At 39.1% G+C, this 72,089-nt stretch overlaps 1 protein-coding gene across 17 annotated transcripts; it reads right to left on the reverse strand.

Moving 5' to 3' along the window:
- Positions 1-8,200: 8,200 nt before the first annotated feature.
- EDA2R (ectodysplasin A2 receptor) lies at positions 8,201-53,103 on the reverse strand. 17 transcript variants are annotated; one of them, XR_010138941.1, is made up of 9 exons: positions 52,982-53,092; positions 51,871-51,983; positions 29,806-29,902; positions 18,579-18,757; positions 17,952-18,037; positions 16,197-16,361; positions 13,327-13,418; positions 11,325-11,649; positions 8,201-10,279 (listed from the first exon to the last, which is right to left on the reverse strand). XR_010138941.1 is itself a non-coding variant. In XM_063721095.1 (8 exons), exons 3-8 carry the CDS (start codon positions 29,890-29,892, stop codon positions 11,500-11,502), a joined length of 759 nt encoding a protein of 252 aa, XP_063577165.1. In that variant the 5' UTR covers positions 29,893-29,902; positions 51,871-51,983; positions 52,982-53,092; the 3' UTR covers positions 8,201-11,499. The 17 variants fall into 17 exon arrangements, 15 of the variants coding, with proteins under 15 accessions (XP_063577165.1, XP_063577166.1, XP_063577167.1 ...); XR_008518092.2 differs by lacking the exons at positions 51,871-51,983; positions 52,982-53,092 and adding an exon at positions 52,775-52,878 and having other exon boundaries at positions 13,327-13,424; XM_063721095.1 differs by having other exon boundaries at positions 8,201-11,649.
- Between the last annotated feature and the right edge of the window lie 18,986 nt (positions 53,104-72,089).

A 72,089-nucleotide genomic window follows, 5' to 3' on the forward strand; every position in this document is an offset into this window, starting at 1 on the left:
GGTTTTTTGTCCTTGCGATAGTTTACTGAGAATGATGACTCCCAATTTCATCCATGTCCCTACAAAGGACATGAGCTCATCATTTTTTATGGCTGCATAGTATTTCATGGTGTATATGTGCCACATTTTCTTAATCCAGTCTATCATTGTTGGACATTTGGGTTGGTTCCAAGTCTTTGCTATTGTGAATAGTGCAGCAATAAACATACATGTGCATGTGTCTTTATAGCAGCGTGATTAATAGTCCTTCGGGTATATACCCAGTAACGGGATGGCTGGGTCAAATGGTATTTCTAGTTCTAGATCCCTGAGGAATCACCACACTGACTTCCACAATGGTTGAACTAGTTTACAGTCCCACCAACAGTGTAAAAGTGTTCCTATTTCTCCACATCCTCTCCAGCACCTGTTGTTTCCTGACTTTTTAATGATTGCCATTCTAAGTGGTGTGAGATGGTATCTCATTGTGGTTTTGATTTGCATTTCTCTGATGGCCAGTGATGGTGAGCATTTTTTCATGTGTTTTTTGGCTGCATAAATGTCTTCTTTTGAGAAGTGTCTGTTCATGTCCTTTGCCAACTTTTTGATGGGGTTGTTTGTTTTTTTCTCGTAAATTTGTTTGAGTTCATTGTAGATTCTGGATATTAGCCCTTTGTCAAATGAGTAGGTTGCGAAAATTTTCTCCCATTTTGTAGGTTGCCTGTTCACTCTGATGGTAGTTTCTTTTGCTGTGCAGAAGCTCTTTAGTTTAATTAGATCCCATTTATCAATTTTGGCTTTTGTTGCCATTGTTTTTTGTGTAGACTGAGATGATGGGGTTTTTAAAATATACAATCATGTCATCTGCAAGCAGAGATAATTTGACTTCCTTTCTTCCTATTCGAATGCCCTTTATTTCTTTCTGTTGCCTGATTGCCCTGGCCAGAACTTCCAAAACTATGTTGAATAGGAATGGTGAGAGAGGGCATCCTTCTCTTGTGCCAGTTTTCAAAGGGAATGCTTCCAGCTTTTGCCCATTCTATATGATATTGGCTGTGGTGTTTTATAAATATTTTTATTATTTTGAAATACGTTCCATCAATACCTAGTTTATTGAGAGTCTTTAGCATGAAAGAGTGTTGAATTGTATCAAAGGCCTTTTTTGCCTCTATTGAGATAATCATGTGGTTTTTGTCATTGGTTCTATAACGTGATGGATTATGTTTATTGATTTGCGTATGTTGAACCAGACTTGCATCCCAGGGATGAAGCCAACTTGATCATGGTGCATAAGCTTCTTGATATGCTGCTGGATTTTGTTGACCAGTATTTTATTGAGGATTTTTGCATTGATGTTCATCAGGGATATTGGCCTGAAATTTTCTTTTTCTTGTCTCTGCCAGGATTTGGTATCAGAGTGATGCTGTCCTCATAAAATGAGTTAGGAAGGATTCCTCTTTTTATTTCTATTGTTTGGAATAATTTCAGAAGGACTGTTACCAGCTCCTCTTTGTACCTCTGGTAGAATTTGGCTGTGAATCCGTCTGGTCCTGAGCTTTATTTTGGTTAGTAGGCTATTAATTACTGCCTCAATTTCAGAGCTTGTTATTGGTCTATTTAGGGATTCGACTTCTTGGTTTAGACTTCGGAGAGTGTATGTGTTTATGTGTTTATCCATTTATTCTAGATTTTCTAGTTTATTTGCACAGAGGTGTTCACAGTATTCTCTGATGGTAGTTTGTATTTCTGTGGGATAAGTGGTGATATCACCTTTATCATTTTTTATTGTGTCTATTTGATTTTTCTCTCTTTTCTTCTTTATTAATCTGGCTGAGGTCTATCTATTTTGTTAATCTTTTTTTTTAAAAAAAAAAAACAGCTCCTGGATTCATTGATTTTTTGAAGGGTTTTTTCATGTTTCTGTCTCCTTCATTTCTGCTCTGATTTTAGTGTTTTACTTCCGACTATGTGGTCAATTTTAAAATAAGTGCAGTCTGGTGCTGAGAAGAATGTATATTCTGTTGATTTGGGATGGGGAGTTCTGGAGAACTCTATTAGGTCCAGTTGGTCCAGAGCTGAGTTCAAGTCCTGAATATACTTGTTAATTTTCTGTCTCATTGATTTGTCTAATATTGACATGTGTTGTTAAGGTCTTCCACTATTATTGTGTGGGTGTCTAAGTCTCTTTCAAGGTCTCTAAGGGCTTGCTTTATAAATCTGGTTGCTCCTGTATTGGGTACATATATGTTTAGGATAGTTAGCTCTTCTTGTTGCATTAATCCCTTTACCATTGTGCAATGCCCTTTTTTGTGTGTTTTCTGACCTGTAGAAGTGTTCCCTATTCACTGCATGCACGCCAACATCTAATTTCTGATTTTTTGATTGTGGACTTGCATGAATAAGTTGGTATCACATTGTGGTTTTGATTTGCATTTTCCTGATCATTAGTCATGTTTAGCTTTTTTATGCTTTTTGGACAATTGTATATCTTCTTTTAAGAATTGTCTGTTCATGTCCTTAACACACTTTTTGATGGGATTGTTTGTTTGTTTCTGGATGATTTGTTTGAATTCCTTGTGGATTCTGGATATCAGTCCTTTGTTAGATGTATAGATTGTGAAGATTTTCTGCCACTCTGCTCACTGTTTCTTTTGCTATGCACAACTTTTTAGTTTAATTAAATTCCAGCCATTTATCTTTGTTTTTTTTGTTATTGTTTTTCTTTTTTTGGGGGGGGGGTTTGGTCATAAAGCTCTTGCCTAAGCCAATGTTTAGAGGGGTTTTTCCAGTGTTATCTTCTAAACTTTTTACAGTTTCAAGTATTAAATTTAAGTCCTTAATTCATCTTGAGTTGATTTTTATATAACGTGAGAGATGATGATCCAGTTTCATTCTCCTACATGTGGCTTGCCAATTATCCCAGCACATTTGTTGAAAAGGGTGACCTTTCCCCAGATTATGTTTTTGTTTGTTTTATCAAAGTTCAGTTGGCTGTAAGTATTTGGGTTTATTTCTGAGTTCTCTATTCTGTTCCATTGGTCTATGTGCCTGTTTTTATACCAGTACCATGCTGTTTTGTTGACTATAGCCTTCTCGTATAGTTTAAAATCAGGGCATGTAATGCCTCTAGATTTGTTCTTTTTGCTTAGTCTTGCTTTGGCTATGCTATCTCTCTTTTGGTTCCATATGAATTTTAGAATTTTTTTTGAATTCTGTGAATAATGATGGTTGTATTTTGATGTGAATTGCATTGAATTTGTAGCTTGCTTTTGGCAGTATGGTTATTTTCACAGTATACCCATCCATGATAATGGGATGTTTCTATTTGTTTGTGTCATCTATGATTTATTTCAGCAGTGTTGTGTAGTTTTCCTTGCAGAGGTATTTTGTCTCCATGGTTGTGTATATCCTAAGTATTTAATTTTTTTTGCAGCTATTGTAAAAAGGGTTGAATTCTTGATTTGATTCTCAGCCTGGTCACTGTTGGTGTATAGAAGAGCTACTGATTTGTGTACCTTTGTTTTGTATTGGGAAACTTTGCTGTATTCTTTTATCAGTTCTAGGAGCATTCTGGAGGAATCTTTAGAGTTTTAAAAGTAAAGAATCATATTTTCAGCAAACATTGACAGTGTTAGTTTCTTTTTACTGGTATGGATGCCCTTTATTTCTTTTGGTTGTCTGATTTTTCTGGCCAGGATTTCCAATACTATGTTGAAGAGGAGTGGTGAGAGTGGGCATCCTTTTTTTGTTCCATTTCTCAGAGGGAAGGCTTTCAACTTTTCCCCATTCAGTATTATGTTGGCTGTGGGTTTGTCATAGATGGCTATTATTAACTTGAGGTATGTTCCTTGTAAGCCAATTTTGATGAGACTTAATCACAAAGGGAAGCTGGACTTTGTCAAATCCTTTTTCTGCATCTGTTGAGATGTTCATGTGATTTTTGTTTTTAATTCTGTTTATGTGGTGTATCACATTTATTGACTTGTGTACGTTAAACCATCCCTGCATCCTTGGTATGAAACCCACTTGATCATGGTTGATTATCTTTTTTATTTTTTGTTGGATTTAGTTAGCTAGTATTTTGTTAAGGATTTTAGCATCTATGTTTATCAGGGATATTGGTCTGTAGTTTTGTTTTTCGATTATGTCCTTTCTTGGTTTTGGTATTAGGGAGATGCTAGTTTCATGGAATGATTTCATGAGGGTTCCCTCTTTCCCTATATTGTGGAATACTGTCAGTAGGATTGGTACCAGTTATTCTCTAAATGTCTGGTAGAATTCTACTGTGAATCTGTCTGGTCCTGGACTTTTTTTGTTGATCATTTTTAAATTGCCATTTCAATCTTGCATCTAGTTAATGGCCTGTTCAGGGTATCTAATTCTTCCTGATTTAAGCTAGGAGAGTTGTATCTTTCCAGGAATTTATCTATCTCTTCCAGGTTTTCTATTTATATATGCATGAAGGTGTTCATAGTAGCCTTGAACGATATTTTGTATTTCTGGGATGTCAGTTGTATTATCTCCCATTTTATTTCTCATTGAGCTATTTGGATTTTCTTCCTTCATTTCTTAGATATTCTTGCTAATGGTCTATCAATTTTATCTTTTCAAAAAAACCAACTTTTTTTTCATTTTTCTTATGTATTGTGTTTTTTGTTTGTTTATTTGTTTTAATTTTATTTAGTTCTGATCTTATCTTGGTTACTTTTTTCTTCTGCTGGGTTTGGATTTGGTTTGTTCTTGTTTCTGTAGCTCCTTGAGGTCTAGCCTTAGATTTTCTGTTTGTGCTCTCTCAGACTTTTTGATGTAAGCCTGTAAGACTACAAACTTTCCTCTTAGCACCACCTTTGTCATATCCCAGAGGTTTTGATAGGTTGTGTCACTATTGTAGTTAATTTAGAATAATTTTCTAATTTCCATCTAATTTTATTCTTGACCCAATGCTCACTCAGGAACAGGTTATTTAATTTCCATGTATTTGCATGGTTTTGAAGGTTCCTCTTGGAGTTTATTTCCGGATTTATTTTACTGTGGTCTTAGAGAATGCTTGACATAATTTCAATTTTCTTAAATTTATTGAGGCTCACTCTGTGGCCTATTATATGGTCTATCTTGGAGAAAGTTCCATGCGTTGTTTAATAGAATATGTATTCTGTGGTTGTTGGATGAAATGTTCTGTGTATATTTGTTAATTCCATTTGTTCCAAGATGTAGTTTAAATCCATTGTTTTTTTGTTGACTTACTCTCTTGATGACCTGTCTAGTGCTGTCAGTGGAGTAGTAAAGTCCCCCACTATTATTGTGTTGTTGTCTATCTCATTTCTCATGTCTATTAGTAATTGTTTTATAAATTTGGGATCTCCAGTGTTATTTGCATATATGTTTAGAATTGTGATATTTTCCTGTTTGATGAGGGCTTTTATCATTTTATAATGTTCCTCTTTGTCTTTTTTAACTGCTTTTGCTTTAAAGTTTGTTTTGTATGATATAAGAATAGCTACTCCTGCTTGCTTTTGGCAGTAGATAGTTGGTTAGTGAATTCTTATCGATTCTGCAATTCTGTACCTTTTAAGTGGAGCATACCATTCTATTCATCAAGCTATTTGTTGCCTCTATACCTTGGTTTTTTGTTTGTTTTGGTTTTTTAAATTGTATTTTTGTTTTATAGGTCCTGTTAAATTCATACTTTAAAAAAGTTATGTTTTGATGTGTTTCCAGGATTTGCTTCAGTATTTACAGCTGTTTTTAGCAGTTCTTGTAGTGCTGGCTTGGTAGTGGCAAACTCTCAGCATTTGTTTGTCTGAAAAAGTCTGTATCTGTCCTTCATTGATGAATCTTATTTTCACAGGATACAAAATTATTGGCTGATAATTGTTTTGCTTTAGGAGGCTGAAGATAGGGCCCTAATCCTTTTTAGCTAGTAGGGTTTCTGCTGAGAAATATACTGTTAATCTGATAGCTTTTCCTTTATAAGTTACCTGGTGTTTTTGTCTCACAGCTCTTAAGATTCTTACCTTCTTCTTAACTTTAGATAACCTGATGACAGTGTGTCTAGTTGATGATCTTCTGGTGATGAATTTCCCAGGTGTTCTTTGTGCTTCTTGTATTTGGATGTCTAGGTCTCTAGCAAGGCTGGGGAAGTTTTCCTCAATTATTCCTCCAAATAAGCTTTTCAAACTTTTAGATTTCTCTTCTTCCTCACAAATGCCAATTATTCTTAGATTTAGTCATTTCACATAATCCCAGACTTCTTAGAGGCTTTGTTCATATTTTCTTATATATTTTTTGTCTTTGTTGGATTGGGTTAATTCGAAGACCTTGTCTTGGAGCTCTGAATTTCTTTTTTCTACTTGTTTGATTCTATTGCTGAGACTTTCTTGAGCTTTTTGCATTTTTATAAGTGCAATAACTGATTTTATATAACTGATTTTATAATAATTGATGATATTTTGACACTAGTATGTGATTTTGGAAACCCCTAGGGAGACTGTCTGATGTAGTTTTCCAAGCTGAACACTATAAGGGACTCAATGGGATAAACATCCTCTTTTTTGAGGCCTGTCTTAAGGAGGCATCTGTGGTGTAGTGGACAGTGCTGGGCCTCAGAGTCAGACAGTCTTGGGCTGAAATTCAGCATATCACTTGGTGCTGTATATTCACAGAAAAATTATTAACCTTTGTGAACTTTAGTTTCTTCTTTTGTTAAATAAAGATTGTAAAGGATGCCTACCACCTAGGAATATCATGAGTATTAAGACAAAGTATGGAAGTAAAAAAGCACACAAGCAATAATCACTAAGTATTAGTTTTTCATCCACCTTCTTTTTCACTGCACTACTCCTTAGAAAGGAGGTCTTAAGGAAGGTAATTTGCTCCCACTAGAAACCACAAGGAAGAAGGGCTTTGTAGAAGATAGCCATGTGACTGCACAGTTGCCCTCAGTGGGGATCCATTTTATCCAGACAGGCAGCACGTGAACCCCTAACACTCATGTGTACACAATTTCTGAGGACTTAAAAGCCTAACTGCTGAGTACATAGAAACTTGCCAATCACGCTGTGAGCATAAAATGCAGTAGCATCATACCAGCCCAGAAATATGCAAGTGCTTTTAGTCCCTAATGAAAAGGTTATTAACAAGTCTGACAGTTTGATGACTTGTTTGCTGCTTTGAGCCATCTATTCACAGAGATATGGTTCCCCATGTCCTTCTGGGGTATAGAGTAGGGGCTCACTGCCCTTTGACTGACACAGGCACACACTGAAATCAATTCCAAAACAGACAAGTATTTCCTAAATGCTAACTCTTCCTATGCCTTTATTATCATCCATAAATCAGAGGATTCAGTTTCCCCCACTGTACCACCATTCATAATTTTATCAAACGAGATTGCAAGGCTCAGTTAGGATTTAAAAAATGCCTTTTGTCAAATAGAGGCATGATAAATACACAAGCCCTGGCCTCTTACCTCCTGGTAATTCCAGTCACTTCTCCCCCATTCTGAGGTAGTTCCCTCAATAAACCCTTCTACAGCCTGTTATAGTTATTTCCCAATATATCTTTTCCTATACACACCCCTAAGCCTTAGTGGTTTCCTCCATCCTTTCTCCTTTGGTTTGAGTGATACCTTCTAAGTCGGCCTCCTCTAAGTTCTGCCTAGATGCTTTCTCTCCCTCTTTTCTCTAGGCTACATAGGGTCTAAAGAGACTAAAAAGAAGAGAACTGAAAAGGACTCAAGTTCTGCCTCTTTCTTTTGCTCTGAATCGAGCAATTAAGTTGTGAGTGTATGTGTGTGTGTGTGTGTGTGTGTGTGTGTGTGTGTGAGAGAGAGAGAGAGAGATTGGTTATGGAATCAGCCCTGATAATGAACGTTTTTCAGAAAGTAAATTAGTAAACCAATAGCAGTCTACTCAGAGATCAGAGATCAGTAATCAGAATATTTTTTAAAACAGCTTTATTGAGGAATATTCTACATATTATAAAATTCATTCATAATTTCATGTATACAAGTCAATGATTTTTATTAACTTTATTGAGTGGAGCAGACATCACCATAACTAAATCTTAGAACATCTTTATCCTTTAAATAAGATCCATCATGCCTGTTAACATTTAATTGTTTTTCTCATGCCCATTCCAAGGCAACCATTAATCTACATTCTGTCTTGATTAGCATGCTTTTTATGGACATTTTATATAGATGGAATCATACAATATGTGGTCTCTTGTATCTGGTTTATTTTACTTGACATGATTTAAGGTTCATTTACAATGTATCATGTATCAGAAGTTCAATACTTTTTATTACTGAATAGTATTCTATTATATGTATATACCACAACTTTTTATCTATTCATCAGTTGATGGACATTTGGGTTGTTTCCACTTTTTGGATATTATAAATAATTTTTATATATTTTTATACAAGTATTGTGTGTACATATGTTTTTAATTAATTATATTGAGTATATATCTAGGAGTGATATTACTGGATCATACTCTAGCTTTAGCTTTTAGAGAAACTGCCAGACTGTTTTCAAAAGAGGCTATACCATTTTATAATTCTACCAGCAATATATGAGGCTTCTCATTTCTCCACACCCTTGCCAACATGTATTGTTGTCAAGATTATAGAATGTTAAAGACGGAAGGAAACTTGATTTTCCTATCTCTTAAATTAAATTATAGTCAAGTATAGCATTCAAAATTAAATAGTTTCTCTTTAGGTGGTCTCTTTAACCTGGTAAGATTATCAACACAAATACAGACCCTGAAACAGCAAGGCAGTACTCTTAACAGGTCTAGCTAGAATATGTTTGTATTTTAAGACATTACGATCAAAATGAAAACACACACACACACTCAAATTCCTAAAGATTTTGCAGACCTCAGAAGACGTGCACAGTTCCCTTAGGACCGTGGAACCCTGTTTGATAAGTATTAGTTTAGAACACAACAGTTTCTAGTAGATCCTTATCTCAGAGGAGAATATAAATGGCATAAACAATTTTAGAAAAAGAAAGAGAGCTTGAACTATAACCCAGATCTCCCGTGTGACAAGTCAGTGAATCTCATCACTAGTGATGCCATGTGCAATGATCAGAAACACATTTTTTGCTGTGCTCACTGAGAAAAGACACATGAGCAAAATGATTCACCAGGTTCTCTGAAAGTAGAGGAATAAACAAAGTTTTTGGATATATTTCTGTTTATTGGCCAATATGAAATGTTTGCAGAGCATCATAAACAAACATAGCCCTGCCAGTATCTACACATGCATATGGCTTAAGAGTTAACAAAATCTCTATAAATAACCCATTTATGAGAAAAAAAATAATTAAAATGTACCAATATTCAATGTAAAACACCGAAGACCTAGCTAGTAGGCTGGGGTTGGTAGAGAGGAGTGGGACAGGAGGGATTGTGATCTCAGTGTGACAAGGCCGTATGTTGTAGAGGGGTATGCTGTAGTGCCGAATCCTTTCCTAGCCTGGATCTGAGAATCTTGGAGGAAAAAAATTATTTTCCCAGACTCCCTCCTGTCAAAATCCAAGTCAAGGTATATGGAGAGAAAAACAGTAATCCAAAAAAAAAAAAAAAATTCATTCTCAGGAAATACCTCCCCTTCCTTACAAACAAAAACTACATTTCTTTTTTTTTTTTTTTTTTGGCTAGTTCATTTAGAGACAACTTAACTACCGTTTAGGCTCAATGTATGTTGAAAATGTTTTTATCAAGTGTACTTTGTTCTTCCACTGACCAATAACCCCTTTGTAGAAAGACACATAAAAGCACAGTGCTCAAAGAAACATGCCTCAGCATTGAAAAGTAAAACCGTAAAAAGAACTCTCCTGAAGCAAATACTCAACTATGATATTTGCCATGGCCAAACAGAAATTATAAAGATGAACATCCTTCACTTCACCTTTGCCCGAGATACCTTAAAATGCAAAGCCAATTGCCACCTCCAATTGCTGAACCTCAAAAAGTTGGAATTAAGGTGATTCTGGGTATGGCTTGGGCTGTCCACATAGCATTCATGCCATGAGCAAGCACACTGAAGAAGCCTTACTCTGTCACTTTATCATATTTTTGTTATTATTATTATTATTACTGTGTTACCATCATTATCTTTCCTCTAGAGCAGCAGTGTTAAATGTGGGCTTGAACCACTGCCAGCCACATGGCAACCTTTGAACACCTGCAGCCTGCTGAAGCCAAATCATCCTCTGTCTGGATATTATTTCTTCTACCAGAAGGTATAAACATGATCAGTGAAAGCCAGTGAGATAAGAATAACCTGTTGCAGAAAAACAAAAACAAAAACAAAAACAAAAAAACAGGAAACCTAAAGGTCAAGGCCTAAAACCTTGGTTACCACATATTTGCTAATACCTTTGTGGGGACAGGCTGCTTGCTTGGTACAGGCTTGTATTTCAATTGCTTCTAATCCTCAGTCTAGTACAATGGGACCTTTTTGCTTTTTCCCAAGTGCTTTTAGTAATCTGATCAATTGGTTGCCCCAGGGGCCCTTAATCAGTGTTTTGTAGATGGACGAACCCAAAAGATGTATTTAATAAAATTCTAAAAGCAAAAATCTTGCTGTAGACAGCACTCCTTTGCCAGAGCTAGAACCTGGTGATGAAGTGCATATTCTGCCTAATGTACTTAATAAACCACTTAATACTTGTGGGACAGGAACTAGCTGTACAAGTTTCAGACAGATTCTCAGATAATAAAGAATACAACCTCCAAGGAACTTGTTTTTCTCTGAGCATGAGATGTATATGTGGGAGCTAAAGGCAAAAAGACAATTGAGAAAGAATCAAAGGGGAACGGTGGTGAGAGAGCTGGGATTGAATTGATATTTCAATAGAAAGAGGCATACTCAGATGTCCCTTAATGGATTGAGGGCTGTCTTTGAGGGACTGCTGGGGGGTAGTCTGGGGATCCCAGGCCCCAAAAGGAAGATTACTTTGGCTCAGAAATGTTCTGTAAGGTTCCAAAATGGCAAACTTCAGCCCTTCTCCCTGCTGAGGGTGGTGAGAACCTCTAATACAGGGTGAGGCCCCTGGGATCTAGAGGGAAAGTGTTTGCCCTGCCTCATGCTGCAACGCAGCAGTCTGAGACATGAACTTGGGAATTATGGCACCAGGCCTCCCCCAAGATAGATATTAATATGTGTGTGTGTGTGTGTGTGTTTGTGTGTGTGTGTCTATGTATATGTGTGTGTATGTGTGTGTGTTGAGGAGGGAGGCAGTGTGGAGGAGCTAAAAGGGGAGAAGGGTTTGATTTTGTCCCTAAAGTGCTAGGTAGATGTGCCAACACAATTTTGAGAAGCTTACCTGACCAAAAATGCAGACATGAAAACCCTACCCCATTCACTGTCCTCTCTCCTCTTCTCTATAATCAAGTTGAGCTAGGAACATGTCTGGTAGTCCCACGAATGTGGAATCTGGCTTCCCAGACTACAACAGGGAAGCAAGAAATGCTCCAGATCAGTCCTGGTGAAATGGAGAATCAATCCTCTGGTGGGATGGGATAGGATATGCCCCATCTGTAGAGTATTAGCTCTTGTGGACACCACATTTCAGGCCCCTGCTGCTGTTGTGGTATATGAACAGAGTCCAGAGAGAACAACTGGGCAAGGCTGCCAGGAGCCCAATAGACCTAGGGAGAGAGCAAACCAAGTTAGAAACACGTGGGGAAATCTCACTAGCACCCTTCTTTCTCTACCCCTCCAAATATCATAGGTTAAGCCAATGGTTGAGAATGTAATAGCAGAAATACATTACCTAGATAGGGATATGACAATTCTACCCTATTCTACATTGGTGAAGACATTTATCCTGAAGATGGGTTTAGTTCTAAGCTCCACATACTTTAGAAGAACCTAAAGTGGTATTCTCCAGAGAGGCGGTGTCATCTTCAAGCCACTGCAGGGCTATCTTAAAGCAGAAGAAACTGATGAAGTCTGTCTGGCACAAGGAACAGAGCCAGGATGGATAGGCGGGTACTATAGGGAAAGCTCTTTCTTACATTGAGCTCAAACCCACCAGTCACAATTGTGTATATTGTAATATACATTGGGAAGTAGTCAGCACTCTGTCACCTCAAGTATGTGAGCAAGGACTACACAAACCCTTAGTCGGGATATTATAAAATGGACCCAAGCCTTGGAAGAAGAACTGGACTAGATAACCTTGAAGTCACCTAAGTTGATTGATTTGATATCAGTTATAACTTTCAAATTTGATATCAGTTATGACTTTCAAATATACATTTGTTCACGTTTTCTTAGGTTGGATGCAGGGAGCAGGGAAGTCATTGGGAGAACTGAAAATGTATTAACTGAAGAAATACAGAAGTGGGCACTGCAAGATATTTGGTTAGTTGAAAACTGGGAATCTACCTGCTCTCCTACCTCATGCTACATAAGCCTTTGAGAAAGTAACATTGGCTATCAAATGGTTGCAATGGTGGAGTTGGACCAACTCTAAAATGTAGCCCCCAAACCTGGGTTCTTGCCCAGTTCTAGCCCACTAATTTGCCCTGTGACTTTGAGAAACTAACTTTCCCTCTCTGTGTCTCAGTTCCTGCCTCTGTAAAATGTAAAATGAAGGGATATACACACAAGGTTTGTATAGTTATTAGGGAATGGAGGTTGATTTGAAATGTAGGGTTTCCAGATGACAAGGCTTGTATATTTTTTTCTACTGTGCTATGCTGCCTGCACACATAAAGGGGGATACCTGAATATGACCATTAGATAGTGGGGCCCTGAGAGAGCTTACGAAAGACCAGAATGGAGAGACTGGTATCATGACAACCTTGCCAGTTCCCTGACCATTGTAGACCCAGAAGTGTGATATCTGTCTGGCTTAAAAGTTTAGCATCACCACTGTTGCCCCTCCACCCACAAGTGTTCCTAGCTTGCTGCTGTTCCTCCACTCTTAGTGAACAGTAATATTCCAGAAGAGAATTCCTTGAGGCTAGCCCTTAATTTCTGTTTTGCTTTTTTTGTTTTTTTCTTATCCACCTTTCCAGCTCACCTCATTAGAGTTAAGGGCTGGGAACTTCAAAGGGCACATTGAGCTCCAGCCTGTCTCCAGTGCTTTCGACTGTGTTTCCCCCCAAGTTCTCAGCTCCAGTATAGGAGGCAGAGCTGGAAAACTTTTGCAGGTCCAGCTCTGTGCATTCGATGGGGCTGTGGACCCAGTGGGAGTGGCTCTCTGAGGCACAGGAGGCCATGGTAAAGGACTCCTGTGTGGGGAAGCCACTAGTCGAGCTGCAGTCGTCCTCGAGGATAGGGTTAAGTGGCTGGGTCTGAAAGATGCTCTCACTCACTTGGGACTCAGGACTGGTCTCCTTGCTGGGTGGCACGGGGAAGAGAGATTCCTCCTTTGCTGTTTTATCAGCCTCAAACTGCAGCAAACCTCCTGCAACTCGAAGCAGAAAGTCACTGGGTTACCCAAAAGCAGGGGCTCTTCTCAGCTGGGCACTGGGTACTGAGTACAAGATAGGTAAAGGTCCGGGAGCTGATTCTTTCCTTCCTTTCCCTGGGGTCTAGAGCACCTAGCACCAGGCTGAGGTGACACAGTTGAGAAACATACTTACATTCGGGTATCAGATTGAGGCTACCTGGTACTGGATGAGGAAAAATAATCAATTTCTCTAGAGAAAAAGAAACCTTTGTGGGAAACAGGATTTTGACACCATCTCCCTTGCCATAATCTTCATGGCCTGGTCTTATGTCTATGTACATTAAGATACATGGCAAACTAGACTCTGCAGATGGAATTAAGGTTATGGATCTCAAAATAAGGAGAGAATCCTGGATTACTCTATGGGTCCAATGTAATCCTGTGTCCCTAAAAGCAGAAGAGGAAGGCAGAGGAGACAGAGAGTATCAGAGAGATGTGGCATGAGAAGAACTCAACTCACCATTGCTAGTTTTGAAAATAGAAGGGGGCCATGAGCCAAAGAATGTAAGTGGCCCTAGAGGCTAGGAATGGCCTTCAGCTTACAGCCAGCAAAGAAATGGGACCTAAGTCCTTTAACTGCATAGACCTGAATTCTGTCACGTTTGTGCATGATCAAGCAAACAGATTCTCTCTCAGAGACTCCAGAAAGAAACACAGCCCTGTCAATATCTTAATTTTGGCATTGTGAGACTCTAAGCAGAGACCAAATTGAGCCTGCTGAACTTCTGAGCTATGGAAACTGTGCGATAATAAGCTACTAAATGTGTAGCAATTTGTTATGGCCATGATAGAAAAGTAATACCCCCTTTATGCATGGATCCGATTCAACATCAGGTCACAAACTGAGAACCTATGGGACTTGTGTTTGGCCTCTTTGCTTTGGTTGTGACTTTGCTTTTTATTCAAATTCATTGACTATGTTTAACACGATTTCATAAAAAAAAATCCAGATTTCTGAATTCTCTTGAAAATGTAGAAGATCTTGCAACATTAAATATTTCCATATGGTTACAAAGAGCTGGAGCCAAGTAGTGGGATTCCCCTTTAGATAAAGGATGTGCTCTGTAGTTTCCCACAGTTGCACTTTTCTCTCTTGCAATCTTACATTGGATCTAATTCACACATACATCTCACCCCAGTATGTGTGTAAGTCAGTGACTCCTGAAAAACAGTTTTCCAAAGTGAGAAAATGTCTAGCCTTCCTACCCCTTATAAAAACAGTGAGGAAATTGCCTGCCCTCATATTTCAAGCAGGTTACCACATTATTATCTTCAGGATAGAAGGAGAGTAGAAAAGGGTTACCCATCTCTCTTCTTCTGCGGCAGCTCTCGGATATTCTCTCATTTTCATCTTCTGGACCCTGGAGTCCAAATGCTTCATTGCTCATGTTTCATGTCCATGCACCCAGGGCCTAAGCAACAACTCTTATCTGGGACACTGCCCTCCAAAGTCAGAGACAGGAAGGTCTACCTTGAGTCACAGTGTCCCAGGAGCGAGCAAGAAGTAGACTTTGAGAAAAATCATAAAGGAACAACAGTGTTCACCGTGTATCCTGCAGCCCATGAAATGCTATATTCATCTCCAATTAAGCCAGGGCACAACCAAACATACCTCTTGGGCTTTTCAAGATCATCTGCTAGGCCCCAGAGCCAAACTGACCCAAGGTAAATTTACATTAGCAGGATCTTCCCACACAAATACTGCTGCTTTGCACACAGTATCCAGTGGGCTGAAAAGGAGTCCTGAGCACTCTTTTATCTAGTAAACTTTATCTTCCCCCTTATAAATCAACTTCATTCTCTGATCTGAGTTCCTGTTTCAGTGTCCCTGCCTAACTCTCAGTTCCCTTAATGGCAATGAAGCTGCACTGAACCTTCGTACTCTTGGCTGGAGTTCTAACTGTTTGCCTGGTTGTGACCAGCCACATTCCCACCTCCCCCATCTTTGTCCTCAGTGAGCTGGATTTTCTGTCCCACATTCTTGTCTAGTAGCTTAAGTTGTGCTTAGTAGAGATCACAATGTTACTGTGACTTTAAATATGATTTTCCATCTGGAATTTTGCATGGCCGTCTGATATGGACTGGGCTAGACCTCTTGGACATCAGTATTATCTGAGGGAAAAAGTTTAGGTTTGCCAACTACTCTGGACATAGGGCTTTCAGTTATCCCCATTTGTGAAGTTATTATACTGATAGCAGTGGCCTTAGACCTCAACCACTTTTATTACAGTCATATCTCAGATATAGCCGAGCCTCCCTCAATTCATGACATGCTCTAGAATTTATACCTACTAGTATAGATATAAAGAATTGGAAAAGAACCCAGAAATCAATAAATCCAATCCTATCTCTTATCTTAAAGATTAGGAAGAAAGAGGTCTGAAGAGGCTAGATGACTTGTCTAAGGTTACATGGTGATTTAGAGGTAGATGTAGAACCTAGGTCTCCCAATTCCTTTCCTGAGGGGTTTCCCACCATACCACGTTCCTTTTGAAACCCCTGAAACATAATGAACCAGGTCTTCTAAACTCTCAGGGTTGGCTTCAGTAATCTCTTAAGTCCCATGCTTTGTATTGCAGCCCCAGATACTTCCCCAGGCCAACAGAAGACTATTCACAGGTTTTTCAAGCATGGTAGAAAAGGCCCATTGTCTCTCAACCCCAGAACATTCCTCTCTTCTGCCAATAAGAGCCTGTTCCTGATTCATGTGAAACATGAAACAGCCACCCTTACCACGCTGGCAATGTCTGTTGAAGAACTGCTTGCAGTAGAGGAAGAAGAGCCCCAGGAAGGCCAGGGTAAACACCACTAGCAGGCTGCTCACCAGTGCAACAAGTGTGGCCTCCTGAGGGGGCACTGTGGGTGCATCTGCCTCCACTAAGCTCAACTGGAAGGCACCTGTGAGACAAAAAAATGGGGGAGGTCAGTTAGTGTGGGCAGTAAACAGTCACCCTGACCCTGGACCTGGACTTCCTCAGGCTGTCACCCTTCTCCCTAGGGCCTTCCCCAATTAGGGTGGCTATGCTGGTTTTACTTCTTTCTAGAGCAGGCAAATTATAAAGAACAAGGCAAAATAATTTGTATATACTGCTGGTATGTACAAATTAGTACAATTAATCGAAGATGCACATATCCTGTGATCTTTCTATGCCACATCTAATTATATAATCCAGATCAATGGAAACAAGCTAAAACATTCATCAGTAGAGCACAAGATAAACAAATCATGATATAATCCTAAAATCTTACATTATTATATAGCACTTAAAGGCCTTTATGGATCAATATAAATAATCTAGAGGGGAAAAAGAAAGTTGGAGAAACAGAACATATAGCTTGATATCATTTCTATAAAACATTATACAATACACAATAATAGCATATATTGGTTATGAATATGCACATATATCACAAAAGAACCCAAGTATTAAAACATTAGTGGAGAGTATGGCAGAGGCATAGCGCTCACCAATTATCCACATACTCCCATGTATTTCCCTTATACCCTTGCAGTAAGGCCATTAGAGTACTTCTGGCCAATGAACTGTGAGTTGAAATAACATGTGTCACTTCCAGACTGAGGTAGTTAAGAACCTGTATGTCTCCTCCATCTCTTCCCCTGTGTCATTGACCTGGAAGACATATGGTCTAGAATGCACAGTCAAATGATGTAGGAAGGCCTTTGCATAGTAAAAAAAATAAACTTTTATTGTATAAAGTCACTGAGATTTTGCAGTTTGTTTGTTACTGTAGCATAGCCTACCAACAGAATACATACAATTTCAGGATAGTGGTTGTATCTGAGGAGGTGGGGAGGTAATAGGACTCTGAGAGAATCTAGAAGAGAATTCCATTATATCTGTGGAATCTTCATTCTTTTAAAAAATCTGAAGCAAATATGCAAAATGCTATGATTTATTAACTTTGGATAGATGCTGGGTGATTGCATTTTAATTTTATATTTTTCTGCACTTAAAAATATTTCTACATGTTTGAAAACTTTCATGATTTAAAAAAATATGTCAATAATTTTAAAATAGTAAGTAAATAGATGGTAGACAAAAAAGATAGACAATCAGATAAATGGATTGGACCCTAGTTCTTCATTCAGCCTCTTACAAGTCCTCAGCCCTAGGGGCTCCTATATACTTTGTATAATAATAATATCTCATATGTTTACAAATATTATAATTTGTGAAGTGCTTCCTAATATCCATTTTATCATTAGACCTAGACACCCACCACACAAGGTATGAAGAAAAATGATTATCATGACTCACCCTTTTTTCACAAGTGGGAAATGAGGTTCAATGAGATTGAATGATTTGCATAGACTTGCAAAGATAATATGTTGTAAAACCATAATTCTAATCTGATTCCCTTGCCACTCTACTCTACATTAAAAGGTATGAAGGGATATGGGGAGTCTTATCTTGCTGCCACCCAATGGGATGAGGAGAAAAGGGAAGAAGAGAACTGGGTACACACATTGAACCTCAGAGGTGGGGGTCTGCTTCGTGCACGGGATGCACTCTTGGTCCTGCAGGCCTCCAATGCGTGTCTTTCGGTAGAACCTGTGTTCAGAGCAATTAGGAATGGCAGGGTGATCAAACAAGCAATGCACTTGAACCAGTTCTTCCTGGGAAAGCAGCTCCTAAGAATCTTGCCAACCTGAAAGTAAGTGCCCACCCCTCATTCTGAGTTATCTGCCTCTGTGTCTTTTTCTGACCCAGAGACCCAGACACTCTACTTCTTCCCCCATTCATGACACCATGTAGCCAAAAGGAGACCTAATTCCACAAGAGAGGGGTGCACGGCTTTGCTACCAAGTACATCGTAACTTCTTTTAAGTCTACAGTGAGATTTACCTTGAACTTTGGTCTTCGGCTGAGAGTGATGATGAAAAAGCTGTCAAGTACTCATCTGTGACTGACAATGTGCTAAGCACTTTATAGAGGTATCTTGGGAAGACACCGCTTCTCTCTTCTGGGAGCTTAAACTGAATATTATGTTTATAGGAAGAATATTTCAACTAAGTTCTGAGAGGTGAGGATGGGAGAAACCTCCAACAGCTAGAAAAGCCCAGACAAGCTTGGTCTCATAAAGCAGGCTCACCTGGGCAAACAGTCCCCACAGACAGCATTAGAGGTAGCTGTGCAGTTGACCTTCTGAACACGATTGATGACAGCACAGGTGATGCAACTCTGACATCTGTGGTGGCCCCAGCTGCTTTTGTACCTGCGAGGAGGGCAGGCTGTGCAGTAGGCATCTCCACCCTCTCCATAACCACAATCCTGTAGACAGATGGGAGTTGTTAATATTGCTTTATAGGAGCTTGGAGATGGGATCACCTGTACATGAGTGGACATGTATAGAGTAGTATTTTGCAACTTGCAACCCCATTACTAAGTCATAAAACCAATTCACTAGCTTCCAGCCAGCATTGAAAGATAAAATAGAATGAAATAGAATAATAATATCAAATATAAGAGTACATAGAAAGAAGTAAAGCTAAGTATTTGTATCAGTCAGCATAGGCTATGCTGCAGTATGGCAAAAGTCAAACCCTAAATCTCAGTTTCTTAAAAGAATAAAAGTGTATTTCTCAATCATCGTATTTGCCTACCAGGGGGTTCCTGAGGACTCTGCTGTACATCATCCTCAATGGGGTACCCGGGGTTACAGAAGCTTTACTTTTCTGCTTTTATGATTGAAACATTGTGAACTGTGTACAAGCTCTTAAAGTTTTCCCAAAGAAATGACCCATATTGCTTTACTCACATGTCCTTGGCCATACACATCACATGATCATTAATAACTACAATGGGTACAAGAAAATGCAATTCTACAATGTGACAGAATGTGGCGAGCTGAAATATTTGACAAATAGTCATAAGCACTACCCACATCAGTACTGTTTTATAAAAGTTTTACAGATAAAATGCATGAAAGTATATACTGGGTTGTGATAAAAAGTTATTTCTTACTCTGGGTCATGGTAAAAAATGTTTGAATGCCAATGGTATAGATGAGAGGCAAACACTCTAGCTGGCTCTTGTCTCAGCTCTGGTACTAACTACTTTGGCCGTATTCCTTACCCCCGACCCCCAGTTTCTGGGCATCAGAAGTCCCAACACTGAGGAAATTGGAATAAATGCTCTCTAGAGATTCTTAGAGCTGACAGCCTAACTTCAACAGGAACAAGGCTCCTGCCTGATACCAGTCACAGCTCTTTCTCAAAGAAACAACTCTAGTTGTGAAAGGATATTAATTGTATGCTAGTTGTAGCAGAAGCCGGCTGGTTGTTCACTTAACCTATTCTTTATTTCTCCTGGGAACACCATTAGCCAACATTGCTTAACCCCACTGCAATGAAATGGGGGCATGTGCATCATTTCTAGCCAATGAAATATGGATACTAATATTGTTTGCCATTCCCAGGCCTGACTCAAAAACATGTCCTGTGTGATACTTAAATTTTCTTCATACATTCATTTTCCAGTGCATGCTGACACCCCTGGAAACCTTGGAATAAATATATTAAGAATGATAGTGGAAGCCAGATAAAACGGAGGAGTAGGCAGCTTCAAGCTCTTATGCCCCTACAGAAACATAGAAAAACAAGCAGGAACTGTCATAATCAATGTTGTCAGAACTCTGGAAAACATTCAAAGGCTTACATCAACCATGTAAATGTTAAATCAAGAAAAAGGTCACTTGAAAATAATGGGAAAGTTTTCCGCTATTTTTGCTTGTACTTGTTACATCCCTCACCCCAGAGCAGTGGCAGTCCTAAAGTAGTGGAAGTCTTAAAGTAGCCTCAGCCTGTATTCCTAGTGTGAGACTTCAGTACCTGATTCCAGAGTGAGCTAAGCAAAACTTATTGACAAATTACTGTGTATGTCTGTCCTAACCTCTTTGAGGGCTATTTGAAGGACTGATATAAGGTATTTATGTATGTTCCACTCGATTGAGAATGCGGATTGGAAAAGTGATGGGCACTGTTTCAAAATGCTGCAAGGCAAACTAACAAACCACAATGCCTAGGGCAATGATTATGGATTAAGACATAAAACAGACTGTCTGAATCTGGGAGCAAAAGCTGGGGGAGGTTCCTTTAGAAATAAGGACATTCAAAAGTATCCACATGGAGGAATTTAGAAAGGTGTGTGCATACAAGACACATGCTCAGAAAATACTAGCGGAGACCTAAAGCTTACATGTCAGGCTGATCCCTAAGCTAAATGCACATCTGGCTAACTGTTCAAGTAGTTCCCCAGCACAGAGCCAATCTAAAAATGTGAGAATAGTGTGTGACTATTTTTTCTTTTGGTTGTTGTTGTCATTTTTTAACTTTTAGCATTCAATGAAATTGCTGTCCAAACATTAGCTGAACATGTGCTAAATTAACATAGGTTTCAATGACGATACATGACAAAAAATAGTCTCTACAAAAATAGTTTGGAAAAACACCTAAAAAAATGGAGTGCTAGCCTAGGCAACACGGCAAAGCCCTGTCTCTACCAAAAATACAAAAATTAGTTGGGAATGGTGGCATGCACATGTGGTCCCAGCTACTCAGGTGGCTGAGATGGGATGATCACTAGAGCCCGGGAAGTGGAGGCTGAAGTCAGCAATAACCATGACACTACACTCCAGTCAGGGTGACAGAGCAATACCCAGTCCCAAATAAAGTAATAATAATAACAATAATAATAATAATAACAACAACAGATGGACTACTATAGCCTTCAACAACACAAATCTAGAAAACAAACAAAACCAAAACCAAAAATAAAACAGGAAGAGGGGGAATCTGACTTCCAGAGTTACTTCATTACAATACAAAACTGCCCAGTTTTTAACAACAAAAAAATAAATCACACAGTGTAAAAAGAAACAGGCAAGTGTGGCCCATTCGAAGGAACAAGAAAAAGAAAGAACTGAGACTATTCTTGAGGAAGCCCAGACATTGAACTTAGTAGACAAAGACTAAAAGAACTGTCTTAAATTTGCTCAAAGACAAACATGGGCAAAGAACTAAAACAAATCAGGAAACAAATGTATAAACAAAGTGAGAATATTGGTTAAGAAAAATTGTAAAACAGAACCAAACATGAATACTGGAGCTAAAAAGTAAGATAAATGAAATGAAAACTTCACTAGAGAATTTGAGTAGGTAAAAGAAAGAATGAGCAAACCTGAATGTAGGGCAATTTAAATTATCAAGTCTGAGGAGAAGAAAGTAAACAGAACATAAGGAATTTGTGGAACATCATGCAGGTGACCAATATATGCATTATGGGATTCCCAGAAAAAATAGGCAGATGGGGGACGAGAATGAATATTTGAAGAAATAATGGCTTAAAACTTCTCAAATTTGATGAAAGACATAAATTTACCCATCCAAGATGCTCAAGAAACTCCAAGCAGAGTAAACATAAAGAGACCCATGCTGAGATACACTATCAACAAAATGTTTATAGCTGAAAACAAAGAGAAAATACTGAAAATCAAGAGTGAAATTACTTGTCAAGTAAAGGTATTCTCGATAAGATTCAAAGCATATTTCTCATCACAAAGTGCAGAGACTTAAAGTCAGTGAGATGACATGTATAAGTGCCTAAACAAATAAACTGTCAACCAAGAACTCTATATACAGAAAAAAGTTCTTCAAAAATAAAGGAATAATTAAAACATCCCTAGATAAACAATAGCTGATTGATATCACTAGACCTGACTACAAGAAGAGAGTCCTTCAGGCTGAAATGAACAGACAACGGAGAGTAACCCAAAGCCATGCAAAGAGTAAATATCTCTGGTAAAGGTGATTGCATGAAAAAATATTATTCCACTTATATGAAATATCTAGAATAGGAAAATTTGTAGAGATAGAGAGTAGAGGCTATCAGGCACTTTGGGGAGGGGGAAATTGGGAGTTATTGCTTAATGCCTACAGAGACTGTATTTGGAGTAATAAAAAGTCTTAGAAATAAAGGGGTGATGGTTGCATAACATTGTTAATGTGATTAATGCTGCTGAATTACACACTTACAATGGCTAATACAGCAAATTTGAGATAATATATTTTACCACAATCTTAAAAATCATAATGCAGTCTACCAAAAACCATGAATTGTAAACCTAAATGGGTGAATTGCCTGGTATGTGAACTGTATTTTAATAAGGCTGCTTAAAAAATACAGAGCTCCCATAAGCCTGGCTTCCTGAATGGCTGAGAAGAATCTTCCTACTCCCCAACATGGATTGGAGTCACATTCAGGAATAAACCCTTAACTTGTTATGTCACCAAACTTTAGTATTTGTTACAGCAGTTAGTATTACCTGAACTAACATTTAAGTTATACTTTCCCAGGAGTTGGAAAAAGTGAGCATCAGGCAGGCTCGAAATACTCCTTCCATTCTGCCCCTGTGTTTGCCCACTCAGGCTTTACTCAATGCCTTGCAACCTCACTCACAATGATCCCATCTATGAATAGGATCGGACATGGGCAGTAGTCATTTTACTCATACTCTAAGTTTCTTGAAAAGTTAAAGGGTTTCTTGGAATCTCTGCTACCTTATGTGCACCATTGGAATGGTGATAGCTTCCATATCTGCTTAAAACAGTGAGCCGGGGGGTCAAACTGTTAGGAAATATAATGTAGTGATGAAAATCCCTGATCCAAGGTAATGAAGACCTATCTTCAACTCCCACTTCTACCACTGACCAGCGATGTGACCTTGGGCAAGTCATTGGGCCTGAATTTTCTTGTCAATCCAATTGGAAATAATGCTACCCAACTTATAGGTTTGTTAAGATTACATGAGCTGACCAAATGAACAAAGGGAATATCTCAAAGCAATGGAGAATAGCTGGCTTTTTAAATAGGTTATGTTGGATAACCGAATGACAATGTGAAAAATGATAAAATTTGATACATTCCTCACACTATACACCAGAATGAATTCAAAATAGATCAGAAATTTATAGATAAAAATTAAAACCAAAAAGTACCAAAACAAAATATAAATAAATTCCTCTTTAATCTGGGAGTGGAGAAATTTTTCTCTAACTGCAACACAAAGTCCAGAAGCAATAAAGGAAAGATAGATCTAATTACATAAAAATTTTAAAAAGTTTCAGGGTAAAAGATTCATAAGCAAAATCAGAAGACAAATAACGAACTATTAAAAAATGTACACCATGTTACAGACTAAAGATTTATATTCCTAAAATACAGAACTAGTATAAATTAACGACAACCACCTTATGAGAAACTAAACGTATATTCACAGAAAAAGAAACACAAACAGCTCTTATTTAGATAAAGGATGTCTCTTAACCAGATACACACACACACACAGATACGTATATAGCTCTGTGTGTGGGTTGTGTGTAGTGCTTGTCACCATGCCTAGAACATAGTAATCCTTCAATGAACAGATGAACATTAGGTATTGTTCTTCTGGAAAGCAAGTTTTTATTTTATCTATGGCACTGGAATCAGAAGACATGTGCCTGACTCCTCACTTACTCACTTGCTAGAGAAGGGAATGACAAAAGCAAGCTAGCATTTATTGAAAGTTAACCAATAAGTTGAGTGATTGATTGATTAATTGGTTAGCACTCCCTTTTATTTTATTGGTTAACTCAGAAAATATTGTTAAAGCAACTACAATGCATAAGGATACTATTCTGAATATTGTGACTAAATAATTGAATCAATCAGACAAAAATCCACACACTCATGAATTTATATACTTGTTTATTCATCATAAAACCTTATAAGGGTGCATTATAATCCATGTTTCACAAATAAGCAAAATTGAGGCACAAATTGTTGGCCTGAGAAGCCTCTTCCCCATGGGCCTGAGATTCCCTATACACAACTAGAGACAATAGGCTGCAGGGGGCACCTGAGATTCCACCATAAGTACCCAGCTCAAATGCTTCTTTGTCCTGTTAGTCTGAGATTATTTTCCCCCACATAGGAACAGGTGGCTGGGGTGTACTGGCAAGTGGTATCCTACCAATAATAAGTGGTCAAGTATGGCAAATGTTCTTTGACTCTACAACTCAGACACTTCTTTATGCCGACCTAAATGGACCAAGTGACCTGGCCCAGGAAATCGTCTATACCTGAGGCAGCACAAGATAAACCCCACAGACCAAAAATCACACTACAAAGGTCTTGGAAATTAAATAGTCTTTAGAACTGCAGCTCACAAACGTAGGCCAAAACCTGTATGCTAAACATAAACAGATGACTGCCTGCTAAAGTAAAAGTTTAAATAGGACTCTGAGTCTCCTGACATAATTGACAAAATGTCCAGAACACAACGAAAAACCACCCATGATAATAAGAATAAGGAAAATCACAACATGAATGAGAAAAGTCAATTAACTGACAGCAACTCTTAGATAAAGGAGATGTTGGAATGATTGAACAAGGATTCTAAAGCACCCGTAATAAAAATGTTTTAAAAACCTCAAAGAAACAGAGGTTTTTTTTTAAATAAACAGATGGTAATTATTAAAAATAAAATGACAGAAATTTTAAAAATTCACTGGATGGGCTTAGTAGTAGAGAAGAGACAGATGATAGAATCAGTGAACTTGAGGATAGAACAATAGAATTTATGCAGTATGAACAGGGAGAAAACGACAAAATAAAATAAAATGAACAAAGCCTCAAGAACCTATGAGACTATAACAAAATATAGAAAAATGATATGGTCAGAATCTTATGAAAATAAAATTTTTGTTTTCTCTTTTTTTTATTTTATTATTATTATACTTTAAGTTTTAGGGTACATGTGCACAATGTGCAGGTTAGTTACATATGTATACATGTGCCATGCTGGTGTGCTGCACCCATTAACTCGTCATTTAGCATTAGGTATATCTCCTAATGCTATCCCTCCCCCCTTCCCCCACCCCACAACAGTCCCCAGAGTGTGATGTTCCCCTTCCTGTGTCCATGTGTTCTCATTGTTCAATTCCCACCTATGAGTGAGAACATGCAGTGTTTGGTTTTTTGTCCTTGCGATAGTTTACTAAGAATGATGATTTCCAATTTCATCCATGTCCCTACAAAGGACATGAGCTCATCATTTTTTATGGCTGCATAGTATTCCATGGTGTATATCTGAAAACATTTTCAAACAAATTGGGAGAAAACTTCACAAATTTGGTAAAAGACCTATAAGTTAAAGAGGATGAACAGACCCCAAACAGAAAAAATCCAAAGAAATGCACACCAATACACATCATAATAAAACTTCTGAAAACTAAAAAAAATATATTGAAAATAGCCAAGAATAAATGGCATTACCTATAGAAAAACACCCATTCAAATGATATGACAGTGGGTTTCTGTCAGAAGCCATGGAGGCCAAGAAGGAAGTATTACATTTTTCAAGTACTGAAATAAAAAAACTGTCAACTGCAAATTTATATCCAGTGAAAGTATCCCCAGAAATGAAGGGACATAAAAACATTCTCAGGCAAAGGAAAACTAACAGAATGAGTTGCTAGTAGGCCTACCCTTAAATAATGCTAAAGGGAGTTCATAAAACAGAAATGGAATGATTTAAGAAAGAGTGGAAGTGATAAAAGAAGAAATCTTGGAGCATCAGGAAGGAAGGAACACTGGGAGAGAAAAATATATGGTTGTATAGAAGGTACTGTCCTTCTCTTCATACATTTTATAAATCATAGTTGACGACTAAAACAAATTTAACAAAAATTATATCTGATATTCGTGACAATGATATTTAAAAGTGGGGAAAGTAAAGGAATCTAAATGGAACAGATATTTCAATACTTCACTTGAAATGGCAAAATGTTGATACCAGCTGACACTGAAAAAGTAACATGTGTTAGTTTTTCATGTAATACTCAGAACCACCTCTGAAAAAATGACACAAAGAGATACACTCAAAAACACTACAAATAAATCATGATGGAATCCTAAATAAAATGTTCATGGAACCCACAGGAAGGCAAGAAAAGACAAACAGAAGGACAAAAAAACAGAGAAAACAAACACAAAAAGAATAAAATGTTAGGCTTAAATCCTAAAATATCAATGATTATTTAAACATAAGTGTTCTAAGTAAGCCAATTAAACCAACTGGCATAGTGAAATAAAACCAAAGACTATCAAATTGTATGCAATAAAAATTAAATAAATGAATCATTTTTTAATAAATTAAGGAGAAAATTATCATTAAAAATTTATTGAGAATTCTCCTTCATAATTAGGAGGCAAAGGAAGTTCTTTCAAATGACTATGGTGCAAAAATTATTTTGCTATTAACCACTTTTATAGCCAGAAAACACTGATATTCTTGATTTTGCCATGGTAGCACAATGCTAATCCAAAATTTTGATGCTGATAGTGTTACAATAATAATTATTTGTTTTAGTTGAAATACTAACTTATACAACTTAAAAGGGTATTTACCTTAAAAGTATAATCAAGAATGGTTTATTCTGGGAATGCAAGATATTTAAGTTTTAGGAATTTATTAACATATGTCATCAAATTAATACATCAAAGGGAAAATATATATACAAATCAATAGATGATACTAAAATGAAACAAAATTTAAAAGCATTTCAGGTTTTTAAATACAAATATACTTACATTTTAATATATTTTATACAAATGATTTTTAAAATACTCTGTTATCTACTATATGTCTGTCTACTTAGGTTCCTTAGGTGAGTAGACAAAGAACAATAAATAATGAATAGAAAGAATAGAAAGAGAAACAATCAGAAACAGATCACAAAATTGGAAAGGCAAATGGGCAAATAAACACAGTAAAGTTGGTACATTTCCCCTGTCAAATAGAAAAAATGTAAAACCAAAATTCTCATAAAGTCCTCATAAATTAGTAATTAATATTAAAAGGAAGGCATAAAATTAATAGATCATGAAAATGTCTATTATTCATTAGCGTTTAGGCTTCTGGGACATGGGAATTTGTTGTGGGAAGTCAGGGACCCTGAACGGAGGGCCACAACAGGAATTCTATGCACTGTTGAAAATAAATATAATGGTAATGGAAATTAGTATAAACAAAACTCAGAAGTGTTATCTGCTGATATATTTCAAGAGTCTTAAAATCATATGCATTATTTAGCTTGGCAATTATGCATCAAGAAAAATGTCCTGAGGAAATGGTGTTAATTTTCTGCAATGATTTATTTACAGTGATGTTTATAATTCATGATTAAAATTTAAAAGTAAATAAAAGTAACTTTAAAAAAGGCTGTCAGATGCTTCTAGCTGCTTATTCAAACAATTGCTCCTCTTCTTCCTTACTATAAAAACACTGATTTCATTCCAGGTGGCATGATGACCAGCCTCCAGAACAGATTCTTGATTGGTCTTAATCACACAATCCCATTCTCATTGGCCAGATACTTATTTCCAAGTCTCTATTCCAGCTAGAGATAGCTACATCACCCTGTTCTGGATCATAAGATATAAGGAAAAATCTGTTGGACAGCTTCTGGAAAAAGACTTCTTCCCTATAAAAAGCAAGCTATTTTGACCTTGCCCCTGATTCCTGACTTTGACTATTGCATGAAGATATGATGCTTTGAGTTTTGCAATCATGAGGCCACAATAATGAGAACAAAACAGCAAGATGTCCAAAATGAAGGATGAAAAGAGGCTGAGTCCTTGACAACATTGCTGATCTGCCCAACAAGCACAAAGGCTGCCTGTCTCCAGACTTCATTACATAAATAAATATACTTATAGTTCATGTCACGGTTAAATTTTATGTTACTTTCAACTTACTACATCCTAATTGATTCTGAGGTGAAATAATTTGCCCAGAGCAAAGATGGGACTCATGCCCATGTGTATCTGGCTCTAAAGCTTATATATATTACACATATATAAGCTTTAATATCTATTTTAATGTCCAGCGTGACCTAACCTCTGGCAATCTTTCCTTGGTACTGTGATCCTTTATTAACCATGTGGGTACCCCACTGTGGGACATAATGCCATGTGTAAAAACTTAGAATTAGTGCTTGTATCTCTTGATATCCCTGCGCCTCATTCTCTTCATTTTTTAAAATACAAAGGTAGGAATAAAGTGGGCTAGATAATTACTATGTTGTTTTCCAGCCACAGATTCCTGTAACTTTCCAACCCAAAACCCTCCAAAGAGCTCCTAATGTACTTAGAAAAAAATGAAAATTTCTCATAGACCTCAAGCTGCTATCTGGTCTGGTCCATACTTCTCTCTCTGACCTCTTTGTGTACTACCCTCCCTCTCATTCACCATACACCTATTGCACTAACCTTCCTCCTTTTCCTTCAAAATGCCTAGTTCATTTTGGGAACTTGGGATTCTGCACTAGTATCCCCTCCCCAGAGGCTGTCTCCATAGGGAGACCTTTCCTTGTTTCATAATCTGAAGTAGCCACCCAGTCACCCTAATTCGATTCTTCTCATGTCTTCATATCCAGATTCTTCATTTATCTGTGTATGTGTCTCAATTATTATTTTTTCACTAATAATAGAAGGTAAGGTCCATGAGGGCAAATATTTTTGTTCGTTTTGCCATATCCATGGTGTCTACAACCATGCCTGCCACATTGCAAGTGTTCAATAAGCAACTGCTGAATAAACAAAAATTGCATAAAATAGGGTGTGAATATGCAGAAACCATCTGCTAGCTGCTTGCTTCTGGCTTCTGTAGCCCCAGCTGCAGCCAAAATTTAATACCACCCCCAAGTTCAGGGACCAACAAGGGACCTGAGGAAAGAACAATTAAGCAGATCCAGGCTTGAAACAAGTAAGTTACATAAAGTCTCTGCCTTGCTGGTCATTTTGTTCTGATCCTTATCTTTAACTGGGATTTTAGACCCTCCGTGGTTCCCTATCCCTATATTCTCCATTGCACAGCTTCCTCAGTAGTGCAGACCCTCTAGAACAGAGGCCTTCTTGGCTCTTCTCTCTTTCTCATTCCTAAGACCTGATATCTGGCTCTTGAACACCATGTGGTTGGGCCTTGCTTTAGCTGACAGATTACCCTAATGCTGAACAGTCCTCATGGGTCTCTGCATTACACATCTATTCTTGAAATACTCTGTTATCTCATGGAAACTTCCCTTGACCTTGATCCTGCTAGGCTGACTTCATGCTGGAATCATGACTGCTATTGCATACTCTGTGGATCCCAGGTTTTAACCGCTGAACTGGATCAGTCATAAGTAGGGCTGACTCCCCTAATCTTGGCCTCTTTCAGTTGCCAGGCTGGTTCCTAAGATGCAACAAAAATAAGTGTACTGAATAGGAGAACTTACCTTGGATAGCTCCTGTCCAGGACCACACCGTTGGCAGGTGACACACCGTCCCCATTGGTCCCAGTACTCATTTTCTTGGCAATCCATGGTGGGAAGGCTGTGGGTAGAGAACACAAGAACTAGCAAGCTAGTGGGAAGGGACTATAAGTAGTGGCTTCCATGCCACTTGGCTTCTGGGTCCCCTTAATCTCTTCTCTAGATCTGAGATAGTGGGGATGAGGAAGCCAACACAAAAGAGTTAATGCTTATGTAGCTCTGACCATGTGCCATGAGTTCTTGTAAATGCTTTGCATGTAGTAACTCATTCCATTCTCAAGACAATCATATTAAGAATTATTTTTAGCAACATTTTACAGTTGAAGAAACTGAGGCAAAGAGACCAAGCAATTTGCTCAAATTCACAGTCAGTGGCTATACCAGGAGCTGAATTTGTAAAGAGAGTAATAAGACAAGGAGTTGGCTTCTGCCCAGGGGGTAAAGAATAATCACAATCCCTCATGTGTAAACAGATCATAACAATTTAGAAAGTACTTTCACATCTATTATTATTTGATCTACACAACATTCATGTGAGGTAAGCAGTATAGGGATTGTCATCTTTATTTTATAATTGAAAAAGCTGAAACGTAGTTTCTCTTTGCCAACAATGGCCTCAGTACCTCTGAGGACCAATAGCTGCCATAGCTTCTGTCTTAGGCAGAATGGGAGGGGAGAATGACCCAGCATGTAGACATATTTTGGTGCACAAAGGTGCACAGATAGGGAAACATTACTCAGATAATAGTTCCTGGAATACAGATGCATATAGCAGTAGAGCTAGCATTGGACTGAGAATTAGGAGATATGGATTCTAATCCTGGCTATAGGCTAGCAAATAATCCTGTTGCTCAGGACAAAGAGGTTTCCTAGTACGCAGAACTTTCAGTGCTAAAACTGGAACAGTTCTGGGCAAAGTGGGATGGCTGTTCACCATGCCTGGCTCTTACCCTTTCAGTCTACAATCTGGGATGGATCACTTTATCTTTTCTGGTCTCAGTTACTTAATCTAAGCAAAAGGGATAGAATGTTCTTCACCTACTGTATATAGCTCTTGGGAGGGTTAAAGGAGCTAAGGTCCATCAAACCATTCTAAAGAGCTATACAAAATAAGACAGAGTTAAGTATGCAGAAATGTTGTCTTCTACAAAGTGGAATTTTAATGAAGGGGCTCAAGTAATTCATAAATGGGGCTTATCCTACTCAAAGAGAAAGGTAGCATGAGGTTCTTTACTTACTCATGACTTCATACTAGGGTGAATTTCAAGTGGTTTCTAAAAGTGCCAAAGTCCTAAATATGTACTCTTAGTCAGAAGAGAGGAGAGTGTACATGTGTACCTTGAGAGGCCACCACTCCTCCACTCAAAGGTCCCCAAAAGCGATAGGTGAAGTCATTCTAGATGGCATTCCATAAGTGCACCTTTTTCCCATCATCAGCTGGGCCATTCTTTCCCATTACTTCATTCAAAGGAAAGTGGGCTACAAGACCCATGTTTGCATAAGATAAACATACTGTCTTCTGTGCTGATTTGATCGCTGGCCCATGGTGTTGGCCTCAGTAGGCATGCTTCCCTCCCCTTGCTATGCACTCTTCTCATTGAGAACAAAAAACATCAGTATTCTCATAGCCTTCATGACCAGGAAGTTAAGCACCACAGTAACAGGGCCAGGAAACTGCTCTGGACAACTTTCTCATATCCCTTTTTGCCCACAAAACAGAAAAACATTGGCAGGAACCAAGAAGTAGCCCTCTTCTTGAGCTAAGTTCCCAACATAGGCGTTTAAAATCTCCATGACAACTGCTGCTGCCATTTGAGGGTCTGAGACATCCGATTTCATTTGGTTTCTAGAGCTCCACCCACCTAATAAACATCATGTGTCCTAAACCCCAACATGTCTCTCTAACCATGGCTTTGAAACCTCTGTCTAGGCAAGGCAGGCTTGGTGCCAAATTGAACAGAGGGCCTTTCTCTCCCCTCTTTTTTCCCTCCCTCCCTTCCTTCTTTCCTTCCTTTCATCCTTTCTTTCTCTCTCTCTCTCCTTCCTTCCTTCCTTGGTGCAGTTTTGCTCTTGTCGCAGTACAATAGTACAGTCTTGGCTCACTGCAACCTCTGCCTCCTGGGTTCAAGTGATTTTCCTGCCTCAGCCTCCCGAGTAGCTGGGATTACAGGCGCATGCCACCATGCCCAGCAAATTTTTGTATTTTTAGTAGGGGCAGGGTTTCATCATATTGGTCAGGCTGGTCTCGAACTCCTGACCTCAGGTGATCTGCCCGCCTCAGCCTCCCAAAGTGCTGGGATTAAAGGTGTGAGCCACCGTGCCCAGCCTTCCCTCTTTTTTTCTCATACTATTTATTCAAAGCATACAAATTAAATTATCTTTCATTCAACGCTTAACAAATTGACTTTATTAAAGAGAACAAAATCATAGATTCTGGACTCTTTTGAAGAGGTCAGGGCGTATGTGTAAAACTACCTAATAAGGGTTAAATGTCATTACCTAGAGACAAAGTCAGACCTTATATGAATCTTTCCCTGTAATCAACAGTTTCCTGTAGCATATGTAACTGCCTTTTAAAAGAAAAAGTAAGAAAGAATAATTATGTTTTCAGAAAATTAGAGTTACTCTGAGGTATTCCATACTGCAGCTAGACACTCTTCCAAAGTATCACAAACGATGTGGCTGAATCCTCTCAACTTCTGGCTAAGTTGGCAATATATACAGACCTATAAAGTTCCCAAGAGAAGAGACCACTGCATGCCCAGTGCCTAGCCCTGCACCTGGCACAGAGTGTGTACCTCAACAGTGCTTACTATTTGTTAGCTTATCAACATGCTACATTCCCTGGACTATGGTTAACTATGCATATGAATCTAGCAACATAGATCATTTCTTTTTAAGATAATGACTTTCCAAACAATAGTAGTAACCTCACATCAAAAAAAGAGCAAAGCTCTTAGTTAGGGACATGTAGACTTGAGTTTTAATTTTAATTCTGCATCCTCAAACAAATGGTTTTACGTTTGTCAGCATCAGTTTTTTCATCTGCAAAATGGAGGTTTAAATAATATGCTGCACAGTAATTTAGAAAATTAAATGCAATAATACATATTAAGGGACCAAGTATAGGGCTTGATACATATAAGACGTTTGGTAATTAGCAGGTTCCCTTTCTTCTTTCCTCTTCAGAACAGTGAGGTTTATAGTAAAAGGAGTGCACATTTGTCATTTTTGGGATGTGTGGGGAAGAAAAGGTAAAGGCACCCAAGCTTCTTCATTGACTATTTCAGCTGCAGCATGAAGGCCATGTTTAAGATGGATGCCACTATAGCAGTTTCCTCCTCATTAATCGCAACCACCAGTGACCTGATGCTTAAGGAAAAGATTCTCCACGATACCCTCAGTGCCTAAGCCACATTGGCTAAAAGAAACATTGTTCTAAGTGTTTGCTGGATTTTTTTCATCAAGGCATTTCTGTATAGGATTAACTTGGTCGACAAACATTTGGAAACTTTTCCAAGACAATTGCCTTTGAAATGGAAGTGAAAAAGAAATAAAATCAGATTTGCAAATAAGTGAGGATGCTATTATGGACTTCATGAAATAGCACATGATTTTCCACAGAACAGTCCCTCTCACCTCCACAACCTAAGGTTATGGCTGCTCAAGAAAATTTTTTTCACCCCAACTCTGACATGGGGTTGTGTTCTCTTTACATTACTGACGGTTGGGGAAAGGAAGGGAAGTGGCAGATGCCTCTTGTCTCAATCTCTTGTCTCAATCCCATGGAGTATAACACATGATGGGGTTCTGATTCTGCTAAAGCACATCACCCACTCAGTTGTACTGTTTGTCAGCTACACCCTGAAATACTTCCTCCAACTTCCCAACTTGCCCAGAGAATATCTGATCTGTGTAACTCAGAAGTTACACAGATGAGGTAATGTGGAAGTGCTCTAAAAATTCATGTGGGTAACATGCTGGGATTTTTTGTCTGTCTGTTTCTGATTGCAGTACAACATATACATAGTAAGGAGCACAAAGATTAAGTAAATTAATAAATTTTTACTATGTACATGCCCATGTAAACACCACCCAGATAAATACACAGAACCTTTCTATTACCACAGCAGGCTCCCTCACTCCCCTTCCCAGTCAATATTGACTCCTCCCCAGGTAATTACAGCACTGGCTTCTATCACTACAATTAGTTATACCTGTCCTTGAAATTCACATAAATTTGAATCATACAAGATGCGCTCTTCTGTTTCTGGTTTCTCTTGCTAAATATAATGTCTGTGATAGTTATCCATTATGTTTTGTGTAGCAACATTTGTTAATTACTATTGTTGTGTAGTATCCTATTGTATGGATATACCACAATTTATATATTTTTCTTGGCAAACATTGGGCTGCTTTTAATTTGAGGCCATTATAAATTGAGTTGCTATACTACGGTCAATGGATTTTTTAAAGAGTGTCAAGAAAATTCAATGAGAAAAAAAATCTTTTCAAAAAAGGGTGCTGGGGAAACTGGATATCACATGCAAAAGAATCAAACCGGACCCGTACCTCACATCATATACAAAATTAACTCACAATAGACTAAATCCCCAAATGTAAGAGTTAAAGCTATAAAACTCTTATAAAAGTTTTCTTATAAGAAAACATAATAATTCTGTAATTAAGGTTTTTCTTATAAGAAAATATAGGTGTAAATTTTTGTGACACTGGATTAGACAGTAGTTTTTTAGATATAACAACAAAAGCACAAGCAACAAGAGAGAAAAACAGAACAATGACATGTCAACAAAATTTAAAAATTAAAAATGTTTGTGCTTCAAAGGACACCATCAAGAAAGTGAAAAGACAATCCACATAATGGGAGACAAAAATTTTCATATCACATATCTGATAAGAGACTTGTATCTAAATATATGGAAAACTCTTGCAACTCCAAAATAAAAAAAGATAGATAATTTTAAAATGAGTAGAGAATTTGAATAGATATCACTCTAAGACTTACAAATGGCCCATAAATACATGAAAAGATGGTCAGTGTTATCAGCAACAAAGGGAATGCAAATGAAAACCACAATAAAACAGCACTTTATATCCACTAACAAAAAAAAAAAAAAAAAAAAAAAAAAAAGCCGGGCAGGCACGGTGGCTCACGCCTGTAATCCCAGCACTTTGGGAGGCCAAGGCAGGTGGATCACCTGAGGTCAAGAGTTCAAGACCAGCATGGCCAATATGCTGAAACCCTGACTCTACTAAAAATACAAAAATTAGCCGGGCATGGTGGCAGGCACCTGTAATCCCAGCTACTTGGGAGGCTGAGGCAGGAGAATCGCTTGAACCCGGGAGGCAGAGGTTGCAGTGAGCCGAGATCGTGCCATTGCACTCCAGCCTGGGGGAGAAGGATGTGGAGAAACTGGAACCCTTGTGTATTGCTGGCGAGAATACAAAATGATGCAGCCCCTTTGGAAATTAATTTTGCAGTTCCTCAAAATGTTAAACATCATGTTACAACATGACCCAGCAATTTCACTCCTAAGTGTAAATACCCAAAAGAATTGAAAACATGTTCATACAAAAACCTGTAAACAAATGTTCCTAGCAGCATTATTTATAATAGCCAAAAAGTGGGGAAAATCCACATATTCATCAACTGATAAATGGTAAACAAAATGTGGTTTATCCATACAATGAAAATTATTCAGTCAGAGAAAAGAATGATGTGCTTAACATGTGCAATAACATGAATGAACATTGAAAACATTATGCTAAATAAAAGAAGCTAGACACAGAAGGGCAAATGTTGTATGATTCTATTTACATGAAAAGTCCAGAATAGGCAATCAATCATAAACTAGCTTTAGTGGTTATCAGGGCCTGGGGAGAAAGGGAAATGGGAAGTGACTGCTGAATAGGTATGTTTCTTTCTAGGGTCATGAAAATGCCCTGGAATTAGATAGTGGTGATGGTCATGTGACTTTGTGAATATGCTAAAATCAGTGAATTACACACTTTAAAATGGTGAATCTTATAGTATGTGAATTATATCTTATTTTAAAAGATGGTTCTTTAGCTTTATTTAATACTTTGAATTTATTATTCCAATAGAATATTGCTTAAGTTAGCCCCCCAAAAAATGTTAAAGCTGCTATGAATATTTTTACACAGGCCTCCAAATATAATTTGATTCATCCAACTTCTCACCCAAACTTATCCAAGTATGTGTTGTATATACCTTGATTGTGTTTACAAGGGCCAACAGGTGGCAATATGACTAGAGTTATTCCCTTATTTTGCCTGTCTGTCATGTGGCTGCTCTTCCCACCCATCCCCCTGTCCTGATTCCTCAAAAAATAATGTAGACGATTAAGAACGCAAGCAGACAGGGAAGAGGAGAAACAATACAGCTGACATGAATAGTAATCCCCAAATTAGCTCATCATGCCCTGAATAATTGATGTTGGCCAAGTTTCTGCTGGATGTGAGGTACCTAGGCTGCTGGGGGTGCAGCTGCTTCTTGCTGCAGCTTGTGGCTGCTGCTCTTCTCAACTTGCACACATGCCTGTGGGGTGAAACATGCTCTCTCTATGTGGTATGGGTAGGCAGGAAAGAAGGACAAGTCTAAATTAAGAACTCAGTACTTCAGGATATTTGCTTTGCCTGGACAGTGCAGGAGGTGTGGGATTAAAAAGGGTGAAGAAGACAGCAGATGGTCTCCATGCCTTGCCCATTCCTCTCCTGTGAGCCCATCCATCCACCCACATGCACAAGACAGAATCAAAGAAGTTGCTCAACGTAGTCTTGAGAACACTGCTTTCTTGAAAATCAAGCTTCTAAACTGTACAGTGTTATCATTTCCAGATGCCTGGCCTGTAATTCAAATGTTGCTTTACCTTTTGGTGTTGGCACTCAGCCTTTCCCTTTTCTGACCTGATCCAAGGCCACTTCTATCCAAGGTTTATCTTGTCTGTAACCTCCTTCCAAACTATCAAACATCATATCTTCCTTCTGCCCCACTATTTGTAAAGTTTGCATTTCCTGTTTTAGCTCAGCATAGTGAATGGTCCTAGTCCCAGCTCTGCTATCAGGAGAACATCCCTTCCCAATGCTGGAATCAAGTTCCCCATTCATACCACGAGGGAGTTGGTTTGGCTAATCTTTTAGACCAGTGGTTCTCAGTCTTGGTTGCACCTTGGGAGTGCCAAAAAAAATAGTGACAACTGGGTCCCTCCCCTAAGATTCTGTTGTAGTTAGTCAAAAATGTGGCATGAGCACGCGACATTTTACAGTTCACCAAGTGATTCTCATGTGCAGTCAATGTTGAAAATCACAGTCTTAAGGGCTCTTTTCTTTTAGCTCTGACCTTGTCTGTTTCACCTGAAAATAAAGTGCAGTCAGAAAAAAAGGTTTTTCTGTATCTCTCCCCCATATTCAGACAGAATTTGTTGAGGGAGAAACCTAAGGTTTATCCATTTTTTTTCTAGGGAGAATAGAAAATAAAGATAAAGGGGATAAAACATGTTAGATCATGTCATTTCCAGCCTCAAAAGCCATTGATGGCTCCGTCTTTCACTCATAATAGCACGTAAGTCCTACATAGTTTTGGATATAACTTCAAAAATGAATGGGTATGTAAAAACATAAAATATACAAAGTGATGGATGACATATAATAAAGAGCTTATATTTAAAAAATTAAGTTCTTATAATGGCCAATGGAGACCTTAGATGATATGCCTACCTCAATTTCCCCCATTATTTCTTAACCTTATGTTCCACTACTCTTTTCCTTATTGTCTTCACTCCACCCATGCTGGCCTCCTTGTTGATCTTCAAACTAACCAGAAATGCCTTCATCTTAAGGCCTTCACATCTGCTGTTCCCTCAAGCAGGAATGTTCTCCCCCAGATACCTGCATGGCTACTTCCCTTATCTTCTTCAGTTCTTTGTTCATATACAGTCTTCTTAGTCAGGCTTCTCTGACCACTCTCTCAAATTTTCACCTTCTTTTCAGAATTCTTATCCCCATTTCGAGTTTTATTCTTTTCCATAGTACATATGACCTTCTGACATATCATAAATCTTATGTACTTTATTGCTTGTTTCTTCTCCAGTTAGAATGTAAATGCTATGAGATTGTGGTACATATTGTGTTTGCTACTTCATCATCAGTGCTTACAATACTGCCTGGCACACAGTAGGCACTAAACAAATATTTGTTGAATGATAAAATGGTGAAAATCTACAGAATACTGGGAATACTTTCCTGTCTGAGGAAAAGGTTTCATAGTTTATAAAGGATTTTACATCAATTAGCTCAACAGATCACCATCATATCCCTAGGAGGAAGCTAGGGATTGTTATCAAAAATTAATAAATTTGGACAGGTGCAGTGGCTCCCGCCTGGAATCCCAGCCCTTTCAGAGGCCTAGATGGGTAGATCACATGAGGTCAGGAGTTCAAGACCAGCCTGGCCAACATGGTGAAACCTCGACTCTACTAAAAATACAAAATTGAGCCAGGTGTGGTTGAATGCACCTGTAATTCCAGCTACTTGGGAGGCTGAAGTACAAGAATTGCTTGAACCCAGGAGGCTGAGTTTGCCATAAACCAAGATTGTGCCACTGCACTCCAGCCTGGGCAACAGAGCGAGACTCCATCTCATATAAATAAATGAATAAATGCATTAAAGAAGAAGATCACATGATGATGAAGGAATAGACAGATCTGAGATCTTGCTCAAGATCTCAGTAAAGAAGTAGAGCTGGGGGATCATGATGGCAGACGGGAGGCAGGACTAGATTGCAATTCCAACTTGGATGGACAGGGCAGTGTGAGGAGGTTTGCATCATGCATTTTAGCTCCAGGATGAATGCAAGAACAAACCAGGGATCTCAAGAGGACCTACAGACACTCTTAGGAAGTGGACTGCTCCTGCAGGACCCAGGACACACTCCAAATACTTTGAGCACTCCAACAGCAGAAGTGGGAAAGGGAGATCCTCCATTCCTTAACACACACCCACACTGGGGAAACTGAAGGTCTAATTTGCAGGAGAAGTTTCTGACTTTACCTGGAGCTGAGTCAATTTAGAGAGCTGAGCAAAATACAGGGGTAGAGGAAGCAGCAGGAAAAGCCCCGGGAGTTTGCTGGGTCCCCAAGCAGGCCTGAAACTACAGGGAACCTTCAGAAGGGTGGCCAGAGGCACAGGGGAAAATGCCACGGGGAAAAGGAAGTCTCCAGCTGAACTTTGTAACAATTTGAACCAGGAGAGAAGCAACCTGGCCAGAACTTGGGGTAGGGCATGAATCTAGTGTGGAGACTCTACAGGAGTGGGAAGAACCAAAGCCCTTTTCTTTCACAGCTGGGAGGTGGGTAACCTGGGGCAGGTTCTTTAGCCCTACTCACCCATTGCCTGGAAACAGACTTGGGACTGTTATGGGAGCACAGTGGGAGTGAGACTGGCACTTTGGATTGCATGGGAGCTGGGTGAGGCCTGTGACTGCCGGCTTTGACCCACTTCCCTGACCACCTGCATGATTCAGCAGAAGCAGCCATAATCCCCCTAGGTACACAGCTCCATGGATCTGGGAACCTCACCCCCACTCCCACAGCAGCCGCAGCAAGACCTGTCCAAGGAGAGTCGGATAGACTTGCTGGGTGGCTAGACTCAGAAGAGATATAACAATCACTGCTGCTTGGCTCACAGGAAGCCACATTCATAGGTAAAGGGAGAGAGTACTACATCAAGGGAACACCCCATAGGACAAAAGAATCGGAATAACAGCCTTCAGCCCTAGACCTTCCCACTGACAGAGCCTACGCAAATGAGAAGGAACCAAAAAAACAACTCTGGTAATATGAAAAAACAAGGCTCTTTAACATCCCCCAAAAAATCACACTAGCTCACCAGCAATGGATGCAAACCAAGACAAAATCTCTGATTTACCTGAAAAAGAATTCAGGAGGTTAGTTATTCAGTGAATCAGGGAGGCAACAGAGAAAGGTGAAGCCCAATGCAAGGAAATCTAAAAAATAATACAAGAAGTGAAGGGAGAAATATTCAAGGAAATAGATAGCGTAAAGAAAAAACAATACAAACTTCAGGAAACAATGGACAAACTTTTAGAAATGCAAAATGCTCTGGAAAGTCTCAGCAATAGAATTGAACAAATAGAAGAAAGAAATTCACGGCTCAAAGACAAGGTCTTCGAATTAACCCAATCCAACAAAGACAAAGAAAAAACAGAATAAGAAAATATGAACAAAGACTCCAAGAAGTCTGGGATTATGTTAAACAACGAAACCTAAGAATAATCAGTGTTCCTGAGGAAGAAGAGAAATCTAAAAGTTTGGAAAACATATCTGTGGCAATAACAGAAAAACTTCCCCAGCCTTGGTAGAGATCTAGACATCCAAATACAAGAAGCACAAAGAACACCTGGGAAATTCATCTCAAAAAGATCATTGCCTAGGCACATTGTCATCAGGTTATCTAAAGTTAAGACAAAAGAAAGAATCTTAAGAGCTGTGAGACTGGAAAGGAAAGGAAGAGGAGGGAAGGGGAGGGGAGGGGAGGATAGGGGACAGGAGGAGAGGAGAAGGGAGGGGAGGGGAGGGAAAGGGTAAAAGCACCAGGTAACCCACAAAGGAAAACCTATCAGATTAACAGCAAATTTCTCAGCAGAAACCCTACAAGCTGGTAGGAATTTGGGCCCTATATTCAGCCTCCTAAAAATATACAACTATCAGCCAGGAATTTTGTATCCACTGAAAATAAGCATCATATATGAAGGAAGGATACAGTCTTCTTCAGACAAAAAAATGCTGAGAGAATTCACCACAACCAAACCACCACTACAAGAACTGCTAAAAGGAGCTCTAAATCTTGAAACAAATTCTGGAAACACATAAAAATAGAACTTCTTTAAAGCATAAATCACACAGGACCTATAAAACAAAAATAAAATTTAAAAATAACAAAAAAGCAAGATACACAGGCAACAAGTAGCACAATGAATGCAATGGTACCTCACATCTGAATACTAACATTGAATGTAAATGGTCTAAACGCTCCACTTAAGAAATACAGAACTGCAGAAAGGATAAAAACTCACTAACAAATTATCTGCTGCCTTCAGGAGAATCACCTAACACATAAGGACTCACATAACCTTAAAGAAAAGGGATGGAAAAAGGCATTTCATGCAAAAGGACACCAAAAGTGAGCAGAGGTAGCTATTCTTATATCAGACAAAACAAACCTTAAAGCAACAGCACTTAAAAGAGACAAAGAGGGACATTGTATCATCACACAAGTCCATGTCCAACAGGAAAATATCACAATCCTAAACATATATGCAAATAATACCAGAGCTCCCAAATTTATAAAACATTTACTAACAGACCTAAGAAGTGAGACAGACAGCAACACAATAATAGTGATGAACTTCAATATTCTACTGACAGCAGAGATAAACAGCAACACAATAATAGTGGTGGAGTTCAATACTCTACTGACAGCACTAGACAGGTCATCAAGAGACAAAGTCAACAAAGAAACAATAGATTTAATCTATACCTTGGAATAAATGGAATTAACAGATATATACAGAACATTTCATCCAACAACTGCAGAATACACATTCTATTCAACAGTGCATGGAACTTTCTCCAAGATAGGCCATATGATAGGGCTCAAAACGAGCCTCCATAAATTTAAGAAAACTGAAATTATATCAAGCACTCTGTCAGACCAAAGTGGAATAAAACTGGAAGTCAACTCGAAAAGGAACCTTCAAAACCATGCAAATACATGGAAATTATATAACCTGCTCCTGAATGATCACTGGGTCAAATACAAAATCAAGATGGAAATTAAAAAAGTTCTTAGAACTGAATGACAATAACAACACAACCTATCAAAAGGATACAGCAAAGGTGGTGCTAAGAGGAAAGTTCATAGCCCTAAACACCTACATGGAAATGACTGAAAGAGCACAAACTGACATTCTAAGGTTATGCCTCAAGGAACTAGAGAAACAAGAACAAACCAAACCCAAACCCAGCAGAAGAAAGGAAATAACCAAGATCAGAGCAGAACTAAATGAAATTGAAACAACAAAAATCACACGAAAGATAAATAAAACAAAAAGTTGGTTCTTTGAAAAGACAAATAAAATTGATAGACCATTAGCAAGATTAACCAAGAAAAGAAGAGAGAAAATCCAAATAACCTCATTAAGAAACAAAACGGGAGACATTAGGACTGACACCACTGAAATACAAAAGATCATTTCAGGCTACTATGAATAGCATTACACACATAAAGTAGAAAACCTAGAAGAGATGGATAAATTCCTGGAAAAATACACCCCCTCAGCTTAAATCAGGAAGAATTATATATCCTGAACAGACCAATAACAGGCAGAGATATTGAAATGGTAATTAAAACATTACCAACAACAACAAAAAAAATCCAGGATCAGATGGATTCACAACTGATTTCTAGAAGACATTCAAAGAACAATTGGTACCAATCCTTTTGGCACTATTCCACGAGATAGAGAAAGAGGGAAGCCACCCTAATTCATTCTATGAAGCCAGCATCACCCTAATACCTAAACGAGGAAAGGACACAACCAAAACAGAAAACTACAGACTAATATATCTGATGAACATAGATACTAAAATCCTATTACAATACTAGCTAACTGAATTCAACAACATATCAAAAAGATAATCCACCATGATCAAGTGGGTTTCATACCAGGGATGCAGGGATGGTTTAACATACACAAGGCAATAAATGTGATATACCCCATAAACAGAATTTAAAACAAAAATCACATGATCATCTCATTAGATGAAGAAAAAGCATTCAACAAAGTCTAGCATCCCTTTATGATTAAAACTCTCAACAAAACCAGCATACAACAGACATACCTCAATGTAATAAAAGCCATCTATGACAAACCCATAGCCAACATAATACTGAATGGGGAAAAGTTAAAAGCATTCCCTCTGAGGACTGGAATAAGACAAGCATGCCCACTCTCACCACTCCTCTTCAACATAGTACTGGAAGTCCTCTCCAGAGCAACCAAACAAGAGAAAGAAATAAAGGGCATCCAAACTGGTAAAGAGGAAGTCAGACTGTCATTATTTGCTGACCATATGATCATTTACCTTGGAAACCGTAAAGACTCCCTCAGAAAGCTGCTAGAACTGATAAAATAATTCAACGAAGTTTCCAGATACAAGACTAAAGTACAGAATTCAGTAGCTCTCCTATACACCAACAGCGACAAAGTGGAGAATCAAATCAAGAACTCAACCCCTTTTACAACAGCTGCAAAAATAAATTAAATACTTAGGAATATAGCTAACCATGGAGGCAAAAAACCTCTACAAGGAAAACTACACAACACTGCTGAAAGGAATCATAGACGATACAAACAAATGGAAACATCCCATGCTCATGGATGGGCAGAATCAATAGTGTGAAAATGACCATACTGCCAAAAGCAATCTAGAAATTCAACGCAATTCACATCAAAATACCACCATCATTCTTCACAGAATTACAAAAAAAAAAATCTAAAATTCATGTGGAACCAAAAAAGAGCCCACATAACCAAAACAAGACTATGCAAAAAGAACAAATCTGGAGGCATCACACTACCTGATTTCAAACTATACTATAAGGCCATACTCACCAAAACAGCATGGTACTGGTATATAAATAGGCACATAGACCAATGGAACGAAATCAAAAACCCAGAAGTAACCTCAAATACTTGCAGCCAACTGATCTTTGACAAAGCAAACAAAAACATAAAGTGGGAAAAGGACACCCTTTTCAACAAATGGTGCTGGGATAATTAGCAAGCCACATGTAGGAGAATGAAATTGGAATGTCATCTCTCACATTATACAAAAATCAACTCAAGATAGATTAAGGACTTAAACCTAAGACCCGAATCTATAAAAGTTCTAGAAGTTAACATTGAAAAAACCCTTCGAGACATTGGCTTAGGCAATGATTTCATGACCAAGAACCCAAAAGCAAATGCAATAAAAACCAAGATAAATAGCCAGGACCTAATTAAACTAAAGAGCTTTTGCATGGCAAAAGAATCAGTCAGCAGAGTAAACAGACAACCCACAGGGTGGGAGAAAATCTGCACAATATATACATCTGACAAAGGACTAATATCCAGCATCCACAATGAACTCAAAAAAATCAAGTAGAAAAATCAAACAATCCCATCAAAAAGCGGGCTAAGGACATAAATAGACAATTTTCAAAAAAGATATACAAATGGCCAACAAACATATGAAAAAATGCTCAACATCACTAATGATTGGGGAAATGCAAATCAAAACCACAATGTAATACCACCTCACTCTTGCAAAAATGGCCATAATCCAAAAATAAAAAAAAAAACAGTAGATGCTGGTGTGGATGTCATGAACAGGCAACACTTCTACACTGCTGGTGGAAATGTAAACTAGTACAGCCACTATGGAAAACAGTGTGGATATTCCTTAAAGAACTAAAAAGAATCGTATATATATATATACACACACACACACACACACACACGTGTATATATATACACACACGTATGTGTATTCATATATATACATATATACACACACACGTGTATGTATATATGTACATATATACACACATACACACATACATATATACACATATACACACACGTGTGCATGTATATATACATATATACACACATATGTGTATGTATATATATACATATATATATGGATGAGATTCGAGACTATTATTCTTAGTGAAGTAAGTCATGAATGGAAACCCAAACACTGTATGTTCCCACTGATATGTGGGAGCTAAGCTATGAGGATGCAAAGGCATAAGAATGATACAATGGACTTTGGTGACTTGGAGGGAAGGGAGTGAAGGGGGGCGAGGGATAAAATACTACAAGTAGTGTGCAGTGTATACTGCTCAGGTGATGGATGTACCAAAATCTCACAAAACACCACTAAATAACATATCCATGTAACCAAATACCACCTGTACCCCAATAACCTATGGGATTTTTTTTAAATTAATAGATTAAAAAATACTGAGGCTCAGAGGAAAAGAATACACCTATCTTTATTTGGCTAGTAAAAAGCAAAACAGAACTCAAAGGTCATTTAGAAGCTATGAGTCTGGCACACTTTTCAAGGCAGTATTGAACTCTAAAATAGAGAATGCAGGTCCTCCCAGCCTTCACTGAAATTTTTTCTTCAGTGATATTTTAGGATGGGCAAAAAAGCATTTTATTAATGTTAACCTGAGTGCATTTTAAATAGTGGTTTGATAGGGTTACTGCCCAAGCTTTAGGAGATAAGGGCCAGGTCAAAGGTGGTTACAATAGGAACAGAGAGGAATGATGGTGGGAGATACAAACCTTACAAAGTGAGGACAAACAGAATGACCAGAGTCAGAGAAGATTCTGAGAGTTTCTGCCTGGGAAACCAGAAGAATCCAAGTGCCATGAGAAGCGTGAAAGGAGCACAGTTTGGTAAAAGAAAAGAAAATGCACTGTTTTTCAATTATTTTCAGTATAGAGAAGTTGAAGGGGACAGAGGAATATTTCAATGGTAATGCCCAACAAGCATATACAATATGTAAAATATAAGTTGAAGTTGGAGATGTGTCAAATGCATAAAAACACCAGAATAACAGTTCTTGCTTATGGCTGCGCATCAGAATCATATAGAGCACTGAAAAAAAAATCCTATGCTCTAGATTAATTAAATAAAAACCTCTGGGGTTTGATAACCACTGGCCTAAGTAAATCATGGCAGAAGTTAAATCATGGGTAAAGAAGAATGGCTGGGTGCAGTGGCTCCTGCCGGTAATCCCAGCACTTTGGGAGGTTGAGGCAGGTGGATCACTTGAGGTCCGGAGTTCAAGACCAGCTGGCCAACATGGCGAAACACTGTATCTACTAAAAATACAAAAATTAGCCAGGCATGGTGGTGCACACCTGTAGTCCCAGCTATTTGGGAGGCTGAGGCAGGAGAATCGCTTGAACCCGGGAGGCAGAAGTTGCAGTGAGCTGAAATTGTGCCACTGTACTCCAGCCTGGGTGACAGAGTCAAACTCAGTCTCAAACGAAGAAGAAGAAGAAAGAAGAAGAAGAAGAAGAGGAAGAAGAGGAAAAAGAGGAAAAAGAGGAAGAAGAGGAAGCAGAAGAAGAAGAAGAAGAAGAAGAAGAAGAAGAAGGAGGAGGAGGAGGAGGAGGAGGAGAAGGAGAAGGAGAAGAAGAAGAAGAAGAAGAAGAAGAAGAAGAAGAAGAAGGGGAAGGGGAAGGGGAAGGGGAAGGGGAAGGGGAAGGAGTAGGGAAGAAGGAAGAAAGAAGGAAGGAAGAAGAAAGAGGAAAAAGAACCAAACATTGAGGGTCACTCATACTTGAAGCTGGAAGAGGAGGAATACATGACAGAAACGAAGAAGGGGAAGCCAGACAAGAAAAAAAAAAAAAAAAAAAAAGAACCTTGATAGGGTAGTATAGGACAAAGCTTTAAGAAGTAAGGGATGAGTAATGTGTCAACTATTGATGCTGGGACGTGGAGGAGGCCAGGACTGAGGATGTGTCATTTTTATTTTATTTCATGGGCATGTGATAAAAGTAAATTATCTTTTTGTGTTTAAGTATACTAAAATCTGTGCCTGGAATAGACATAATGTAGAGACCACAGGTGGGTACTACAGTTTTTAATGGGCTACTTTCAACATTTCCAAAGTGGCTGAAGAATTTTAACTGTTAGTGATAGCAACATCTGGCCGAGCAATGTCAGGAATGGTATATCAACAGAGGAGAATGAACCTGCGCAAAATTAAAGAAGTCTCATCTATTCTCCTTTGTCTTTTATTCTAGCGCACAGAGCAAGAGGTAATGCCCCAGCTGGGGTAGAAAAAGAAAAAAAAAAATCCTTACTAAAAGCTGTTGTCATTGTACAGACAAAATTAATAACCAACTGAACTGGGCTACTTCCACTTGGCCGAAAGTAAATGCTAACCATATGAGTCAATTCTTTTGCCTTCAAAACATATGCGTACGTGCACACACACAACAAACAAAGCACAAACCTCAAAAGACAAATACAACTTAGAAGACTGTAAATTAAAAATATAAATATTTGGTTACTGTTTGGCAACTGCTGAAAAATAATTGTTAAACGAATGGGGAAAAGAGACTGTGTAGCCAAGAATACAAAGATACCATTATAAAAGAAATAGGATGAAATTAAGAACAGCAAACTCTAGGCTGATTTTGAGGGAAAACGTTCTTCTACTGACTGCTAAAATACTCTTCCCAAGTGCGAGCAAAAGCACAGAAACTACCCTGGATTATGTTCAAGGGTAAAATGAGATAATGTATGTGACAGTGCTGTGGAAACTCCAGATTGTGCTACGCATGTGAGGAGTTGCTATGATTGTTGTTACTATCCCACCCAGAGCTGGGGAACAAAGGGTATTGGAGACAAGCCCCAAGCCAGACCAGCACTCAGCTAACACCCGAAACCTCTTGCTTTGCTCTTCTGTTATCGTAGCCAAAGTGAGTCACTGGTCATGTACCAATCACCACAAGATTCCATAAAATTATGGTATCATAAAAAAATTAGTTACTCAACCAGCAGAACTGGAAGGGGAGATAAGCTGACTTCCCAAGAAGGCTTTTGGCTGAGTTGTCCCAGTTGGGAATTGAATTCATGGTATGATTTATTTGCAGGGCTGGGACTGGATAAAACTCAGTCAAGTACTCCAATTTCTGATTTCTATTAAGTTTGTTGCTCTTGCCCCACACTCCCTCCACCCTGTCCCATTTACCAAGCAATCTGGAATAGCTGTATCTGAAGATGTCAACAAGAACAGTCTTTTTTTTTCCCATGGCAATCAAGTACTCCATCCCATCCTCATAGGCCTGGGAATAAAATATCCTAAAGGAGCAGAGATACAAACCAGTGGGCATTTACAAGCACAACCCCGGTCCACATCCTTAACAAAGGACTGGAAGAATAGAATGAGAACTACAGAATGAGGCATGTCTGTACAAAATGAAATGCTGCTGCCAAAATATTTCTTCATTTTTTCTTTAGATGCCCAAGAAAAGGGAGAAAGGTATAGTACTTTGTGAGGTTGTGGAGGGAAGGAGTGAGACTGATAACAAGAAGCCTATGACCTCATATGTAAATGCACATTCTTTGAGACCATTTTTAGACTCTGACAATCTTAGAGTCAAAGGGAGGTTTAAAATTAATCTTAGTCCCAGTGGCCTTTTGCCCAGTAAAGAAATACCATCCAGCTCTACTTGAAGTCCTTTAGTAACAGGCACCTCAGTACTCATAAGACAGCACATTCCATCATTTGTTTTTTTTTCCTCCTCTTTGGCAACCAGTTAAAACTTCAAACTATCAGATAATTGAAAACATATAGTCATGGGATCCTAAAAGTATTATTCAGGACAACTTAACCCCATTCCCTGATGATCTAAGATGAGGAAACTAATGCTCAGAAAAGGGATAGAATTTTCCCAAAGTCACACAGTGGTCAATGGTAGAGCTAAAAGTAGAATTCAAGTCTGCACATTCAGGGCCCAGTGGCTTCTCTACTTCCCATATACAAAGATAGAAATTGGCCCAGCTTTAGGACCAATTACTCAGTGACTATACTACCAAGGCTCCAGCTTCTTTTTCCTAACTCTCACAGCCCAATAATGGCTCATTTTATCCTCAACAGAAACAATTCCAAAGGGTGGGCTGGGTCATGGAGAGGTAGATCATAGAAGGGAAGAAGTGATGCCCACTCTTTTTGGCTTATCCACAATGGTGACTAACAATCTCCTGGAAGTAGGACATCTCAGTGTCTGATTCCACCATATATTACATGGAAACTCCTTTATTTTTGAGAATAGCATGATGTCTTTTGGTGGTATTTGGAAGATATAATAACTGTCGTCATCCCAAGAAAGGGAGAATTAATTTCTGATCACTCAGCAACCACTTGATGAGTACTTTCTATGCTAGGCATTCTATTAGAACTTAGTGGCAAGAGAGAAAAACAGAGGTGAATAAACGATATTCTCCAAATTTAGGAGATTGCAGTCTGGTGGGGAACATAGAAAATATATACAGTAAACTCTAATCCAAGACAAAGTATAGCCATCCTCATATCTATGTGCACAAAATAATAGTAGTTGTATTTTACATACTGATGGTGAAACTTACCCATGTCTTTCCTGTTAAGCTCCCAAGAAGAGAATACATGGGTGGAGTTAGTTTCTAGAAAGAAAGCAGTGAAAAGCAGCTTCTGCTTCAATATGAAGCTTCAGCACTGAGGAATGGCTCCAAAAGATGACTCACTCTCTGCAGGAAGCATTCAAGTGGAGCAGGTCAAGAAGACATCTAAAGAAAGGAATTATCTCAAAGAGGAAATAACTGGTATAAGGTAATGGGAGGATCCCTCTTTCTTTTGACTCATTCTTTAGTGCCAGAGTTGGTGTAATTGCCCAGCTATCTATCACCTTAAACCCTAACAGCTGTGGAAAATGAAAAGCCATACTGAACTTGGAGTAAGAAAAATGTGTCTTGCAGTTCTGGCACAGATGCTTACTAACTAAATGATCTCTAGCAAGTTTCATTTTCTCTAGGCCTGTTTGGCCACCTGTATAATATATATAAATAAATCTGCAATTCACTTAGTTGGGGATAAGGAATCAGTGGGATGATGGATTTGAAAGTATTTAGCACATAGTGGAAAAAATGATTTATATTCTTTAATTTTTTTTTTTGAGATAGGGTCTCACTTTGTTGCCCAGGCTGGAGTGTAGTGGCATGATCATAGCTCACTGCAGCCTCAAACTCCCGGGCTCAGGAGATTCTCCTGCCTCAGCCTCGCGAGTAGCAGGGTCTACAAGTGCCCAGCACCCAGTGCCCAGCTATTTAAAAAAATTTATATAGACAGGGTCTCGCCATGTTGCCCAGGCTGGTCTTGAACTCCTGGGCTCAAGCCTTCCTCTCGCCTACGCCTCCTAAAGTGCTGGGATTACAGAAATGAGCCACCCTTCCTGACCAGAAAAAATAATTTAAAAAATAATAAATTACAAGGAATTTTGTCACATTTACCCATCCTGTTCCTTTTGCAGTATTCCTCATCACTATGAAGACATACTCATACCCCAATTTATATACTTCAAAACCACAGAGTCATATTTGACTTGATACTATGCCAGATAAGAAATGATACAATTATCTGAGCTGTTTGACCTGGGAGTAGAAGATGCAGGGGGATCTGATCTCTGGTCTTCAGATCTCTGAAAAACTGTCATGGAAGAAAAAGAACAGACTGCTCTAGGTGGCCTCAGGGAGAATGACTAGGATATCCAGCTACAAGCTTTAGGAAAACTAAGTTCAGCTTAGCAAAAGGAAGAACTTTTAACAGTCCAAGGCTTTCCCTGAAGACAGTGGGCTCTCTCAGAAAGCAGTAAGGAAACTCCCTCTAGAAGTGTTCAAGCAGAGACTGGCAAGGATGTTTTAATGTGGAATCCATTAGGGTAAAGGAAAATTACAATTCATGAAATTCTACTTGTCAGGCACTGTGCTAGACCCTTGGCAGGAAATATATCTTTTAATCCTCCCAATAACACAATGATGTGAGTACTATTATCCCTCTTTTTCAGGTTAGAAAGCTGAGGCTCAAAGAATTTGACTACTTCTCATTGGGCTTACTACTGGCATGGTGGGTGGGAGGAACAATTATTTGTTGCATCTGTTTGGCATTAAATGCAGTAGTTCCTCAGACTGTGTGTAAAACACACACACACGCACACACACCCCACATACTTCTAAATGTTTTGTGGAAATACTGATCCTAGTTGGGAATGTCAGGTACATAATATGCTTAGGATCACAAACAGCAGATAAATAGCAGAACCAGGACTTGAAAATAGCTGTGTCTAGCTCAGAAGGTACATACCCTTTCTATTGCATTATCCACAGAAGTGAGATGGGAATGCACAGCCTTGTAAGGTCTAAGACAACCCGAAAAGATCCTGATTTTCTCATTCTTCCTTTTTCAATTCCATATAATGTATCAACTACAAAGTTCTGCAGATTCAACTTTTGTGATGGCTTGTTAAATTCATCACCTCCTTTCTATTCCCACAGCCACGACCTCAGTTCCAGGGCCTTGTTCCCTCTCTGCCCCTAGTTTATCCCCCCCTTGTGTTTTCCTATTCCAATCCAGCTGACTAACCTTTTACAAGATTACTCTTCCTAAAGCAAAGAATCTGACTTTTTTTTAAGCTCAAAAACTTTCAATGGTTTTCCATTGTCTGCCAAATCAAATCAAAACTCCAGCATCCACTGTCTTTTGCAGTTTACCACCAATCTGCCTTGGCAAGTTTAACTCCCATTTTTCCACTAATTGTACTCTAAAATCAAGCTCAGCTGGTGTTCTTTTCATATGCCCTGAGCTTCCCTGTCTTAAAGCAGTTGTTCCTGTTATTTTCTCTGCTTAAACTGTCTTCTCTATCTCCACCTGTTGAAATCTTATCTGTGTGCCACAGTCTATCTTAAATAATAATAGTTAATATTTATTGAGTGTTTATTTTGGGCCAGCCACTGTGATAAGTGTGTGCAAGTATTTTATATGGATTATCTCATCTAATCCTCACAACAGCCCGATGAGGTGGGTGCTATTATTATCCACTTTAGCCTGAAGTTAACAGAAACTCAGAAAGGGAGAAGTAATTTTATTTGTCCATGGTAACACAAGTTAAATGGTGAGCATGGGATCTGAACTCAAATAGTCTAGCTCTGGAGCCCTGAAAGGCGTTACAATTTCAAAAAAAGAATAAAAAAAACCTTTTTCTGATTTCGTATGGTTCAACTTGATACAATCCTTACTTGGCAGCCTCTAAGCATTTTTATTTAACTTTTAAAACCTCTCTTGTGTTATATTAATATTTACCTGTGTTTTTATATCCAGGATGAGACTGTCAGGCCCCAGTGGGCACAGCCTAGGTCTCAGACAGACATCTCACTGTCTCACACACGGTGGCACAGACTAGGTGCTCAGTGAGTCTGCTGAGTTGAAGGTATGTTGGAGTGAAGAAAAGAACAGAGGAGTTATCTAGGGAAGATGTTCCAAACTTTGCTGCCCCAGCCACCCAGCATGACATTGGCCAACGCTGCCAACACCTGTCTAAGTCAGACCCTGAAGTCTCTGTTTTCCTAGCCTGGTCTCTGGCGGGTCCCTTGTTGTCCCCCAGTTCTTGCAGCTTGCTGGGTCTTGGCCAGTGTTTGGGGTGAGGCAGGATGAAAATAACACTGCCCGGGGCTCAGCTTCCAGGAATGAGAGATCAAGTGAAACCAAGCTCGGCGGGTGAGGGGGTGGATTGAAAGCCCCCAAACAGAGCCAGCATGCTCTTTACACAAGCCCTGACTTGCCCTCAAGCCACGCGGGTTAGCAGTTCTGCTTTCCTCAGGATGCTTCAAAAGTCTGATCCACTGTCCCTGCCTTCACTAACACCCAGCCTCCTTCTCTTCTTTATCTCCCATCAACATTGAGCCACTAGATGCTCAATGTTGTTGGACACGTTCAGGCATGTTCCCAGAGGCAATGCAGGTCCAGTAAGAGCCTACGGGATCTGGCTCGCCAAGATCCTAGAGATGTCAGCCCAGATCCCTGGTACCTCAGAAAGCGCTCTTCGGACACAAATGCATGGACTGACAGCCAGCCACTGGGCGCCTTCCCAATTGTTCTGATTTTGCGGTACCCTAGCAGGATCATCCTGACCCGATTCTGTACTTCTGCACCTAGATGCCGCAGGTCCCAGCCGCCTTGCCACACCAGGGGGTGTTCCCACACTCACCCGGTAACGGACGAGTAGATGGCTCTTGCTCCCAAATGGGACTCCCGTACAAACCCACCTCAGCGCAGAGCACACATCTCACCCAGCCCCCGCCCGTCACGCCTCGCCCTTCACCCCGCGCCCCTCAGCCCCCGCCCCTCAGCCCCGCCCCTCAGCCCCCGCCCCTCAGCCCCCGCCCCTCAGCCCCCCGCCTGCGTACACACTCACAGTATATGAAATTCCTTGTAATCAAAGTTCCGCTTGACTCATTTCACATACACGTGTAGCAACAACAGCCCAAACCCTTCTTTCACGGTAAGCTTACCTCTTCCGCCCCCGTGAAGTTCCTAGAGCAGCTATTGGACTGTTTGAGTGCCTAGGCGTGGCTACGAAAAGAAACTGCCTTTGAGAGGCACAATGTGAGGCTGAAGAACAGTGACCCAGCCACTGGTATGGCAGAAGCTGCAAATCTCCTGGGACTGAAGCGGGGGCCAGAGAGTAGAGGGCCAGGGAGTTGGGTCCAGAGAAAGCATCAAGTTGTCTCTTTCACAGCTGAATGCAGTTCAGCTCATCAAAGTTTATTCATGACTTAGCAGGCTTGGAGTTTGACAGGGAAAATTATTGTTGGAAAAGTCAAAATTTTCAGACACATGGAGAAGCCACTTTCCAGCTCTGGGTCTGCCTCAAAAAAATACTCCTCCATTCAGAAGGGTAGGTAGGATTGTGACAGGAGGAAGAGAGCAGACATGAAGCAGGGAAAAGACCACTAAAAATAAAGGAAAACTGGATTCAGCACTCAGCTTTGATCATCCATCTTCTCTGGGCCCCTGAGTGTCTGTACAAGGAGGGGGTTGAACTACGTAGTCTCTAAGGGCACTTCAAACAATGACACTTTGGGAGTTTATTAATCTATGATCTCAGAGGCAGCGGTGGATAAATCCCGAAACGTTACTAGTCCCTGACCTTGAAGAGCTTGCAGAGCTGGGAAGATAAAATAGACTGGACAGAGTCAGAGAATTAAGGGCCAAACTATGAGGTGCAGACTGGAAGGGTTTGGGGGCCAGTAGGAAGAAGGAGTAAAAAAGAGTCTGACAAGGAAAGCAAATGCTTTTCAATAGATTAGGAGGTTTTAAAAGAGGTCAAAGAGGAAATAGCATAATGGGTAGAGGAAAAGAAAAGCTTGAGCCAAGGTATGGGGGAGAGGACCAAGAAATGTGCCGTTATCAGTCTCTGAGGGGCCCCTCCTGTATTGGGCAGAGGCTATATGCCAGCTCAGGGTGGGGTCTCAGTAAAGCAGCTGAAAAGCCTTTGGTGGGAAAGGGCTGAATAGGCCCTAAGCTGAAGTAGAAAAAGTCCTAAATGAACTTCATATCTGTCCCCTAGCTAGAGTTAAGACCAGAATAGGCTACTGTGGGCTCAGGCCTAGTAGGAGGGAAAACTGCCAGAATTGGAATCCTAGGTCTGCCACTTACTAGCTTTGTGACCTAAGGCAAGTTACTTAACCACTCTGTGGCTCAGGATTCTTTTCTGTAAAATGGGGAAAATAACAATCCCTTACTCATAGGGTTGTTTTAGGTATTATATGAGTTAATATACAAAATAGTGTTCATATGCGTAAGGAGCTTAGAATGATTTCTGGGACATAGTGGTATAGAAGTGTTTATTAAATATAAATAAATACATGAATGCACTTTAGGGCCCTCTGAAATCATCTGTGAGATTCAAATGAAAATAGCTACCCTGGGTACCTCCTAATTCCGTTCTGTCCTTTCCTAGAAAACAGGACCTCTTCTTTTTCTCCGTCCTTTCCTACCCAGAGAGGCTGAATTACAGACAGTTCTGAAACTTTAGTGTAAAGAACCCTAGCTTGGAATTTAGATGTCTTAACAAAACTAAGTGTAACATCATGTAAATCTCTTCCTCTCTCTTAGGTTTCCTTTCTGCATCTGTACCCTGAAGAGACTGTTGGACTGGGTGACCTTGAAACTCTAGAGCCCTGCTTCTCTCACATTAATGTGCACACAAATCACCTAAGGATCTTGTTAAAACACAGATTCTGAGTTAGCAGCTCTGGTGTGGGACTAAGACTCTGATTTTCTAACTTCTTCCAGGTGATATTGATGGTGCTGGGCCACAGACCATAGTTTTAGTAGCAAAGGTCTAGAAGGTCGACAAGAATAACATTTACTGAGCATCTATAAATCATGCATATGTATCCCTTTATACCTTACAACCATTCTATGAGGTTAAAGTTACTATCCTCATTTTGTAGATGAAGAGGCTCCTTGTACTCTGTGATTCTGCCTGGAAGTACAGGAGGAAACTTGAGATAGAGGTACCAGGGATATGTCAGAGTCCACAAGCTATTGTGGAAAGTGATTATAAGCAGCAAATATGAAACCACTGTCCTCCATCATAACTTGCCCAATAATACTATAAGAGTTAGCTGGCCCTCACTAAGCACTTGCCAGGCACTGTTCAAATTTTTTCCATGAATTAATTCATTTTATCTTCACAATCGATGAAGCCACAATCATCAGAATTATCCTCCCCTCTCCTTTTGCTCACACCTCACATTAAACCCATCAGCACATCCTATCAGCTCTGCCTCCTGCCTCAGAGATAAACTCTGAATTTCACCAATTTCTTAGCACCTTCACTGCAACCACTCTGGTGCAAGCCACAATTACTTTTCACCTGAATTATTGCCATATCCTCCAATAGCTCTCCTTGCTCTTGTCCTTACCCCACTCCAGTCAATTCTCAGCAGAGCAGCCAGAATGATCCTTTCAAAAGTACATCAGTCTAAGTCTGTCCAAGCAATTCTACTGGTTGGCTTCTTATTCAGCAGAAAACCCAAAATCCTTAACTATGGTCTATAATAGTCTACAATCTATCCCATGCCATCCCACCCTCACTAACCTGCCCCTCTATCTCTGATCTCATCTCTTACCACTTGCCTTGACCACCATACCCAACCCCAACTGCCGGCCTTGATATTTCTTCCAACACTCAAAGCATGCTTAAGACTCTGGTCTTTGCACTTGCTGCTCCTTCAGCCTAGCCAATTCTTCCCCTAGATATCAGCATGGCTCCTTTTATCACTTCCTCCATATCCCTGCTTAAATGTCACTTTATCAAAGAGGACTTTCTTGAATATCCTAGCTAGAACAAGCTAATGGGATTGCCTAGGCCTTTTGAAATCCACTGGGTAGGTGAGCTTTTTCTCAGCATAGCCCCAGGACCTCAGGTGCAGTGTGGTGGTGAGTAGGGTTAAGGCTCTCAACTCTGCTCTCTATGGGGGAGCCACTCTAGCTCCATGTGCTTGTGCAGCAGAACTAAGTTTGGATCAGCTAATTTCTTGGGGGCTTTCCACAGCCCCTCCTTTTGTGATAAACAGGAGTCACTTCATGAACCCAAACTGAGAACTATCAGTACAGAATTTCTCTGCCTACACTCTACTGCTGGGACCAGCCTAACCTGATAGCAGGATAGGCAGGACCAGCCTCCACTCTGCTTATCTCTGGGGCCAGACAGATTCTGGGGCTCAGTGAGATTCAGGGCTCTCTGATGCCACCCCTCAGCTCTCTCTCAGAGGTTACTTAGGGTCACTCAGGGGAATACTGGCCTTGGCTGTGTCTCAGAGAATCCTGGGTAGCCTCTAATTCTAGTGTCCAACAATGGCAGGACCACTTTTCATGAAGGAGCTTCATGGTTATCCAGGCAGAATGGGGCCCTTATAGCTCCTCTCAAGACTGGGACCAGGGGGCAGAAAAAGACTAAGGGGATGCTGAGGCCTGTGGGGCAACCCCTGTAAACTCAAACATTGCTAAGGATGTCTGTGAACAGAGTATCAGCTTCTTGTTCTCTTTAGACTGTGAGATGTGTGTAGATAAACTTGGCCATAAATGTCTGCTGCAGTGGTGTATACAGGCTTAGGTCTTCTGAATTAGAAAGCTGGGGTATAAGAGTTACTTCTAGCCATGGGAATTTCCAAACTTCAGTTAGATTCTAGCACAGTCCAATAGTGTTATCTCTCATTTTAAATAATCTTCTATTCCACTTGCCCAAGATGGCTTTTAAAATTCACTCTTCTTAAGTCAAGTGCTCAACACAGCTCCCAAACTCCTAGCAGATGACTTCACCTCCAGTTTCACCGAGAATTTAAAAGGGCACGAATCTTGAAGTCTGAACAACTTCTGACCTCTCCACATTCAAGTTCATCCTTTCTTACCTCAGAGTTTCCTCCTGTCCCTCCTGTCTCCATCTGTGTTTACTCCTGTCTATTCCATTTTGCTTTATATGTATCTTCATGGTCTTTCTTCTTCTGGCTCTTTCTCCTAAATTGTCTTTCCATTCTGAACTAAGACTAATTCTTTTCATATCCTCACCTCCACCTCTTCATTTCCAAACTCACTACATTTTGCTCTTCTCAAGGTCACCCATGATTTCCATGCTATCAAACCCATGGATTCTTCTGTTTTCTTATTCGAATTATCTAAAACATCCAACATTGTCTGGATTCTTTTCTTTCTGACTCTCTTCCCTTGACTTTCATGGAACTAATGTCTTCTAGTTTCACTTATTTCTTTACAGCATTTTCTGGATTCTCATTCTCCACTTGCCCCTCAAGTGTAGGGATTTTACAGAGTTCATCCCACCCTCCATTGGCCCTCTGGCCTGATTCTAACTTCTCTCACTGGAGTGTGAACCTATGTGGCAGGGATCTTATATACCATTTCACGAATTTCCACATGCAAAACTGTACCTAGAGTATTTTAAGTGCTCAATACATTTTTACATATTTTATATATCAATACATCTGTTGAATAAATAAATGGGTGGGCCCAAGGAGAAAAATTTTCACATTTGAATGCATCCTTCTATAAAGAGCTCCCAGGCTTCAGGTGTGCCACAATAAAAATAAGATGGCTAAAAAGGAATTGAAGCCCACACCTAAAATAATAATAATAGCCAACACTTGATCAATGCTTGATGAACTCTATATGTCAGGCCCTATGCCAAATGTTCTGTATGCAATAGCTCGTTTAATCATCACAATAATCCTATGAGGCAAAAACCATTACATCACCCCTATTTTATAGATGACAAAATTGAGGCACAGAAATGATAGGTAACTTATCTATGCCATCTATCAGTGCCACAACCAATAAGTGGCAATTGACCCAGGATTCCCAAAAATAGCTGATGCCTAAATTATTCACTGTCACACTCAAATGTACAATCCTTGCTTTCCCTTCCAATCAGAGGCTCCTCCCATTCTCTCTGAAGAGCTATTCTAAACCTCTACCTTTAGAAGTAAAGGTTAAGTTCCTACTTTAGCACTGAATTCTTAGCCCAGAAACATTGACTCTTCTTCTTCATAAATAAAACAGATTCTATTAGGCATTTAGTGCCTATAACTTCTTCCCTAATGCCTAAAAGGTTCTCTCTGTCTTCACTCATCTTGGCCTTTCCTCTTGAAGAAGAGGAGGGAATGCCTCCCCTGATATCTATGAATCTTTCTCCATCAATTACCCCCACTCTCTATGGCATCATTATTTACCTGGCTTCTGTGCCTACCCTTTTTACTCACAAACATATTTGAATTCCTCCCACTACAAAATAAAATTAACCCTTCTACCACATTTCCTTTTTCTCAAATAACAACCTCATCTCATTTTTTTCTTAGCCAAATTTCTGGATAGAGTTGTCTCTAATAACTGTTTCCATGACTTTAATTTCCATTAGCTCCCCAACCTACTATAATCTGGCTTCTAGCCCCATTTGTTCTCCCTAAAGCTACAGGGGACCTCTTAACTGCCAAATTTTAGGTAACATTTTCTCTCATCTTCTTGTTTTTTTTTTTTTTATTATACTTGAAGTTTTAGGGTACATGTGCACAACATGCAGGTTTGTTACATATGTATACATGTGCCATATTGGTGTGCTGCACCCATTAACTCGTTATTACATTAGGTATATCTCCTAATGCTATCCCTCCCTCCTTCCCCCATGCCACAACAGGCCCCGGGGTGTGATGTTCCCCTTCATGTGCCCAAGTGTTCTCATTGTTCAATTCCCACCTATGAGTAAGAACATGTGGTGTTTGGTTTTTTCTCCTTGTGATAGTTTGCTAAGAATGATGATTTCCAGCTTCATCCATGTCCCTACAAAGGACATGAACTCATCCTTTTTTTATGGCTGCATAGTATTCCATGGTGTATATGTGCCACATTTTCTTAATCCAGTCTATCATTGTTGGACATTTGGGTTGGCTACAAGTCCTTGCTATTGTGAATAGTGCTGCAATAAACATATGTGTGCATGTGTCTTTATAGCAGCATGATTTATGCACCTTTGGGTATATACCCAGTAATGGGATGGCTATATCAAATGGTATTTCTGGTACTAGATCCCTGAGGAATTGCCACACTGACTTCCACAATGGTTGAACTAGTTTACAGTCCCACCAACAGTGTAAAAGTGTTCCTATTTCTCCACATCCTCTCCAGCACCTGTTGTTTCCTGACTTTTTAATGATTGCCATTCTAAGTGGTGTGAGATGGTATCTCATTGTGGTTTTGATTTGCATTTCTCTGGTGGCCAGTGATGATGAGCATTTTTTCATGCCTCTGTTGGCTGCATAAATGTCTTCTTTTCAGAAATGTCTATTCATATCCTTTGCCCACTTATTGATGGGGTTGTCTGTTTTCTTCTTGTAAATTTGTTTGAGTTCATTGCAGATTCTGGATATTAGGCCTTTGTCAGACGAGTAGATTGCAAAAATTTTCTCCCATTCTGTAGGTTGCCTGTTCACTCTGATGGAAGTTTCTTTTGCTGTGCAGAAGCTCTTTAGTTTAATTAGATCCCATTTGTCAATTTTGGCTTTTGTTGCCATTGCTTTTGGTGTTTCAGACATGAAGTCCTTGCCCATGCCTATGTCCTGAATGGTATTGCCTAGGTTTTCTTCCAGGCTTTTTATGGTTTTAGGTTTAACATGTAAGTCTTTAATCCATCTTGAATTAATTTTTGTATAAGGTGTAAGGAAGGGATCCATTATCAGCTTTCTACATATGGCTAGCCAGTTTTCCCAGCACCATTTATTAAATAGGGAATCCTTTCCCCATTTCTTGTTTTTGTCAGGTTTGTCAAAGATCAGATAGTTATACATGTGTGGTATTATTTCTGAGGGCTCTGTCATATTCCATTGGTCTATATCTCTGTTTTGGTACCAGTACCATACTGTTTTGGTTACTGTAGCCTTGTAGTATAGTTTGAAGTCAGGCAGCACGATGCCTGCAGCTTTGTTCTTTTGGCTTAGGATTGACTTGGCAATGCAGGCTCTTTTTTGGTTCCATATGAACTTTAAAGTAGTTTTCTCCAATTCTGTGAAGAAAGTCATTGGTAGCTTGATGGGGATGGCATTGAATCTATAAATTACCTTGGGCAGTATGGCCATTTTCATGATATTGATTCTTCCTATCCATGAGCATGGAATGTTCTTCCATTTGTTTGTATCCTCTTTTATTTCGTTGAGCAGTGGTTTGTAGTTCTCCTTGAAGAAGTCCTTCACATCCCTTGTAAGTTGGATTCCTAGGTATTTTATTCTCTTTGAAGCAATTGTGAATGGGAGTTCACTCATGATTTGGCTCTCTGTGTGTCTGTTTTTGGTGTATAAGAATGCTTGTGATTTTTGCACATAGATTTTGTATCCTGAGACTTTGCTGAAGTTGCTTATCAGCTTAAGGAGATTTTGGGCTGAGACAATGGGGTTTTCTAGATATACAATCATGTCGTCTGAAAACAGGGACAATTTGACTTCCTCTTTTCCTAATTGAATACTCTTGATTTCCTTCTCCTGCTTGATTGCCCTGGCCAGAACTTCCAACACTATGTTGAATAGGAGTGGTGAGAGAGGGCATCCCTGTCTTGTGCCGATTTTCAAAGGGAATGCTTCCAGTTTTTGTCCACTCAGTATGATGTTGGCTGTGGGTCTGTCATAAATAGCTCTTCTTATTTTAAGATACGTCCCATCAATACCTAATTTATTGAGAGTTTTTAGCATGAAGGGCTGTTGAATTTTGTCAAAGGCCGTTTCTGCATGCATTGACATAATCATGTGGCTTTTGTCGTCATTTCTGTTTATATGCTGCATTATGTTTATTGATTTGCATATATTGAACCAGCCTTGCATCCCAGGGATGAAGCCCACTTGATCATGGTGGATAAGCTTTTTGATGTGCTGCTGGATACGGATTGCCAGTATTTTATTGAGGAATTTTGCATCAATGTTCATCAAGGAAATTGGTCTAAAATTCTCTTTTTTTTGTTTTGTCTCTGTCAGGCTTTGCTATCAGGATGATGCTGGCCTCATAAAATGAGTTATGAAGGATTCCCTCTTTTTCTATTGATTGGAATAGTTTCAGAAGGAATGGTACCAGCTCCTCCTTGTATCTCTGGTAGAATTCGGCTGTGAATCCATCTGGTCCTGGACTTTTTTTTTGTTGGAAAGCTATTCATTATTGCCTCAATTTCAGCTCCTGTTATTGTTCTATTCAGAGATTCAACTTTTTCCTGGTTTAGTCTTTGGAGGTTGTATGTGTCGAGGAATTTATCCATTTCTTCTAGATTTTCTACTTTATTTGCATAGAGGTGTTTATAGTATTCTCTGATGGTAGTTTGTATTTCTGTGGGATCAGTGGTGGTATCCTCTTTATCATTTCTTATTGCATCTATTTGATTCTTCTCTCTTTTCTTCTTATTTAGTCTTGCTAGTGGTCTATCAATTTTGTTGATCCTTTCAAAAAACCAGCTCCTGGATTCACTGATTTTTTGAAGGGTTTTTTGTGTCTCTATCTCCTTCAGTTCTGCTCTGATTTTAGTTATTTCTTGCCTTCTGCTAGCTTTTGAATGTGTTTCCTCTTGCTTCTCTAGTTCTTTTAATTGTGATGTTAGGGTGTCAATTTTAGATCTTTTCTGCTTTCTCTTGTGGGCATTTAGTGTTACAAATTTCTCTCTACACACTGCTTTAAATGTGTCCCAAAGATTCTGGTATGTTGTATCTTTGTTCTCACTGGTTTCAAAGAACATCTTTATTTCTGCCTTCGTTTCGTTCTGTATCCAGTAGTCATTCAGGAGCAGGTTGTTCAGTTTCCATATAGTTGAGTGACTTTGAGTGCGCTTCTTAATCCTGAGTTCTAGTTTGATTCCACTGTGGTCTGAGAGACAGTTTGTTACAATTTCTGTTCTTTTACATATGCTGAGGAGTGCTTTACTTCCAACTATGTGGTCAATTTTGGAATAAGTGCTGTGTGGTGCTGAGAAGAATGTATATTCTGTTGATTTGGGGTGGAGAGTTCTGTAGATGTCTATTAGGTCCACTTGGTGCAGAGCTGAGTTCAATTCCTAGATATCCTTGTTAACTTTCTGTCTTGTTGATCTGTCTAATGTTTACATTCGGGTGTTAAAGTCTCCCATTATTACTGTGTGGGAATCTAAGTCTCTTTGTAAGACTCTAAGGACTTGCTTTATGAATCTGGATGCTCCTATATTGGGTGCATATATATTTAAGATAGTTAGCTCTTCTTGTTGAATTTATCTCTTTACCATTGTGTAATGGCCTTCTTTGTCTCTTCTGATCTTTGTTGGTGTAAAGTCTGTTTTATCCGAGACTGTGATTGCAAACCCTGCGTTTTTTTGTTTTCCATTTGCTTGGTAGATCTTCCTCCATCCTTTTATTTTGAGCCTATGTGTGTCTCTGCACGTGAGATGGGTTTCCTGAATGCAGCACACTGATGGGTCTTGACTCTTTATCCAATTTGCCAGTCTGTGTCTTTTAATTGGAGAATTTAGTCTATTTACATTTAAGGTTAATATTGTTATGTGTGAATTTGATCCTGTCATTATGATGTTAGCTGGTTATTTTGCTACTTAGTTGATGCAGTTTCTTCCTAGCCTTGACAGTCTTTACAATTTGACATGTTTTTGCAGTGGCTGGTACTGGTTGTCCCTGTCCATGTTTAGTGCTTCCTTCAGGAGCTCTTTTAGGGCAGGCCTGGTGGTGACAAAATCTCTCAGCATTTGCTTGCATGTAAAGGATTTTATTTCTCCTTCACTTGTGAAGCTTAGTTTGGCTGGATATGAAATTCTGGGTTGAAAATTCTTTTCTTTAAGAATGTTGAATATTGGTGCCCACTCTCTTCTGGCTTGTAGAGTTTCTGCCGAGAGATCCGCTGTTAGTCTGATGGGCTTCCCCTTGTGGGTAACTGGACCTTCCTCTCTGACTGCCCTTAACATTTTTTCCTTCATTTCAACTTTGGTGAATCTGACAATTATTTGTCTTGGAGTTGCTCTTCTCGAAGAGTATCTTGGTGGCATTCTCTGTATTTCCTGAATCTGAATGTTGGCCTGCCTTGGTAGATTGGGGAAGTTCTCCTGGATAATATCCTGCAGAGTGTTTTCCAACTTAGTTCCATTCTCCCCGTCACTTTCAGGTACACCAATCAGACATAGATTTGTTCTTTTCACATAGTCCCATATTTCTTGGAGGCTTTGTTCATTTCCTTTTTCTCTAAACTTCTCTTCTTGCTTCATTTCATTCATTTGATCTTCCATCACTGATACCCTTTCTTCCTGTTTATCGAATCGGCTACTGAGGCTTGTGCATTCATCACGTAGTTCTCGTGTTGTGGTTGTCAGCTCCAGAAAAGTCTTTAAGGACTTTTCTGTATAGGTTATTCTAGTTAGCCATTTTTCTTATCTTTTTTCAAGGTTTTGAACTTGTTTGTGATGGTTTGAACTTACTCCTTTAGCTCGGAGACGTTTCATCATCTGAAGCCTTCGTCTCTCAACTTGTCAAAGTCATTCTCCATCCAGCTTTGTTCTATTGCTGTTGAGGAGCTGTGTTCCTTTGGAGGAGGAGAGTTGCTCTGATTTTTAGAATTTTCAGCTTTTCTGCTCTGTTTTTTCCCCATCTTTGTGGTTTTGTCTACCTTTGGTCTTTGATGATGGTGACATACAGATGGGGTTTTGATGTGGATGTCCTTTCTGTTTGTTAGTTTTCCTTCTAACAGTCAGGTACCTCAGCTGCAGGTCTGTGGAGTTTGCCAGAGGTCCACTCCAGACCCTGTTTTCCTGGGAATCAGCAGCAGATGCTGCATAACAGCAGATATTGGTGAACAGCAAATGTTGCTGCCTGATCATTCCTCTGGAAGTTTTGTCTCAGAGTGGTACCTGGCCGTGTGAGGTGTCAGTCTGCCCCTACTGGAGGGTCCTCCCAGTTAGGCTACTTGGGGGTCAGGGACCCACTTGAGGAGGCATTCTGTCAATTCTCAGATCTCAAGCTGCATTCTGGGAGAACCACTAGTGTCTTCAAATCTCAGTCGGAGATGCAGAAATCATCTGTCTTCTGTGTCACTCATGCCGGGAGCTGTAGACTGGAGCTGTTCCTATTCGGCCATCTTGGAACCGCCCAACTTGCTTTTTTCACTCGTCTTCTTACTTGATTTATCCATAGCTTTTTCCAGTAGTGGTCACTCTTTTCTTTGGAAAACACTCTTTCTAATGTTGAAAAAAAAATCATGTCCCCTAGCTTCCTTCCATTCTTCTTTTTCTTTTTCTTTTTATTTATTTATTTATTTTTTTATTTTTTAAATTAATATTTTTTTATAAGTTATTGGGGTACAGGTGGTATTTGGTTACATGAGTAATTTCGTTATCATTACTTCCTGTTATTGTCTGCTCTCATCTTACTCAAATCACTTCAAATGTAATTCTGACTCAGACAAGTAGCCAAACCTCTATGCCTACTCTATACCTTAGCAGGCCTATGCTCAGAAGCTCAGCACACAATGACCAGGAGGATCTGCAATACTGACTATTCTACACATGTATTTGTTAATAATATTACTTTAAAGTAATGTGGTATATAACCCTTTAAAGTCCTGTACACATGTACCTCATTCAATCTTTATAATCACAGGAAAGTGGAATTACTATTATTATAGCAATTTACTAATTGGAAAGGGCAGAATTGCTGTTTGTTGGTTGTGCACTATATACAGGCACTATGCTAGGTAATTTATGTAAGTTATTTCACTAACCCTTCCAGAGCAGCTCCATAATTAGCTCCATTTTTAAAAGTGAAACAAGTAAACATATAAAACATTAAGTGGGAGTGACAACAGCAGCATTGTTAGATAGAACTTTTCAGCACTCATCCTCTTGTAGAAACATCAATTTGAAAAACAATCCATAGCCTGAGCAAAAAAGCGAGACCCCAATCTCTACAAAAAAAAACAGTAATTAGCCTATTGTCATGGTATGAGCCTGTAGTATCAGCTACTTGAAAGGCTGAGGTGGGAGGATTGCTTGAGCCCAGGAGTTTGAAGCTGCAGTGAGCTATAGATGATGCCACTGCATTCCAAATCAGAGCAAACTCTCTTAAAAACCAAAACAAACAAGCAACAACAACGACAATAACAAAAAACAAAACTATCCATGAACAAAAATATGTTCACAAGAGTAAAGGAATCCAGGTAAGAGATTATAGCACCTGGACATAGCACAGAAATAAGAAAAGACACATCAAAGCGGGAAGGAAAGAAAGTTTTACGTTATCCATATTACCCCTCCCCCATGTCTCGGCAAAAACCATGACATCACTCCTATTTTATAGATGAGAAAATTGGGGCACATAAATGATAGGTAAATTTTCCATACTAATATATCTGCCCTAGTTACTAGGCTCACCACAGCTATAGGCCAGTCCCTATATATTGAGGTTCCAGGCCCCTCCCAGACTGTGGAGAAGCCCCAGCACCAGGCTAGTCCCCACAGCATTAGACTCCATGCTGGCATCCACAGACCCAGCCTCCAGGCCTGATAGAGTGTCAGAACATAACTGAGGGACTCCAGATACAGTTTGGCTTACATGGCATTAGGCATGAGGCCAGCATGCACACACCAAGGCTCTATGCTAGTACTCATGGACCCACACTCCAGTGGACTCTGAGACCAGACCTGCTTCAGTAGGCCCCAGCACTAGGCCAGCCTATGGCCTTAGGCTGCAGAACTACCCCCCACAACCCCAGGATCCAGGCTTAGCCCACAGACTCATCCTTCAGGCCCAGACACATACTAGGCTTGCTCCCACAGATCCAGCATCCAGGTCAACCCCTATAGACCTAGCTTCCAGGCTACCACCTGCAGACTTAGAATCTAGTATGCCACCTGCAGACCCAGGATCGAGGCCTGCTACAATGAACCCAGGCTCCAGGCCCTTTGTTGTGGTTAAATGATAACAGGAAAACAATACTTTAACAAAATGAGACATTTGACAAAGAGATAGAAAGCATAAAAGGGAACCAAATAGAAATTCTGGAGCACAATGACTGAACTAAAAATTTCTAGAGAAAGCTGGAAATAATAGGCTCAATAACACAGAAAAATAAAGCAGTGACCACAAGACAGATTATTTGAAATTGCCCTCTCAAAAGCTACAGTAACAAAAATAAAAGAAAAAGGTGATGAAATCATGTGGGACTTATGGGATACCATCAAGGAAACCAGTATGCAGTTAGCCCTCCATATGTGTAAGTTCAGCATCCAGATTATCAACTAACCAGAGATCAAAAATATTTTTTAAAACCCAATAACAATAACAATAAAATAATACAAATTTTAAAATACAGTATAACAAGTATTTACATAGAATTTACATAATATTACATATTATGCTTACATCTAGAGATGATTTAAAGTACATGAATAGATATGTGAATGTTATATGCAAATAGTACACCATTTTATGTAAGATGTATATTCTAAGTCTCATGATAACTACATAAAAAGCCAATATTAGATACAGAGATGATAAAGAGAAAACAATCAAATCATACTGGTAAAAGTCATCAAATCACAAAGAAAGACAGCAAGAGAGGAAGAGGTGAACAAAGGAATTACAAAAGAGACAGAAAACACAATGGCAGTAGTAAGTTCTTGGTATCAAAAATTACGTAAAATGAAAATAGACTCAATTTTCCAATAAAAAGGAATAAAGTGACTAAATAGAAAAACAAGATCCAACTTATGTTTTCTACAAGAGTCACACTTCAGCTTGAAGGATGCAGATAGGCTGAAAGTGAAGGTATGGAAAAAGATACTTCATACAATGGGTAATCAAAAAGAGGAGGGATATGTCTACTAATATCAAACAAAATAGAGATTTTAAGTAAAAACTGTGACAAAAGACAAAAAAGCATTATATAATGATAAAAGGGTCAATTCATCAAGAAGGCATAGCAATTAATTGTAAATACATATGCAACCAGCATGACAGCAACTAAATATATAAAGCAGATATTAACAGAGCTGAAGGAAGACTATTTTGCATTTCTGCAAAAATGCAAATGCAAAAATAGTAGCAAATGCAAAATATAGTAGAGAACTTCAAAACCACATATTCAACAACGGATAGATCATCTGGACAGAAAATCAATAAGAAAACAGTGGATTTGAACAACTGGCTCAACACACATGTACAGAACATTCCACCCAACAGCAGCAGAATACACATTCTATTCAGCACACACAGAGCACTCACCAGAATAGACCATATGTCCGGCCACAAACAATTCTTAATAAAACATTTAAGAAGATGAAATCACATCAAGTATTTTTTTTCTGAACACAGTGGAATAAGACTAAACATCAACAAGATGAAAATGAGAAAATTCACTAGTAAGTTGAAATTAAACCACTAACTTCTGAACAATCAGTGGGTCCAAAAAAGGAAAATAAAAGTCTTAAGAAAAATGAAAATGGAAACAAAACATAACAAAACATTTATGCAGCAGAAAAGTAATTTTAAGAGGGTCATTTATAGCAATGTAAGCCAACAATAGGGAATAAGAAAGATCTCAAATAATCAACCTAATGAGACTTCAAGGAACTAGAGAAAGAGGAAAAAATGAAGCTCAACTTCAGCAGAATAAAGAAAATAACACAGAACACAGAAGAAATAAATAAAATAGATACAAGGAAAAGCAATAGAAAAGATTAATGTAACTAAGAGTTGCTTTTTTGAAAAAGATAAACTAAATTGACAAACTTTAGCTAGATTGAGATAAGAGAGAATAAACAAGTAAAATTACAAATTTAAAACACGGCATTAAAACTAACACCATGGAAACAAAAATGGCCATAAAAGATTACTATGAACAACTATATGCCAAGAAACTGGATAAACTTGAAAAAAATGGTTAAATTCCTACAAACATACAGCCTATCAAGACTAAACCATTGAGAAATACAAAATCTGAACAAATCAAAAATGGATAAAAATATTGAATTAGTAATCCAAAACCTCCCAAGAATGAAAAGCTCAGAACTTGATAGCTTCACTGGTTAACTCCATCAAACATTTAAAGAAGAATTAAGGTCAATCCTTCTCAAATTCTTACAAAAAATAAAATAGGAGGGGAGAATAGCAAACTCATTTTACAAGGTCAGCATCAACCTCATTCCAAAGCCAGACAAACACTCATATATATAAACCAAATATTATTATAGCCAAAGAGAGAGATAACCATAATGCAATAAAAGCTGAGACTTCAACACTCCACTTCCAGCACTGGATAGTTCTTCCAGACAGAATATCAAAAAAAAAACATGGGACTTAATCTGCACTATTGACCAAATGGACCTAAGAGATATTTACAGATCATTTTATCAAACACCTGCAGAATACACTTTTTTTCCCTCAGCACATGGATCATTCTCAAATATAGACCATCTGTTAGGTCACAAAACAAGTCTTAAAATATACAAAAACATTGAAAAAATATTAAGCATATTCTCTGACCATAATGGAAAAAAAGTAGGATTTGTAACAAGATAGATTTTGGAAATTATATGAATAAATGGGAATTAACAAGTTCCTGAATGACCCATGTGCCAATGAAGAAGTTAAGAAGAAATTTGAATAATTTCTTAAAAAAATGATAACAGAAATATGACATACCTATGGAATACATCAACCGAGTAATAAAATGGAAGTTTTTGATTATAAATGCCTACACTAAAATGGAAAGAAAACTTCAAATAAATAAACTTAAAGATGCATCTTTAAAAAATTAAAATAGCAAAAGCACATAAAGCCAAAAATTAGTAGAAGAACGTAAGTATTAAAAATCAGAGAATTAATAAATGAAATTGGACTCAAGAAGACAATAAAAAAGATCAATGAAATAAGAAGTTGTTTTTCTAAAAAAAAAATTAAAAATTGACAAACTTTAGCCAGACTAAATAAAAAGAAAGAGAGAGAGCATTTCCAGCTAAATAAAATTAGAGATGAAAAAGGAGACATGGGGGAGGAGCCAAGATGGCCGAATAAGAACAGCTCCGGTCTACAGCTCCCAGCATGAGTGATGCAGAAGATGGGTGGTTTCTGCATTTCCATCTGAGGTACTGGGTTCATCTCACTAGGGAGTGCCAGACAGTGGGTGCAGGTCAGTGGGTGCAGTGCACCATGCACGAGCCAAAGCAGGGTGAGGCATTGCTTCACTCAGGAAGCACAAGGGGTCAGGGAGTTCCCTTTCCTAGTCAAACAAAGGGGTGACAGCCAGCACCTGGAAAATTGGGTCACTCCCACCCGAATACTGCGCTTTCCCAACAGGCTTAAAAAACGGTGCACCAGGAGATTATATCCCGCACCTGACTTGGAGGATCCTACACCCATGGAGTCTTGCTGATTGCTAGCACAGCAGTCTGAGATCAAACTGTAAGGCGGCAGCGAGGCTGGGGGAGGGGTGCCTGCCATTACCCAGGCTTGCTTAGGTAAACAAAGCAGCCCACCCGGAAGCTCGAACTGGGTGAAGCCCACCACAGTTCAAGGAGGCCTGCCTGCCTCTGTAGGCTCCACCTCTGGGGGCAGGGCACAGACAAACAAAAAGACAGCAGTAACTTCTGCAGACTTAAACATCCCTGTCTGACAGCTGTGAAGAGAGCAGTGGTTCTCCCAGCACGCAGCTGGAGATCTGAGAATGGGCAGACTGCCTCCTCAAGTGGGTCCCTGACCCCTGACCCCTGAGCAGCCTAACTGGGAGACACCCCTCAGTAGGGGCAGACTGACACCTCACATGGCCGGGTACTCCTCTGAGACAAAACTTCCAGAGGAACAATCAGACAGCAGCATTCGCGGTTCACGAAAAACTGCTGTTCTGCAGACACCGCTGCTGATACCCAGGAAAACAGGGTCTGGACTAGACCTCTAGCAAACTCCAACAGACCTGCAGCTGAGGGTTCTGTCTGTTAGAAGGAAAATTCACAAACAGAAAGGACATCCACACCAAAAACCCATCTGTACATCACCATCTTCAAAGACCAAAAGTAGAAAAAACAACAAAGATGAGGAAAAAACAGAGCAGAAAAACTGGAAACTCTAAAAAGCAGAGCGGCTCTCCTCCTCCAAAGGAACGCACTTCCTTACCAGCAAGGGAACAAAGCTGGACGGAGAATGACTTTGATGAGTTGAGAGAAGAAGGCTTCAGATGATCAAACTACTCTGAGCTCCAGGAGGAAATTCAAACCAAAGGCAAAGAAGCTGAAATCTTTGAAAAAAATTTAGACTAATGTATAACTAGACTAACCAATACAGAGAAGTGCTTAAAGAAGTTGATGGAGCTGAAAGCCAAGGCTCAAGAACTACGTGAAGAATGCAGAAGCCTCAGGAGCCAATGCGATCAACTGGAAGAAAGGGTATCAGTGATGGAAGATCAAATGAATGAAATGAAGTGAGAAGGGAAGTTTAGAGAAAAAAGAATAAAAAGAAACGAACAAAGCCTCCAAGAAATATGGGACTATGTGAAAAGACCAAATCTAGGTCTCATTGGTGTACCTGAAAGTGACGGGGAGAATGGAACTAAGTTGGAAAACACTCTGCAGGATATTATCCAGGAGAACTTCCCCAATCTACCAAGGCAGGCCAACATTCAGTTTCAGGAAATACAGAGAATGCCACAAAGATACTCCTCGAGAAGAGCAAATCCAAGACAAAGAATTGTCAGATTCACCAAAGTTGAAATGAAGGAAAAAATGTTAAGGGCAGCCAGAGAGACAGGTTGGGTTACCCACAAAGGGAAGCCCATCAGACTAACAGCTGATTTCTTGGCAGAAACCCTACAAGCCAGAAGAGAGTGGGGGCCAATATTCAACATTCTTAAAGAAAAGAATTTTCAACCCAGAATTTCATATCCAGCCAAACTAAGCTTCATAAGTGAAGGAGAAATAAAATACTTTACAGACAAGCAAATGCTGAGAGATTTTGTCACCACCAGGCCTGCCCTAAAAGAGATCCTAAAGGAAGCACTAAACATGGAAAAGAACAACCAGTACCAGCCGCTGCAAAATCATTCCAAAATCTAAAGACCATTGAGACTAGGAAGAAATGGCATCAACTAAGGAGCAAAATAACCACCTAACATCATAATGACAGGATCAAATTCACACATAACAATATTAACTTTAAATGTAAATGGACTAAATTCTCCAATTAAAAGACACAGACTGGCAAATTGGATAAAGAGTCAAGACCCACCAGTGTGCTGCATTCAGGAAACCCATCTCACATGCAGAGACACACATAGGCTCAAAATAAAGGGATGGAGGAAGATTTACCAAGCAAATGGAAAACAAAAAAAGGCAGGGGTTGCAATTTTAGTCTCTGATAAAACAGACTTTAAACCAACAAAGATCAAAAGGGACAAAGAAGGCCATTACATAATGGTAAAGGGATCAATTCAACAAGAAGAGCTAACTATCCTAAATATATATACACCCAATACAGGAGCACCCAGATTCATAAAGCAAGTCTTTAGAGACCTACAAAGAGACTTAGACTTCCACACAATAATAATGGGAGACTTTAACACACCAATGTCAACATTAGACAGGTCAATGAGACAGAAAGTTAACAAGGATATCCAGGAATTGAACTCAGCTCTGCACCAAGCAGACCTAATAGACATCTACAGAACTCTCCACCCTAAATCAACAGAATATACATTCTTTTCAGCACCACACCACACCTACTCCAAAATTGACCACATCGTTGGAAGTAAAGCACTCGTCAGCAAATATAAAAGAACAGAAATAATAACCAACTGTGTCTCAGACCACAGTGCAATCAAACTAGAACTCAGGATTAAGAAACTCACTCAGAACCACTCAACTACATGGAAACTGAACAACTTGCTCCTGAATGACTACTGGGTACATAAAAAAATGAAGGCAGAAATAAATATGCTCTTTGAAACCAATGAGAACAAAGACACAA

This window comes from Pongo abelii, chromosome X (assembly GCF_028885655.2).
Source record: "Pongo abelii isolate AG06213 chromosome X, NHGRI_mPonAbe1-v2.0_pri, whole genome shotgun sequence".
NCBI classification, from domain to species: Eukaryota; Metazoa; Chordata; class Mammalia; order Primates; family Hominidae; genus Pongo; species Pongo abelii.

Coding starts and splice junctions, on each gene's coding strand:
- EDA2R (XM_009234933.4), bottom strand. CDS start 29,892: ATGGATTGCCAAGAAAATGAGTACTGGGACCAATGGGGACGGTGTGTC. Junction 18,758..29,805: donor CTGGACAGGAGCTATCCAAG/GTAAGTTCTCCT, acceptor ATCTGTCTACAG/GATTGTGGTTATGGAGAGGG. Junction 18,038..18,578: donor TGTGGGGACTGTTTGCCCAG/GTGAGCCTGCTT, acceptor CTCTGAACACAG/GTTCTACCGAAAGACACGCA.